The following is a 71,767-nucleotide window of genomic DNA, read 5'->3' as shown; positions in this document are numbered from 1 at the left end:
AGCAGGGCTGAGCAAGGGGAGAACAGAACAGGGGAGAACAGAACAGGGGTTCTGTTCTGTGAACAGGGGTTCACACTGTGCCCAAGAGTGGAACAACACTGGTCCTTCGAGGGCAGAAAAAGCATCAACTCAACAGATGAGAAATTGCATTATTTTGTCAATCTGTCTGCAGTTTTGATAGCTTTATGGCCTCATATCTGGGTACAGAATCAAATTGCAGTATTGTTTTGTAAAAATAGACCAAAACATGAAAGCCTTCCCAGGCAAGTACTCCAAAAATGAACCAAACAAGTGTTTTGGAGTCTGCCTATAGCCTGTACCATCAACTTAAAAAAAGCAGAACCAGAAAAAATTAATTTTATAAGAATATCAAATAATTTGAAGCCTCACAGTGAGAGTTTATGTCAAAGTAACCACTGAACAGTCAAAACACCCACTTGTATTTTATGAATCAAGAATGAAGTGAGGCATGAGTTACAAACTGGTGCCTGAAGCTTCCAGGACCTGATGGGATTTTAAGATGAACTGAACCTAGAGTAGCTTCAGTGGGGTTTTCTAAACACAGACTAAGAAACTAGTTCTGGGCACTAATTCCTGAAAATTATGACTTGGTGTGGTTACCTCCTGCCACCAGGGAGCCACAATCCCCACCTTTCCACCTTTGTGACACTTAAAGTTTGATAGTTTTACTGAAACTACAGTACATAATGCTAAGAAGGAATGTCAAAACCACAGCATCAATTTAGATGTATTTTGAAATGAACTTGAAGCTAATAAAGGAACTTGGGTGCATCCCAAAATTCAGACTGGCAATTTAGTTAACAGAGGGGAAAGGGAGGAAATCAGAGCAGACACTTTACAGTTTAGTACCGCCTTGCCTCTAGCTCTCTGCTTTGACCAAAATTTTGGTCAAAGTTCTAAGTGGTAAAGTCAGCTCTGGGAAGAGAACAAAGATTCCCAGAAAATCTAAGAGTAACCATTAGAAGTAATTTCCAGTAATTATTTCCTTTAACATCCTGCTGGATGCTCATTTGAATTCTCCTGGTGATTATGGCAGTTGCAAGAGAAAAGAACAGCCCAAATACCTAGTTTAGAGGTTAATTCAAGTTTCAAAGAAACCCCTGTGTGGCCACATGATCAGAGAATTCTCTCAGCAAGCTGCAAAAAACTAAGAAAAGTATGTGGATCTCAGTAAAAGAAGTTACAAGAAGTCTTCTCTTGATATTCCCTTATTGCCAAGTGAACCCAGACTCTCTTAATAAAAAGATATTACCCAATACAGAAGGACTACCAAAATCTTTCAGTTAACTTGATATTCTTTAACTGGAAGAATTTTTTTTCCCATGATTAAAATGACAGAGCAGCTTCCTGCCTTTTTAATATTCCTTTGAGAGAAGAACTATCACCTGTCAGTCAAATAAAGTAATGAATTTTAAAGACAGCCATGATCATCTGGCCAGACCCAGATGAACACTTGTCCAGACAGGTGCCTTTTTGTTTAAGGGACAGCACTTATACACATTATACACATACACAAGAAAAATGCTATTTTTCTTCTTGCCAGCCAAAAAATACACATAAACTATTTCTGACAGTCAGTTGCTATTACAAAATATCTTATAATTATGAGCCCACTATAATTCAAGCAAATAAATACTAAGTTTAGGACACAGAAGCTGGGAAAACTATTTTCTTTGGTCCTAAGGCAAAAAGTGCATGACTGCCAATACTCCCAAGTATTAATAAACAGCAGCAGGCCTGGGCTGAAGTGAGGGGGCAGACAGAAAGATTATGATAGAGACTGCAGGAAAAGACTTGTGTGTCAATAATCCAATTAGCAAGTGTAAAAGATCCAGGAAGGGATATGAAGACAGAATTTATTCAATTTGCTCTGTGCATTTTGCAATGCCACCAAGGCTGAGCAGAGTGGGAAGCAGCAGGTGCACTGAAATAAACTGCTGGCAGAAAGCAGAGCACTGGTTACAAAGCACTGCCCTTCCTGAGCAGACAGAATTCTCATCTCAAGCAGAGAGGGCTAATTTCTAAGCAACAGAAATACAAAAGGGCTGAAAAATTACAGGGACAGAAACCCACCCAATGAACAGAGTACCATGAACTGAAACAGAAAAAAAATCTGGCATGTAATTATCATATATAATATCACACTACTACATAGGCATGTTTAATTTAGCTGTGATTTGGGGCTAATGAGAAAAAACACAGCAAAATTTAAAAAAATAATCTCAGTGAAAAAGTGTAATTGAAATGCAGGAGACAAACAATGATCTGAATAATGTTGCAGACACCTAAGACAGAGAAACCCTTCATTTGAAATTTTAAGCAGCAGAGATGAGGTCAGGCAAGAGACAGAAACAAGGAATGTTTTCTGTCTTACTTTAAATTTCTGCACCATCTGTGACCTCATTTCCTCTTATTTTCCTGACTTTCCTGTATCACCACTACCCTCCCAATCCTCTCCTTCTTGCCATCTAATAATTCTGAAATTTAAGGAAATCCTTTCCTCTTTTAGATTAAAAAATAACACTGCAGCTCCTAAGTAAGTAGAGAAATACAATTTTTAATTCTAAAAAGAGATCCCTTATTAAACAACTGTTTTGCAGTGTGACTGTACAAGTATTTATGAAGCTGTCTAAAATTCTGTGCATGCCTATTTTAAATTCTACAAGCACATGAATGGATCTAAAACAAAGCTCTTCACATGTGGCTGAACAGAAAGACAGGGAAAAATATGATGTTCAAAACTTACCAGGGATTTTGTGCAATAAAACCTAACAAAGAAAGGGAGACATGTCAACAGGAAGAAATGGGATAAAACAACCAAATAATACTTAAGTAACTCAGATATATCAAAACCAGAGAGGAAAGATATGGAGAACATGTAAAGATAACATATATGGGCATGAGAAGAAAGGCAAAGGGGCTATCACCAGTTTAAGTGGGTTTTCAAGCAGAAGTACTGGCAATAATTTGTGGAAAATCCTGTCCTCAGATTCCTTTAGTAACATCACACAGAGATGTGAACAAAAGAAGAGAGATGCAATTTTTAAAGTGCAGAGAAAAAAATTTCTGCTATACTACTTCTTAGTGTAAAAACAAATAAATAGGTGTGACACAGGAGTCCTATGATAACATATTAGAGAATGTTCTTTCAAGACCAGAACAGAGGAGACAGGAATCCAACACATCCCACCACATCAGGCTATGGAGAGACCAAACACTTCTTCCAACCCTCCTGTGCTTCTGGAAGTCACTGGCAGTTAGATTTTCTCACTGCTGGCCTCAAAGGATTAAAAACATCAGCCAAGACATGAATATTGTTCCCCTCTGTGATGCAGGTTATAACTGAATTTGTATTTGAGTCTACAGGGACATGGACCCAGCAGCATGGTACAAATTCCCAGAATAAGAAAAAGAAATGATGCAGAATTTGGAAGGAAAGAATCCTAAAAGCCTACTGCAACCCTTAACTGCAGTGTTATGTTCCCATGAAGTAATCAGAGCTTGAACAGGAAAAAATGTTGATTAGAACAGGAAAATTATTCCTCAGAAGCAGAAAAATCTTCATCACCCCTCCATGCTAGCACCAGATATATTGCCTAATATTTCAAAATGAAAATTTTCCAAATACTTTAACAGAAACTTGGTTAGTCAAAAATCTTACACTCAGAGGAAAAATAAGTTAGCTTGAAGTACTTTATGAACTAAAACTATTTTAGAGCTTTAAAAAAACTTTAAAAAATTTATAAAAAATTCTAGATAATATATAGAGCCAAAATTCCAGAGAATACATAAAAAATCAAATGACATGGACAAAATAATTGCCTAGACAGAGAATGTCCATCTATTTGCAAGTGCACACAGAACAAAAAAAGAAGTTTGACCATCTCTTCAGCAACACTGAGAAAAAGAAACTTTTCAGCTTTTCTGAAACAATGATCTTGCCTGCAGAATTTTAACTCAGTCTTCTTTGATATGGGATGAGCACCACAGGAGGAATATTAATACCACAGATTTTAATTATCACTATTCTGGAAATACAATTTAAAATATTAACAAGTTATCTATGGGGCTTTTTCTGCCTGAATTTTGGAGCATTTATTATATAAAACCAGCACCACAAAAAATACCTGCTAAACTTCAAATCATCTTCATGTAAAAAATGTGGCTCGAACCACCAAAAGAAAACATCAACTATATGACAAATTTAAAATTAAAGGCAAAAAAGGAAAAATTGTTTACTGGGATGATGTGGTTCAGAAAGAAGCTTTTTCCTAAGGAATCTTTAGATTTCTCTCAGTGCTTTCTGTAGCAGCTTTTAAAAATTTTCATCTTACACACACTGAAAGGAAGAAAATACAAAATATCTTTCCAGTCTCAGAAATGTACAAACCAGTTCCCATAACTACAATGAACTGGGGCCATATATGAAGCTCCAGAGACAGCTAAAAAGCAGGTGCTCTTGGGAAGATGGGAAATTTGGAGAAGGAAGGAAGGAAGGAAGGAAGGAAGGAAGGAAGGAAGGAAGGAAGGAAGGAAGGAAGGAAGGAAGGAAGGAAGGAAGGAAGGAAGGAAGGAAGGAAGGAAGGAAGGAAGGAAGGAAGGAAGGAAGGAAGGAAGGAAGGAAGGAAGGAAGGAAGGAAGGAAGGAAGGAAGGAAGGAAGGCAGGAAGGAAGGCAGGAAGGCACAAAAATAATGAGGGGGAGATCATGGAGGCTGCTCTCCTGGCCTGGCATGGAACTGATCTGTGCTCCTCAAATAAAATACCTTTTACAGTGCTGTGCGTCAGGTCTGCAGCTAAGCTGAGGAATGTGAAAATGCAGGATTTATCTTCTAGGAAGCTGGACTTTAAAAATCTTCTGTAAAATAAAATTACTGATTAAGTGAATCAGTGCTGTGGGGGAGGCAGGGAAAAAAGTCACCTCTTCACTTGCACAGATAAATTTCCATACATAGTCTCATAAGCACAGACCAAAGAAAGATGACTGTCATGAGAGAAGATGGTCTAATTTCTGTTTAAGAAAGACTAGGTAAGAGCAGGGCATTGCTACTGAAGTAATCCACTGAGGAAACTGAAAAAACCAAATATATTTGTTGGCCAAATGATGAGAGTTCTGTCAAATTTACATTTGATTTTTTAATGTTTCTGTTAACACAGCAACTCTGTATTGGGGAGTAAAGTGTATTTTCAACCTTAAAAAGTCAACCCAAAAAAAAAAAAGAAGCTTTAACAGGTATAATCCCATGTCAACAGTTTATTTTCAGTGCAAATAAAATACAGTTATTGTTGTAGTACACAGAATACACCTCCATTAGGCTGGTCTGGTTTTGGAATACACACTCCCATGTGAATTATCTGGTGAGCAGCTACAAGAAGCACTGCAGGGAGAGGGCAGCAGGCTGGGAACACCTGACCCTACAAACAGGAGCTTCCTGTGCTGAGCCTGGGCCCTGATCCCCTGAGACAGCACTGCCTGTGCCCCTGGACCCCTGCACTCACCCAGAAAGCCCTGGGGACTGAGCTCTGCAGCCTGCATGACACATCCATGGCAAAGCAGCAGGAAATATTCCTGCATCATGTACAAAGGAGTAAACCTCCCCAGAAGGTTTTGTTATTTAAAAGTTATAGAGCCTGATCATCTACCAAGTGGTTTTAGGAAGGCTTTTCTGCTCCTCTGTGAATTAAACTCTTCCTTTTCAAGGGGGATAGATTTTCAGAATTATTAGTGCAATTTATCATTTTTCACTAGCAGGTAGTTTGTTCAGGCTGACTGGAAGTAGAATTAGGACAAAACATCTGGAGAGCAGATCACATCACCTGAAGCAGCTGGGTGGCCATTCCCAGCCCTGCAGATGTCCAGCCCACAGTAACTGCAATCCAAGAGTCATGGACAGCAACAAACTGAAAAATTAATTATCTCCTCACCCCTAAGCTCGAGTTCCTCCTGTGCAAGGACTGCAAGGAGTGGAAACATCAGGGAAAACATTCTGATATTCTTCATGTCCAACAAATGCAACATTAATTTCTTTTTAATATGGCCCTTTATGTCCAATTAAATTCTAATTTAAATTCCCCATACTGTTCCCTTTCATATACCAATAATGAACTATGTTTGCTAGTTATTTGTGATAATTGCTGCTGCCAAGTATTTCTCAGAAAAATTGCCTCATGCCTACTCCTTACTTGCAGAATAAGTTGAAGTAAGTAAACTTACTTACCAAGTAAATTATTCCATCTTATAAAAAAGTTTAAAAATAACTTCTTCAAATACCAACATTCTGTTGGACCAAGTCATCATTCTGGTAAATAATTATTGTGCAATGGGTTAAAAACAACTTGTGGAATACCCAGTAAGTCACTTCTGTGGAATAAACCCCCATGACTCAGAACCTCCTCTGAATTTCAGTGAATTACTGTGATTTGCTACACCTGTGGAAGGGATGATAGCTGAGATGACAGAGTTGTGCAGGAAATAATGCAGCTTCAACCACTGCAGATTAACTGCCAGTATTTCCAGCCAAGCTGACTGGGAACAGACATCCTTGTGGTGAAACTACAGACTGAAACACCCACACTGAGCTCTTGGGGACACAGACTGGATAATCCTTGAAGAATCCTGCGATGCAGGGAACAGCAAATGGCAGGGGAGAGCATCAGGCAGTGTGTGCAAAGGCTGTGAGCGAGCAGCACGTGTGTTCCAGCCAGGAAGGGGTGGCTGCATCCCTCCAAACATGGCTGGCAGCACTGCACCTGCTATTTAAAGCTCCAGTTTGATGTGACCACAGGAATTCTAAATCAATACAAGCACAAAAATTCCCGATTGCAATTTTAGGAAAGCTCTGTTTAAAACTGCTGGCAAATGCAATATGTACTACAGAAATGACACCTCAACATGCTTGTGTAGGTGACTGGAATGAGCTTTTGTTCCTCCACTCCTTTAGGAGCAGGGGATATTCCTGACAAACTAGGAGTAGTGTGAAACAAAGAACCTACCTTTGCTCAAAGAATAATTGCAGAGTAATTAAATGCAATAAAAAATCCTGTCTAGTTGAATTTAGCTTTTCACATTTCTAATTCTAATACCACATGCTCACTTGTAACTCTGTGGAGAACAGGGACTTCCAAAAGGAGAATGGCAATTAAGAGTAATCCATATTCATCAATATTATCAATATTCCTAAGGGCTAAATTTAGCAAAGCAGCCAAGGGAAGGAATAATGCTTTTACAGAAAAAACCCTTTACAGTCATTTTAAGTAGGTGAGTCCCTGCTAGGGAAGCAACAAAGAGTTGTTGCTTGAAGATTTAAGGGCATAAAGCAACATCTGCAGGGAAAATGCATCTTATTATCCAACTACATCAGCTGACCTAAAATAAGCAAGTTTCTGTATCCTTAAGAAGGGCTGGTCTAACCTTTAAAAAAACAAAAACAAAACGCTACTCTTTTCTCTCACTGTATCAGCTGGTCCAATTAAAACCACTATTTCTGCCTATGAATTATGTATGGGGTAAGAAGAACAGAAGACAGACAAAGAAAAGGCAGATTCTTCTGGACCAGGCACAAACAGCAAGCAGCAACACCCAGCACTCTATCAAGCCACAGACTCGGTAATCCTTAGAAAACAGAGATATCTTGTCAACAATTGGAAGTACCTAAGGATACAGAAATAGGTTTTATAGCTGTCCAGATTGTATTTCCCATGTGCAACTGTACCTTGTTCTCTATTAATTACAATTCAAATGGGAGAATTTTGTCTACAAGTTTTTTTTAAAATGTGTAGTTACTCCTTTCTAAACTCGGTTGTAGTAAAAACACCAGGAAAAATCTGGCCTGCAGTTTTCATGTTTTAAGACAAAACAACTTCTAAAACTAATTTTTTTTTAATTTTAAGGTAACTGTTTATCCTAAAGATAAACACAAATTTAGTAATGTGCAGTCTTCTGTTAAAATGCCTAAACTCAGAAATTAAATAATTTTGGTTTAGACATTACAGTCAAGACCTGGAAGAGGTATAGGAATGAACATGGAAATATATACTCTGTAAACCAGTTCTTACTTGAAAGAAAAAGAAGAAAAAAGATAGGTAACACCCATTTCACCTGGATGTAAAGACGAATTTTTGTAAACACAGCAGGTCAACTTAGGAAATCCCTGGAGAAGCTGGGAATGTGATCCAGAGAAATGCAGCTTCAGGAACACTAATGCACACAGACAAATCTAGGCTGCCCTAGTCAATGGAGTAAAGCATCTACCTAAATCACTTTTTTCTTATTTTTTCTTTTAAAGCAAACGATTTCAATTTAATTGCGCATGGATTTTACAGCTTTACAACACAACCTGCAAAGTCTTTTTCAAGACTGCATAACTTTGACACATAAAAGAAAGCAGCAAATGAGTATTAAGGTGATAAAATGTGCCACTGGGACCATTATAGATGTTTATATAAAAATTATATATGCAAATGTAACAATTACATATATTTAGTGCATATATATATAAAAATAGGTATTGGTTTACCTCACTTACTACATCAGCAGAAGCTTTAAAGATGCTGACAGCACACAATCACACCTTCCATCTTATTTACAACAAGGTTTTAATGCTTGCAGGACACAGGAAGTTCTGATACTCCAGTGATGATTACTAACATACTGTTAGTTCCTAGGGAATGATGAAACATTTAGCATCTCTAAAGAAAACACCCACTAAACATGAATCCTTTTCAATCCACATAATGTGCATTTCCTCATGGATGTTAAAAGCTGCCAGAAAAAATTTTTGATTATTTTCAAGATCAGTTCCTTATGTCACATATGGACAGCTGAATCCTGCATCAGTAGGATTTTTGCTGGCTTTGGCAAAACAGGGGAATTCAGTATAACTCAGTACCCCAGGAGCTCTGGGTAAGTCAGGCTGGAAGAAATCTCCAAAGTCTCTTGGTCAATCAGCTGCTCAAAGCTAAAAAGTCAGAGCAGGTTACTCAGGGATTTATCCAGGTTCAGCCTGAAAACCTCAAGGACAGAGACAGCACAAGCCATAGAATTTAGCAAAGCTCTCACACTCTTCTACTGCCCTAGTGAGAGAACAGGTGAAAAAAAAAGACCCTGAACATGAGATCATCTCTGCAGTGAAAATGGCCTTTAAAATGTGTTTTCCACTGGATAAGAAAAGGAGACAAACTATTTTCTTTTTTAGAACTTTTAACTTTACTATAATATTTATTTTTATAATAACATATCTGGGACATCAATGAGTTTGAACTCATTTGAACTTCTGGGGATTCCCATTAAACTTGTACTTAAGTGGGAAATTACATATGAATACCATCTCTAAATTCAATTTGTGCTACATATTTCCAAATATTAAAAAATGGTGAAAATTTCCTTTTCAAAGGAGAATGTTTTACTCTATCAAACAGCTTGGGACAAGTGCCTCCCACAGAAGGTTGGAGGGAGGGGTGGAATATCAGCTCTTCACTGAATCCCAAGATGACACTGAGACTTTTTTTAGTCTTTGAGGGTAGTGATTATTTATAAAGCCAGTAGGAATCTCAACCTCTGATGAAAAATAGATCTCAAGGAGCACTAGGCTTTATGTTAAGGTCTTTCTATCCAAATTCTGAGGGTTGTAAATGTGAATCAGAGCTACTTCTTCCTTAAATCTTCACACAGAGAAAAAAATAAAGCTGAATAAGACTATCCTGGAGAGGAGAGAAGTCAGCTATAAAGAGAAGTTCAATTGTAAAAGCATTGTATAATTATTTAACCTTGATTTCCCCACCATATAACAATATGCTGCTAATAATAGGATTCTGAGCTCCATTTTTTTCATCTATTCATTTTACCCTTTGAGAACTAAAATAGTTACAGTAATTACATCAGTATTACAGCTACTAATTTATAAGGTTATTATGACTCTAGAGGTTTTTTTTTAAAGTGATGAAGTTCAAAATACAAGATTTTAATACAATAGCTACAGTATTTTCATGATCTCCATCATTCTAAATAAACAGGCAGAGAAAAAGACCTATTGTACATGTAGAAAATACACATCTGCCAGCACACACAGAAAGCTGGGTTTGTTTTTTACTAAAAAGTATTTTTCTTCCCAATATTAAGCAGCTAAGGTAACTCATTCCTCAGCTTTTTGAAATGAAAATTTGAAGTTTACCCTCCAAGATCTTGGTGACTTGGAAGAAGCACCTGTTCTACTCCTGTTATAGTTAATGTTCAGCTTTTCAGGTTCATATTTATATATGGTGAGCTCCTTTTAAAAACTAAGTTAGGTGAGCAAAATTTCTACAAATGGTCAAAATTCAGACAAAACTTCTACAAATGGTCAGAACCAGATGAAGATCACCTTTTGTCTTCAACGACAATGTAAGTAAAATACTTGCAGTTCTTGTCTACACCAGCAAATTAAACTACAATGATACAGCTATTTCTCTAAGTGGCTTTAGTTAAATCTGGAACAGCTCTCACTACATAAATCCAGTGGGGCATACACAATATGAAAAATATTAAGAAAATACTGTACATATTAAAAGTATATAATTATATTAATAATATAATAAAAATAAAATTAATAACTAGCTGATGCATTGAACTGGATGGCTTATGTAATGTATCAAAACAATGTTTGGCAGAACTAGAAGTATTAGGTGCTTCCACTGAGTTAATAATTACAAGTAGTAATCTAAACTGTCTGAGATAGAAGAATTGTCAAACCTTGCCTGTGAAACTTTTTATAAGACAAATAAATTTTGAGTAGTTTTAGATTTCCCCTTTATAGCTAAACTTGTCATACTTACAGGTGTGCTTCTTTGAAGCTAAGAACTTAACAGCCCTAATACTTTTGAATTATTAAAAAAAACTCTCCCAAACACCTCCCTTTATAAATGAATAAAAATTTCATGACAACTACTTTATCTGCAAGACACATTTATACTTTCAACAGCAAAAATCAAAATGTCTTCCCCAAGAAGTGCTTTGTTTTCCACAAAAATCTTATCTGTGAGTAGCAAAATTAAATGACAATTTTTATTTTTACTGTGAGATAAGGATCAGTCCTTGGAAAGTTCTGGCACTGAAGTTTGTAAATAAGTCTTGAGTACATGCTTGCATGCTTTACCTACTCAGCTACTTTCTGCAGAAGTACCTTGGTCATACTCCCAGCTGAAGTGAACCAGAGCTAACCTTAGAGCTGATGAGCCACTTCAGATATTTCAGTTTTAGAGCTGTAAAACGACAGAACTTAAAAAGAAGAAAAAGCCCACATAGCTTCACAAGGACTACTAAAGAAGATAATGAATTTTAATCGGCTTTTCCTAGGTGCAGTGAGATTGATGGCATCCCTCCCTCATCAAACTGTAACAAGCTGGGCAATCACCAACCACATGAACTTCACCAAGGGCAACTGCTGGGTTCTGCACTGGGAATGGGCCACCCTGGCTGAGTGTGTGACTGGAGAGCAGCTGTGGGAAGTGCTGATGGATGGAAAGCTGAATGTGAGTCAGAGGTGTCCTGGCAGCCATGGCCCAGCCGTGCCCTGGGGAGCCAGGCAAGGGGGGATTGGATTGTCCTGCTCTGCTCTGACCTGGGGTGGCCCCACCTCGAGTGCTGGGACACCACAAGATAAGACATGAAGTTTCAGACAGAGTCCAGAGGAGGCCATGAGGATTGTGAAAGGTCTGGAGGGGAAGCACCGCCCATGAGGGGAACAGATGAGGTAATTTCATTTGTTCAGCCTGAAGAGACCTCACTGCAGTCTGCAACCTCTTGTGAGGGGAAGGGGAGGAGCAGACACTGATCTCCTCACTCTCATGACCTGTGACAGCACCCAGGGGAACAGCTAGAGCTGAGTCAGGACAGGTTTGTGTTGGACACCAGGAAAGTTTCACCCAGAGGATGGTTGAGCCCTGGAACAGAGTCCCCAGGAAGTGGTCACAGCACCAAGCCTGACAGAGTTCAACAAGGGTTTGGACAATACTCCTGGGCTGTGAATCTTGGAGATGACCAGGACTAAAGAGTTGGACTCCATGATTCTTGGGGGTCTCTTCCAACTCAGCACATTCTCTGATTCACTCCATGTTGATCTTCAGAACAAACACAGAGCATGTTCCTAACTCTGTTCAATCAGTTGGAGTCTCTACAAGCCCTGACAGAACACAAATGTAAGAGCTATCAGGGGTACTGTTCCCACACAGATCAGCACAGGTACACTCTTGGCACATTCTGCACTGCCCACTGGTGTCCACGTGTGTCACTCAGACAGGAAACCCCTGCCTCTCCAGTGGCTGACCCAGTGACTCAGGTTGCCCAAAATTATTCACAAAATGCCCAGTGTGACTTGCCAAGTTCCACCACGCCCCATTCTCATCCCCACACTCACACTGTCACCAGCTTTTCTCAACCCTTACACAAGCTGTTGTTGTTTTTTCATATTGACACAGCCTCCACACTTGCCTCACATTTCCTATTGCTTCTTATTTCCAGCCACCTTTCACACAGATTTATTCAGGATTCTTGTTTATCCCTTTTCTCCTGGTCTGTTATACAATCCCATTTCAGCAAATTCCCAGTTTAAATTTTGACTGTGTCTTCCTAAAAATACAATGTATCACAAGCAGGATCAGCTTTCTCATGACGAAGTTAATGCCAGGCAGTTATGAAAGGCATGGGAATAAAAGTCACTGAATTTTATGGAAAACAGCAAGCTGTCTCCCCATGTCCCAGGGTCTGGCTGTCCCTAGCAACATGTAATCTCAAATATGAGATTATGGTACCATTCACATGATAAAACTTGATGCCAAGTATCTCACTACTAAATCTAGAATAGCCCTCAGAGCTAAATGTAAAAATAACAGGAAATAATTTAGGGATGTAGAATAGAAATGATAGAAAGAAAATATCAAATGCATTACAAGGTTTATGCTTACCTAAATGCACAAAAGCTTTTAGTACAGTAACTGGAGGATATAATAAGACAAAAGTTAAATAAAGAGTTTTGTTTAACTCATGGAAGTGGCATGACAAAGCCTGCAAGGTGAAGTTTCTAAGGATTGACAGGGATTATTTTCAGCAAGTAACTGTGTTTTCCTATTTTCTTAAGGCTTCCACCACTTATTCTAAAAGAGCTTCATTTTGTCTGTGCTCTCTGAGGAAACAGTATGTCAGAAAAAGAGAGTCCAGTAAAAATCTAATTAATGAAGAGCCCAATTCTGAATATTCATCCATGTAAGACTTTATCAGAGATGAGTTACTAATATAACTGGCTTAAGGCTAATTGCACAGAATTTTTTTTGCTGAGAACTTTTGCTATGACAGATACTGGTGAGTAGATACCCCAGAGGCCTCCATCGTCAATGGCACCCAGCCTGCCTCCTTTTCAACAACCACACTTGTACTGAGAAAGGAAGACTGATAACACCTTAACATCAAGAAACAGCATTCAAATGTCTCTGTAATTTATGATTTTATCATTACTATCAATGTTATCTGCTTAGATGGTGTTTTTCCTCCTTCACAATCATGAGTAGGGCTGAATGACAAAGCTCTCACTGCAGGTGGGTCCTGTGCCCTACATAGATTATTGGGCACAATTATTTTTAATTCCATGTGAAGTCACAACCAATGGAAATTTAGTTCTAATCTCTCAAGTATTTATAACTAACAATCTGTAAAAAATAGTTTTACCTAATTCAGTATTTATTTGCCCCTTGCAATCAGCAGACACACAAAAGGAACCAGAGGCAAGAAATCCTAGCAATGCAGAGAAGTTCTTATGGAACTATCCTGTATTTCAGCAGCACTGAGAGCTGGCTGTCCTGGTTTCTCTGAGGTTTCTCATTATTTCTCCAAGCTTAACAGAATAGAAGGGTTACAAATATTAGTGTAAAATTTGCCCTTGGGCTCAATATAAGTGAGTATAAAATTTTCAGCTTCAGGACAATTTTAAGGGATGAAAATATTTCAAAGTTGCATCTGAAATAATCTCTTTCTTGCACAGTGTCTCTTCATTCTTGTCTCATGAAATGCCTTCACAGAAATGTGCAGTGCAACTTTTTTATAGCACAATGCTGTGATTCATGTCTTGTGATCTCCTTTACCTGTTCCTAGAGAATTCTATGTATTTCCTATTAATTTTTCAGGATTTTCAAAACACTGGTTCTAGGTAAGAATCAGAACTCTAAGACAAAGTATGCTGTACACTACTCACAAAATAATGAACTGCAGTTTTTAGGCATATCAGGTGCAACCAGCTCCAAGATCAGTCTTCAACATCCTCTAATTCTCCTGGAATTGTTTTAGGAAGCAGAGTAAAAGCCTGAAGCTATCACTTTATCACTCTTTTAATGGTAGTTTCTGTAAACCACCTCAAACTAGTGGTTCAGCCCCAAATTTTTGTTCAGTCCAGAATACTTCAGAAATACAAAGCCAATACAGCAGAGATAGTAAGTCAATATAGCAGGGTAGTTTCTTACATCTCAGAAGGATTTTTACTTCTAACACATAGAGAAGTGGATATTTCAATGAAGCCTACCTATAATAAAGTATTCTATGCAGAGAAAACCAATGCACTTTAATCCTGTAAGTCATTGTCAGGAAGAACACTGAGTTACCAGGTGAAACCTGAACACTTTTTAGTAGCCTCAAGCAAGAAATGGGATTCTTCCCATCTAATATAGGTGATATCCACCATCCTACCAAGCAGCAGCAACTGAGATTAGCTACAAGCTCAGGAAAGGGTATGAGTATTCCCACTCCAAGTCCCTGGTGCTGCTTAACTCTGAACAAAGTGCAGAGAAAGATGCTAGGGAAATGTTTGTTGTGCAATACCTTCCTGCTATGAAGCAAGAAATTGTGTACAATATTTGTAACATTTAATCTCACAAAGGTAAAGACATTTCCCAATGAGAGGAGGAAAGTGCATGAGACTGTAAGGAGCCCACCATGCACAAAGAACCAAAGGAGCAGCAGCAGGATTACTGGCACAACACGAGCAGCAGAACAGCAGGGCTCTAAATCACAGATTGTGCAAGTGATGCTGTCTGTGTAGAGAAAATCTCCCACAGATCCACTATTAACACAAATTCCTTAACATTTCTTGTGCCCAATGCACATGGAAAGCACAGCTATTTGCTGTTCCTCAACTGATTCAGCTGCAACACCTCTCTTCCCCAGCTCAGCTTTGGCAACAGACTGATGAAGATCAGAGACCTGCAACATCAGCTGGCAAACAAAAATACCTACCAACAAAGAGGTGAGCTGGTCCAATACCAGCATTCCAAAACAGATAATCTTTTTAAGTCCAAAAATTCAAGGACTTGCCTTCTCTAGATTAATATGGTTGGTGCCACTATCAGCCAGATCTCATTTCATCCTGAGCTTCTGTTCTGAGTAAAAACCTTGCAATGCAAACTTTCATGCACGGATGCACCTAGGCTAGAAGATGTTTCAAATATACCTGAAATCCCAACAGCCTAAAGAAGCAATCCCCACAAAAAACTCCAGAAGGTTTAAAAAACAGGTCTCCTTACAAGAAACATGGCATTGACATACATGCACTTCTGGAATTTACTGAGTTTTCTCTCTTTTTTGAGACAAGGGGGAAAAAAGGAAAAACCTCATGTAAGGGTAATAAAGTTGGAAACAGAAGTGTTGGGGTTTTTTTCTTTAAAATTACCCAATGTACAATTATACTCCAAGAAAAGGAAACAGTTTCAGAAATTACTTGCTTCAAGGCTAAGAGATGGATAATAATACATGTTCAAAAGTGAGGGACCAAGCTGAAGATGTAGCTCTGCTCCTCAAGTTCCTTTTACCCATGGAACTCATGTCTAAATTAAGTTCAGGATTTGCTATTTGAGAAAAAAAACTCTGAAGAGATCCTTCACTTTCAGGCAGGAAGTGCAGAGAACACAACCATACAATAGATTCAAACAGCTTAAAGGGATTCATGGTACATTATTTGTTAATAAAGACTAAGAAATGGAAAAGAAGAAAGGAATAAATCCCTCAGTTATTTCAGTATGAATAGAGGTGGAAACACTTTTTCAGAACCTGTGAGCAGACAGAAAGTCTATTCACAATTGCTGTGATTTCTGCAGGCACAAACACATGGGTTATTTTGTAGTGTTAAAAATTCAATGTTGTTAGAAATGGTGCATTTCAAATCCAGGCAGAATGCAATAAAATCCTAATTACCTGCAATTGTTTGAATAAGCTAAGAAAAATCTTTTGCCAAGTCTACCATACTGGCTGAAAGATTGTTTAATGCATCACCCTATTTTAGAGACAGAAAATAGAAGAACATAACTATAAAGTATTTTAAAAAGCATGGGTTACACCATCGTTCAGAGAGCTGGGTGGAGTCATCCTCCCCAAAAGAACTATTTAAGGCAGGTAACTCTGAAACCCTGGGAATACAGAGCTCATCTACACCTCAGAATGAAAACATTACAGTCTTCCCAAGAACTCATTTCTACTGGATTCTGTGAGAGGAAGGAGAAGGAAGGAGAAGGGAACTGAGAAATCCAAAATCTATTTGTAGCCTCCTAACCCATGATGTTATGCTGGGAATAATTAAGGAATCATGTGTTTATTAATGACCTACCCAAAAATATTCCCAGGGATACATCAGCACAGACACATTACCCAGAATGTCACTGCTACCAGTAAAATCAGCAATAGCATTAATTTCTCATATAAATAAAGGGACATGAATGTTGTACTGTTTTTAGTTATTCACTAGATACTTTTAGCATTACTAAAAGCCATTCACGTGTATATTCTTACAGAAATACTCCCAGCATTAACTTCATTGCAACAGTTTAGACAAAAGATCTGAGATCATTTTATTGGAAATGTTTTTCAGAGGAACAGATTATTGTCATGAAAATAAAACGTTGCTACACTATAGCCTGTTTTCCATGGCTTATTTTTAAAAGAACATTTTTTTAACATCACTAAAGCTCCTACCTAAGTATTTTATTAACTGCACTCACTACCATCATCAAGATGCTGAAATGACAGAAATTCACAGAAGTAAAAGCAAGTGGTGCAAAATCAGGACCACAGCAGCTCTACCTCAAGAGAAAAGGGAGTGCCTGTGCTGTGGGGAAGCAATGACACTCAAAGCTATTTCCTCCACCTACAAGTTCTTCCAAGATAATTGGAATTATTTAAAGATGGTTCTCCAAGAAAACAAGAATTTAATCCTATTTATTTCTTTAGGGTATTAAAAATGAGCCTGATAAATCTGCATGTTCTGCTAACAAAATGCCCAAACTCCCCGTGCTGTGCCCTGGAAAGCTGTGGTAGTACAAACAACAGCCAAAGCAACATTGAGCAGTGAAAAACTGGCCAGCAAAAAGGGACTTGGAGATTGAAGAAATGAGACTCAGAACCTCTGGCACAACCCATCAAGAACCCTGGAGGGTGTCCTGTTCACCTTCACTTTGAGGAATTCAAGGGAAGTGGACACAGTTAATAAGTATCTCATGCAGCCCATGAATTCACAGGGTAAACTAGAGGGAAAATGCAGAGCCCATTCCAGACAGCTGAAAGAACTGCAGGGAAACCTCAAGAATCCATCCTATGTCATTTACCACTTCCATTGTTTCTCCAGTACTCTTCAGAAGGGAAGTCTAGAATTGTTGCTTCAGGCCACTTTTAAGGAAACCATTTCAATAAACAACAGGAATAAATATTCATTTGCTCTAGTGCAAGCAAAAGCACCTGCAGTAAGTCTGTGGAATTCTGTTGTTTTTATAGCAGCAAAGCTTATCCCAATAACTTTAATGCACTCTACAGAATTGCTTTAAAAGCATTCCTTACCATTAGAATCTTCAAATCTGTTTTTTAAAAAATGTTCCTTGTTGTTGAAAGATCATTCTGAGCAACAACATATTGACATATTATTCCTGTGAGTCCTGATCTTTTTAATTAATACATCTGACTGTTAATTGATAGTTACATTTGACTTATAATTCTGTGTGACAACTTGAAAAACACCTTAACATGTGAAGTGAAACTCTGGACCTAAAGGACACTGTAGAACTCCTTCAACTGCACAGCACCAATATTATCCAGAATAGCTAGCTGTATGATGTGTGAAAGTAGGAAATAAAAATAATTTCCCAGCATTGTATTTGATCTAAACAATGTACAAAAAATCCCTTTGACATGGTGGCACCAAAAATTTAATGTACAGATCTCTGACTGCATGGCAATGGCATGAGCAGTTGCACAACTGGAAGGCTGCACTCAGCAAAGTATTACAGGTCACACTTGTAACCATGTAAAAGCAGAAAGCTGAAGATCAATACCCTAAATCCATAAGCACTGATCTCCAAATAAAAGAGTAAAAGCTCGTATTTTCTACCAAGAAAATGATGTTACCCATCAGCTCTTCCAAATAACTCTTCTGAGCATATTTAAAACCAGTCCTAGAGACTAAAGCCCAATCAAACCTGTATACCTGCAGAGACATCCTCCCAACAATCAGGGGTTTGGGTATTATTTTGCTGTGGTGTGGGGGATGTTTTTGCTGTTGTTCTTTGAGTTAGGTTGGAGTTTGGTGATTTTTTTTTCCTTATCTAACAGTAGAAACAAGGAATAATCTCCCCTACTGAATTTTATCCAAAGATGGTAAAGTTTTCAAACCACTTCCAACTTATATGAGTAGTGAAGTGTATTGTGGCTAGATGATATAAGCAGAAGCAAATGTATTCTTTATAGAATTATGTGCAAACTAAAAATTGGATATTGAGATGTATAAACTAAGAAACTATAGGATAATTCTATCTGAGGTCTACTCACAATCAAATGTTAACATACACAAGGTAACAGAAGAAAAGGTAGTGCAAGCTCTGCTCTCTATAGCCTAAATTAAATTCTTTTCTCCTTCTACTTTACACAGAACACTGAAAGAAAACAGAAGTGGAGGGATTTTTATAACCTTGACAATTCTGCATGGAGGCAATCCCTATTTCCTCCACATGGTTAGTACATACCTGGAGGAGGGCACAGGATATGTTTAGGGCAGAAAGATTTCTTTGTAAAGCATCAAGCAAAACAGTCCCCATCTGTTTGAGGCCTTCCAGAGTAACAGATGTAAAGTATAGAAACTAGAAATTTGTTTGCCAGGTCCTGCAAAGAACACACCTACCATAATGTCTATGGACACATGCTGTTAAAATATCACCACTGAAATAATGCTGAAGCTCAATGTCTTTGCAAAGTAGTGGTGTTTAAAACTAACATGCTTGTAAATCAAGAGACCTTAAGTCATATGAAACATGGAGAGCTCTACTTCATAAAATATGGAATGCAGGTCCAAGTTGGAGGCATGATTTAAGAAAAAAATTCCTTCATTTAGGAAAGCACTGAACAAGCTCACACACCTGGAACTGAAAGCCCATGTTTTTATTCCCTACCTTCTTTGCAGTTTTATCTGCAAATCTACAGTCCTCAGTCTCATAACAGCCTTTTAATATATTCTTATTAAATTATGTACCTTGGACATCTCTGCAAAAAAGGAACAGCTGTCAGAAGCTACTATTACTGCTCATTAGGATTGCAGAAAGAGAAGGAGAAAGGCTCAAGAAGGTCAGTGGAAAGGCACCAGAATTTAGTGTACATAGATGTTGGGCAGAAACTTTAACCATACCTAGGATTATCTGCCTATGCTATAAATGATGTGATTAAAATGTACCTGTTTTCTCTACTTAAATACTCTCTTCCTCTTAAGGAATGAGAAATAACCACCTTGCCTCTGAAGAAATCAGAATGAAAGGTATGCCCCTGAGAAGAATGGAATCCTGTGCATGAAGATGCATGTTCTGAAATAAGAGCAGCCACAAAGATTAAGCCTTGGAGAAAGATAAATGTATTCCTGATCCAGAAACAGCTGCTTTTACCTAATTAGGAGCAGTAAAAATGTCCTTCTATCCACCTCCATTGTTTAGAGCTCAAGTGGAGAGTAAACAGTGTAATGCCCTTGTGAACTGCAGCCTCTCTGAATAGAAGGTACCTATAGCAGCAGCCAAACAAAAACTTGTTTGGAGCATTAAGAAAAAAATGGTAGACAAGCTGATACTTCTGTATTGTGAACATCTAGTTTAAAAAAAAAGTTTTCCCCCTCTTGAAATACCCCAATCAGTACTTTTGGTACACATACCTCGAAGAATTCTCTCCTCATGGCAACGTAGAAAGTCCCAGATTCTAACAGTGCCGTCGTCAGAGCATGTAGCAAATTTATTATCCGTGGGTGAGAAACTGTTACATGAAGACACACAGCAGGGGAAAGAAGTCAGCATTTAACAGATTATCTATGCTTCTCAGACAGGGCAAAATTATACTGTAATGTGTTATACACTGAAGGAGGCATTTGAACAAAGGCACTTCTAAGTGAATACAGTGCCTGCCAAAGGGCACTTCACCACAAGATATGAATTCAGCACAGGATTATTATTGCATTGCAGTCCCCTGTCAAATGAGGAAAAAATCTGTCATTTATTCTTAGCACCCTCCTATCTGTGACTGCACACAGTAGTGCCTTCTCTGCAGGATGAGAAGCAACATCAATATGGTTTGGTAACTGTCAGCCTAGATTTTCATGTTTGGTAATACCACAAGAAAGTGACACTGCATAGAAGCTCAGGAGAACAGTTCTTAGGAAAAAACTCCTCTTCAGCCACAGGTGCTTTGCAGCAGAGAAGCAAAACATAAGGGAAAGCTGGTTACAGGAAAATGCTACTCGGTTTAACTGTTGGGGGGAAAAAAACCTATACAAAATAAACACTTATAAGAGCAATTTGGAAACATTCCCTCTTATTACACCCCACCAACAACATGAAAAGAATCCTACAGACATGTAAGCAACTCCCAGGTTCAGCAGTTAACACTGATTGATGAAAGTCACTGGAAAAGCAAGGAGTTATTTAACCATGTGAATAGGGCCAGAATACCTCCAACAACTGACAGGCACTCAAGTTTCTTTCTGGTGCAGTGAAAGACCACAAGGAGCCCTTGTGAAATCCTAGATCTTTATGATCAAGAAAGGGCCTAAAGCAGTAGAGAAATTCAGTGCATGGCCATGATAGTCAGACAGTAACTGAATACAAAGTAAGCACTTCTCATAAACAAACTCCGGCAGAAAATGCTGCACCCTACCAAGAAAAATGGTGACTTTAGTGGAAAGTGAGTTTGTGGCAGTGAACCCTTACCACCATGGGCCAGCACCTCAACCCAAAGAAACACTGTTTTAGCACCATTTGGGATCTGCAGCTTCTCTTCAGGCTTACTTTAAAAACATTTACTAAAAATTATATGCAGGTTCGCTCTAGAAACACCCTTCATTTACATCTTACTGATAAGTATCACTTTGGATTTGATTTTTATATAGACATTTGCACAACTGAGGCATCAACACTGAACCAAGAGAATATCCTACAATCTTCTTTTCAATGGCTTTCTTACAGTTTCAAGCTTGAAGAACCCATTCAGTATTAACATTAGACTTCTGTATGTGGCAGTCTGCGTGGGTATTTAGTATTACTGGAAGTCTTGGCTTCACCAAGCCAAGCAGTTCTTCACTTTATTTAGTGTTTTATTATTTTGTGAGAACTATGCAGGTGTTTTATTTCTGAAGGCTTTATATTTTATTCAGTTAAGATTATTAAAGACTGAATTCTTTATTTGGAATGAAATTGTTGTCTTACACAGTGCGTATAAAAAGGAATAACTGATACACATCGTCACCATATAAAAATGAAAAGAATACCAGTGCAAAATGCGGCAGACAAATACATCTCTAACATATTGCAGAGGCGGATACTGGGACAATACTAATTCAGAAAGGTGCCAGCAAAACGGTGAGAATGTGGAAACAAAAGGAAATACTGTGTTTATGTGGTGCAGGAAGTCTCCCAGAATCTGACAGAACCCATGCATTTCTGCACCCAGAATACACTTAGAGAACAGTCTAATCATGGCAATAGGTACTACAGAAAATGGTATATTGTGTATAAACCTGGCCTCTCTAATCGCCTCCTTATGTGCCTGGAACATCTTGACGTTGTTCATGTTGGACTGCCAGTATTTCACATATCCCCCGTGGTCTGCTGTCAGCATCCACATATCATTGTGTGACCAAGTCATAGCCCTTACAGGGCTGTCGTGAGCCTGCAAATTCAGAAACAGAACTTCTAGCAAACACATTCCAAACTCTCTGATCCACACAAACACTGAAGTTACTACAGTTCCAACTAACAGCTGCAATGAGGAAACGAGAACGATGATCTAATTACATTCAAAATGTTGGGGGGAAAATCCCTTACTCTGTACACAATGGCCTTCTAAATAATAAGAGTATTTGCACTTTGTTTCCAAAGTGTTTATTATTACAAATACTCATAGTACATTCTTGAGAACGGTTAATACAGAAGATGGAGGTGGAATGAGAAGCATTAAGTGAATTGCCTGTAGCCATGGCCTGACATGGGATCACAACAGGACAGAAGACCTCTAAGGCTCCCATCAGCACTCAGACCACAGACCCATGATGAACAGGGTGAAGATGTGTTCCTAAAACATGCTCCAAGACCTCAAGGAAATACAAAGAAATCTTGACAGATTACTTTACCTGCAAAATTGTTTCAAAATTGAAAGTCAGTCCATTCCATAAAGTGAACTCCCCACTAGATGCACCAGTGACCAAGCGTCTCCCCTCAGGAGTCCACTGCAAAAGAAACATTTAACTAAACTGTGCAATATAACATTCAAATATTTCTTTACAATTCTCCAAATAAATCATGAGCTTCTTCAGGTACTCTGTGGAAATGGAAAGTACTTAATGACTTTCTAGAGGATGTGAGAAGGCAAAAATGCAGAACTGTGCCAGAAGAATTTTGACTTTTGTAACAACAGGACAAAGCCCACTGTGAAAACAATGAAAAACTCTAGTTGTAAAGATGAAACAGCTTATTGGCACCAATGCATTTCTAGCACATAATATCCATATTAAACAATACTTGTGACATCATGGAAAAGTTGTTAAAAGCTGCTATGAGACTCCAACAGCACAGAGACCAAATTTCCTTTCTTTTGAGACATGTCAGGTCACTGAAATGTCACAATGAAGGAAGGAATTGCACCCCAAACTCAGTAAGAACTCTTGTGTACTCAGACTTTACCATTTATTTTCCTAAAGGTCTCCACAGAAAGACTGGACACAGAAGTAGTCCATACACTGCACATGCTATTTTTATTTAAAGATGCTTTAACTGCCATCTTGTTAAGAATCAGTCTAATTTAAATTAAGACAACACAACAAAGTAATTCCAACACTGTACTCACCCTGACAACAAACACTGGGCATTTTACTTTATTAGTAGATGTCCGAACAAATTTTGTTGTCACAGCATTCATAGGGTTGTTCAGCATTCCTATAGGAGGGACCAGCTGGAAGAGAAGAAACAAAAGATTTCCTGATGACATTTAAATCACAACCTTCAAGAAAAGAACACAGTCTAAACAGCCATTTTTGGAAAAGCAAGGTTGTAATTCACAGAGATATTAGCAGAAGTAAGTTGATAGAAGGGTTTCAAAGTCTGCATGATTTAAAAACGCAAACATCCAGAAACAGCATCTTCAAGATCAGCTTTGTAACCTCAGTGCATGATGAAAGTTCTTATGCACAGAAATTAAAAGCTTATCCAACCTTAAGATCCCTTCATGGACATGGATTCCAACAGAACAAAATGCAGAGTGAAGATACCCTTCACAGCTTTAAGGCTTTCTGCAGATACAAAAATAACCTCAGGTGACAGGCAGAATCTTTCCTATCTTCTGGACAAATTTTATTTGCACATTATCAGTGAACAGGAAAATTTCACTTACATCATTGTAATATCCTGCATCGGGCTGGATCGCTCGCATATCTCGCTGGTCTCTCTGCCACACTCTATTCTGGAAAGAAGAAAACGACTCCTAGTTCATAACAGAGCATTTCCTTGTTAAATAACAGAAAATAAACACATGGAGATCCTGATTGGGAAATTCTGAAGTGCTCCAAGGATTTTAGAACGAGCTGTGTTAAGATTTTGGACTCAGGAAAAGGAACATAAAGGAGTTTATATTCTGTAAGAAAAGGAGTCAGAAATGTTTAAAGTGTTAATTTCATCAGGTTGAAGCAACTCCAGGAAAGCAGCAGTCCTATGTAACAAGGAACATTATTGTGGTACTCTGCTGCCCAGTGTCAAAGCTTTATATTTACACCATTAGCAGCTGTGCTGATGAGCTCCCCATGAAATCCACAAAAGGAACTTCTGCAAAGCCAGCATAATGATAACACCTTCAAAATGCCAAAACTTGGAAGACCAAGGGATAACAACACCTTCAACCACTTAAATTTTGTGAGTTGCCAAACCAAACCTTTTCAAAAACACTTCTCATGAATTTAGAATTACTTATTTTGGCTTTGTGCCACAGACCCTACTGAAGAGCTATTTAGCAAAATGATGAGCAAACATTTCTAGAGGCCCGATTTCAGAGGGGAAGGGGCAATGGTTCATCTTCCATTTTGGGAAATTTCTATTACAAAACAAAAACAAGAACGTCTACATTATTTATAAAATATAAATACATATAAAAGTTCTTTATGAAAAGCTAAAGGAGTGTGGCCCTTGTTGATGGAGTGACAAAACTATCCTTTGTCCCCTCAAAAAGGAAAGAAGCCCAGAAGTTTCTCTCCTTGATTAGGTAAAAACAGGACAATACAAACATAGGCCTAGGGGACTTCACCTCAAACTTAAAGATAGCTAATTGGACAGAAGCCAAAAAGTCCTGCCTAGGCAATCTACTAGAAAAAGAAGTTTTCTTATAATATTTACTAGAAAAAGAAGTTTTCTTATAACTCTATAAAGGGTTTTACCAAGAGCAAGAACCTCTGGCACATAGCTTGGTTTTTCTCTGTTTGTTATTTTGCCTTTTATTAAACCGTTTTTTTTTTTTTACACTGCAACAGAAGCCACCCTGCTAATTTTTATGCTTCCAAGCATAGCTGAGCTATCTTGAGTGTTTTATAGACCTCCAAGAGCTTATTAGTCCCAGCTCAAGAAAGCTGCTATAACAAAAAGCCAGAACATTACACAAGATATTCAACTGTGCACCGACTTAGAATTTCAAGACAAAATACACAACACATGTAGTTTTATTGCCAATGCTCAACCTTCCCTTTTTATTCACAGTATATCAAATTTACAAGCATTTGGAATTTTGGTTAAAAACGCAGCAGTAGCTCTGCCAGTATTCCACATTCCTCGGTGGAAACCGGAAAGCATCATCTCAAACATCAGGAAAAGATTTCTAACCAAAACACAAAAATGCCTTTACTGACCTCCAAATATTTGATGACAGAAGGGTTGTAGTCGATGGTCTTTCTGTTGACAGCTTTCCTCATGCGTTTCCCGTCGAAGGTGAGCTGCTGCATGGCCTGCTGCTGCGCGAAGTCGGGCCGCTTGTAGAAGAGCTGCCGCGGCGCCTGGTGCTGGAAGCGCGGCATGTGGAAGAAGCGCGGCGGGGAGCCGATCTCCGTGGCCATGGCTGCGTCCTGCTGCAAGGCTGCACAGGGACACGTGGGAGATATGTTAGCAAATCATTTGTGCTTAAGGGGACAATGTGTTGTTATGAGTAGAAAAGCTGCCCCTTTTCTAAAAAAAGTTGCGGAGTGCACAGGTTGGGCTGGTTGCTGCCAGGGTGGAGTTCTGTTTGTTGTTGTCATCACCTGTTGTTTTCATTAACTACTGTCACAGACATCTTTTCATGTAAAATCCTTTCCTTAGGATTTTTTCTCCTGAGAAGCTGAAAGGCCTCAGGAACAAAATGTAAACAATGATTATCTGCTGCTGTGGAATGCAACAGGCCAATTGTGGTGGCGTTCGCAGGGCTCCCACGATGAGGGAAGAAACAAGAATGTTGACTCCATGTTTCAGAAGGCTGATTTATTATTTTATGATACATATTACATTAAAACTATACTAAATGAATACAAGAAAGGATTTCATCAGAAGGCTAGCTAAGAATAGAAAAAGAATGATAACAAAGGCTTGTGACTGACCAAGACAGCCCAGACAGCTGACTGTGACAGGCCATTAATTAGAAACAACCACAGATGCACCTGTTGCATTCCACAGCAGCAGATAACCATTGTTTACATTTTGTTCCTGAGGCCTCCCAGCTTCTCAGGAGGAAAAATCCTAAGGAAAGGATTTTTCATAAAACATGTCTGTGACAGAAACTATGCTATGTAGGAGACTTTTTTAAAGAAGGGACATGCAGCGAAATAGCAGCCACAGGACACCTGAATCTTTCCGAGAAAAAGAATTTATTGCCCTTATCAGAAGAAACAAACTTCTTCCTGTGCTGTTAGGATTCAGAAGAAGCAGCTGACAATGACCACACAGAATTCTGTATCTGAATGGAATTTATGCATCATGGATGAGGTGTATGAATATGCAACAGGTTATTGTTTTTAAGGGTTAATCCTTTGTTAATGTGGGTTTATCTTTCAGGCTTGTGCTGCCCAGAAAAAGGTACCCGGACTGTCTGTAACTCTTTGTTTCTATTGTCTCATATTGTCCTAATTCAAATGGTCCAAATTATTATTACTGTAATTGTATTACTATTTTTATAACAATTTTATTACTATTAATTTTTTTAAATTAAAAAATAAACAAGTGATTGGCATTTTTCACACTATAAAAATTATAAAATCCAGCAAGCCCCTGAGCACAAGCAGCCGGGAGACAACAACTGTAGAATTACAAAACTCCTGAAGGCAGCAGGAGAACAAGGCTTCGTTTACAAATGAAAGAACATGGCCAGAGTGGGGATGGGGTTCCTCCAGAGTCATAAGGGAACACCCAAGGGTGAACATCCTTGACAGATACCATCAATCCAGATAAACGAAGTGCCAAGAAAGATACATTTGACTTTGGGGACTTCCCCTGACATGATCAGTGCCTGCCACTACCCAGGAAGCAGCGATTGTCCAGCCCTGCACAGTGAAAGAAACCTTCATACACATGTGGGGTTACAGAAGAAAGTGGGGCAGCTCTGCCTCAGGCATAAACACCCGTATCAAACAGCCCTGCTGGAAACGGCATTGGTGAACAGGGATCCGATGTGACAGAGCTCAGACCCAGGTTCACCCTGTGCTCATCTCAACGCTCTCTCTTTGGCTCAGGGTTTTGGGGACTGTATTTTGGTCATGGAAATAAAACCTTTTGCAGTTATTAGTTTGGATTTCTGGCTGATCATTTATAACACAGGCATTGCTGGAAGCAAGACTTCTCTACAAATTCATTTCCCACAGAGCATGATAAAAATCCCACTGCAGCATCTCCCCTAACTTTAGAAATTACCATTAAATGTTCATTACTGCATGTAATAGAAAAAAGGAAATAGCAGATTTCTTTAAAAAAGACTACATAATCTGCTTGTAAATTCATGGATGTACTTTCTTACATACTCAAAATACTTGTGTCCTCAATTCGAAAGAGCTGAAAAGTTGTTTCACTGCCAATTTAAAAATTTTATCTAGCTTTTTTTGATCTCAGTAGTTTAAAACATTTCCCTTTTTAAGTAGCAAAATAAAGCTAAGACAGAAATGCTGGATATAAGAGACTGTTTAAAGCAGCACAGAGTTTGATTTTGTTTGTTAAGAGGTTCTTTCTAACCACTAGGAGCAGGCTGCCCTGTAAGTCTCAGGCAGTTTGGTGGCACAGAGCAGCGAGCAGCTCTGCAAACTCAGGCCTTACACTCTCCTTCCCATGTAACAAAGTGTGACAGCCAGCTCTGAAACCTGCAGCAGCCAGCTCCTCACTGCACAACTCCCACACCAAACAATCACAGCTGCTCTCGATTCAAGAGAATAAACCAGCTCATTTCCAGGAGTGAGGTAAGGAAATGTAACACCTTGGGCAGGTGTAGCATCTTATTAGACCAACCTGGTAACTGGAATGAAGGGGGGGACACAAAACAGCTTTCAAAAAACAAACCTTCATCTGAAGGCTCATTTGCCTGGAAGTTGCCCCATTCCAGGCATCCAGGTGGTCTAAAACCAGACCCCAGGTGAGTCTGATTGTCCCTAGACCCCCACTGGAACACAGCCAGGACAACATTCAGGATGCCTGAAACAAGGTACCCAAACTTCCCACCACAGGAATCACTTCGGGACCCCCAAAACCCATCTCAAATTGTCTTACTTGGCAGGAGACATCAAACTGTTGTAAAGAAGGTTTCAAGTGTTAAATATCAAAGGTACAGTTTTATTGCTGGGGGTTTATATTGAAAAAGAGAAAGTGACTTCTCCAACAAGCTGACATTAAACTTACAAATCCATTAACTCTCCTAAATGTAGTTATTTAATAGTCAGAGAAAATAAACCAACAAAAACAAATAATCAAAAAACCCCACAAAAAGCCTCAGGAACCCAGATGAAATTTCTAGTACTACTCTTTCTCAAGTCTGAAGTTTGATACTCCCTTATACCAATGAGTGCTCTAAACCAGAGAGAAAAAGATATTTTTTCAAAACCTCATCTATACTCTCTCTAATGGGCAATGCAAAAATAAATGGCAAGAACTGAGACCAAGAATGTGGACAAGGATCTACACTGGGGGGCTTCCAAAAACAAAAAACCAAAAAGATCAGCTATCATTTGCAAGAAAACATCACATCCCTTTTTAGGGAAACACTGCAAAGCAGTGAGTAAATACTTGATTTTCATGTTCCAGGGAATAAAAATCTGCTGAAGAAATCTAATTTTCTGCATTACTGTCATTGGTAAATACAGCATTAGGTGTGAGATGGGTCAATTTAGACTGCAATCGTTTCAGGTGAGTGCAACCAGTGTCTAGCTTAAATCAGCACAAACAACCTTCACTTAAGGTGTAATTCATAGCAGCAAAAAGTAGGACCAAGGGCATAAAAAAGTTAATTACATCTCTTGATGCCTACAGATCCTTGCACACATGATTCTGACAAGACAACAAGTGACACAACTATAACATGATAAGGGACATGACACAGGATCACAAAAATGAAGCATTTATATTCTGTTTCCTCAACTTTATCCAGCTGCTTAGGACCACTTTCTTCTAATAATTGCTTCAAATATTATGTTTTCTCCATATAATACCCTCATCCCATCGTGTGTGCATGTGGCCACTATATAATCTATGAACAGATATATAAAAAATGTGCACACACACACATTAGGGCATACACACACCAAGTGAAGCTTCCAAACAAAGCAGCTTTGGAAAGAAATGGTTTTGGCTCACAATTCTCACATGAAATCAGAGCATTTTTTTTTTTTCCAAAGTCTCCCATTTGAGTCAGAAAAATACACCCATTTAATGGTTATCAGTATCCTGCTTGGTTTGTTGGGACAAACCAAAGCCTCAGCAGGCTCTCTTTAAGATCTTTTTATCAACTACAAAGTCAGAATTCAGCATGTCTGTCAGCTAAAGCTCCTTTTGTACTGGCAGTGTGAGCAGGAACATGCAAACAAATACTAGAGGACACGGCACAATCCAGTGTAGTAATATCTTATTTCCTATTTTCAGCAAAGGACCAAAATTTTCTTTATTTTAGAGTCCATCAACAGGAGTTTAAATGGAAGAAATCACATTTTCCTTAATTCACACAATTAGAAGCAACAACAAGATGTGTTTCCAACATCTGGCATAAGTCACTTCTCATTTTATTGTTTCTGGACAGTAATGTCACCAACCAATTGCTTTGTCTTCTAATTCATTATACCCTTATCAATGTGAACTAGGTTTATTTCTGTATTCCATTTTTCCATGCATCCTTATCAGCTTTCCTCTTCTTGTCCCCATGAACAGCCCTTTCAAAGCCTCACACATTTAGAGATATAAATTAATTTGAGGATACAGAGCCTACAGAGCAAACCCCTTGTTCCTCCCTAGTGGTGCCATAAGGATGCCAGGCCTATTAATGCCATCAAGCAATCAGAGAGATATTACTGGAGAACACAATTAAAAATGAAAACACTCACAAAAACCTCACAGATAAACTCCAGAGCAGCATGGAGTAAAGGCAGATGGATTTGGGCAGTTTTTGTTTCTTAAAATGAGCAAAAAGTCACATATGGTATTAGTCAATGCTAGAAAATGGCAATCACTGAATTTATATTTTAATAAATTAACCCAAATAAGACTACAAAGGTAATACTGGCATTTAACACAGTAGTATTATTACTTTATCATCTTATTTGGATATGATTGTTCCTTTTATATAAAAATGAACCTTCCATTAAGTTTTGACAATTCACAGACTGCAACTTCAATCATGGACCAAAGCATTTCACACATAACTTCAATAAATCAAAATAAACCCACCAAACTAGTAAAGCTTGGAGAAAAAGAGCCATGGCTTATATTAAATACAGCACTACTTAGAGGTAGCTCAATACAAGAAAAAAATCCCACCTGATTTATGTATAATCTTGATATATTTCATATGGTTTATGCAAAAAATAAAGCTCATCATTAATAAAATGCAGTTAATTGGTAAATAAAACATCCTTGCCTATTTAATAGGTATTTTTAACTGAAGGTAAAGACACTTGGGTGGAATACAGTGAGTTATAAACTGAATATGCCAAAACAAAGGTGTGTTTCCAAATGGGAGCAAAGAAGGCTATGGGGCAGAGTGCAAGCAGCAATCACTGCAAACCCAGAACTGAAGCTTAAAAGGCACTGCCTGAAATGGCCACAGCAGCAAAGGAAAAGGAGTGCTCACATTTCCTGGGTGTATCTATAAAATACTTCTTTAAAAGTGTATTAGTTCTATTTGAGGCTACACACAGACTCTAAAAAAGCAATTTTGAAAAGGAGTGCTCACATACCCTGGGTGTATTTATAGAATACCTCTAAAAATGTGTATTAGTTCTGCTATAAAGTACACACAGACTCTAAAAAAGCATTTTTCCAGTGTAACAAACAGTGAGAACTGACAGGAGTCACTTTGGGAAAATGTGAATTTTTGCTCTGGACACCAGCAATGGATCCTCCCATGGCTTCCCCTTCCTAAGGAAAGCTCTTTCTTGGCCTCTTCATCCAGTCTCTTTCCTTTCTTGAATCCTGCCTCTTCCCAGTGCAAAAGAATTACATGAAAAGATATACTCCAGACATAAATGTCCAGATTTTGAAATCTTCAGCAACCATGTTTTAGAAAACAAAAATTTTAAAAAAGAAATTGTAATAAAAAAAAAAAAAAGAAATAAACATGCATGTATACACACATCATTTCTCTATTACACAGAAACAGAGCCAGCCATCCTGGTTAAAGACTGAGAAAAGTGGCAGACAAGTTCTTGAAATAATAAAATTTCCAGGAAGGGGGTTACACAGGAAAAAGCCCCCAAACATTTGAATGTTTTTTCTCCAAACCATTTAAATAAACTGTCTTCCAATTATTTTAAACGAAATGAAATAGAACAAAAATTATTTCTCTTTTAAACAGAAAATGAACCTGAGCAAAGGTTTGTTTTCAGTCATGGTTTCTACATCTCCCTTGCTTTCCTCACTGATAGGAATGCAGCAAGAGAGCTGCAGGTATGCTGAAAATCTGCAAAATATCAGAAAATCCCATTTCCAAAGCCACTGTAAAACCAGCACCAGCAGCAGCAAACTTCTATCACATTTTCATGAACATACACTTGAAATCTGCCAAAACTAATCTGCATGTCTGTCAATGTCTGTCTCACAGCAGATGAGATTTGGTTTCTGCTCCATTCAGACACCATCAATTTCTAAAGAAAAGATTAATCTCACATTTCCTTCACTGCACATAAGGTAAATCCACTCAGAAAACACTGACAAAAACATGAAAAAACCTCACTATGCCAAAGTGCAGATGCAGTGAAAACAGACTTATCTGACCAATTCCCCAAATTGCTCTGTGTTTCAATTTCCTACTGCATGGGAAAAACACTTAATCAGATTCACAAAACCAGATTACCCAATGTCTGAGAATTCTACATCTTTCTGAGACAAAATAACAAAAAAATCTCAAGTAATTCTGAGTACTTTTCTTATTATATGTAGGTTGTATTATTTTTATTTCAGAACAGATGTGAGACAGATTAAGCTGTTTCATTAGGATATTATGGTATCTTTCCCACTGATTATGAGAGAGAATTGGTGGATTAAGCAGGATTATAAAATTAGTTAAAAAACTAGATTCAATAATGGAAGTACAAAGTTGCCCAATCTTTTAGTCAAAGGCAGACCTGTAACAGTAAAAAAAAAAAACTGTGCAAGGTTCTTGACCTCTGAATATTTCAAATATTATTCCTGTTTTGGATTATGTAAAGGCAGTGCAGCATGCATTTTTGTGCATTTTTATATGCATATCTCAAAAGATTTTCTACAAGGCATGCAGATGTGAGCACAGGAAGTTTAAACTTAAAACCAAAATAAATTTTAAAGTTTGAGAGATTCCTTAATTATCTCCAGGTGCTGGAGGTTCCTAATACAGCAAATCAACAAAGTGAAGGCAGAAACACTGCCCTGTGTTATACAACACTGCTATTATGCAACATCCCTGTTCTCTGCAGCAAATACTTTTTCCCTGGCCTCTACAGCTCTGCTCCCAACACACATCTGCAACCACTCTCTATTGTGTTCTATTTGTGAACCCAACTTTCCTAGAAATGGGCTTTAAATTCTGACCATGCAAATCAAGGGAAAGAATTAAGCAGCTTTCTCCATTCCAGTCATTGTGTTCCAACAGAAAATGTAAAAAATAAAAATCTCATTTTTCATTAAAATTGTAGAAATATACTTCAATTAATAATTGTTTAAGTCATAATAAACTACTCTGCCTAAAAGGTGCACAGATCTGTTTTTATTTGGAGATACTCCAAAGCTTTTTGTTTTATGCACAGTCCAAAATCTCCAAAACCCTAAAATGCAGCATTTTTTTTTTTCCCTTTAAATTCAGTTCTGTATCTTCACCACCAAGTTCAAACCTTTGGATTTTCAACAGAACCTGGATATATCCACACACTGTACAGAGTGTAAAAGGTCAGAACATGCAACATGGCAAAATGGGATGATGTTGATGCAGGTTTGGATTTAAAGGGTTTATTCCCTGCAGGAAAAGGTGCTGATATTTAATTGACAAAAAGGGCCTACAGCTTTAAGTTTCACATAGAAACACACAATGCTCAAGAATTTCTGAAACAGGAAAGCAAACTTACATCAAATGGAGGTGCCTCAAATCCCAAAGGAGAGCACCTTCACACAGCCAGTCTGGAGCTCTGTCACAGCTAAGCCTGCTTAGCTGCATGGAACTTACACACTTTAATACCTTCTTTAAACACTTCCTTCAAATTTTGGATTTCTACTACTCAACAAATACCTCTTAATCAAATCACAAATGTTCCTTATTTTATGCTCAAGCTGAACCCTTGACTCATTCCAGAGCAGACATATTTACAGGAGATCATGTGCTTACATACATTATGAAAAACCCTCAAATACTTCATTTCACAGGACTCCAACAGCTCCTGCTTTACCTCTCTGGCTACAGCACAGAAAACTCCTTTCATGAGTGCAGCAGCCTGGAATCTTTGCCTTTCTGCACCTCCCAGAAGCAACTTCTGTGAGCTAAAGTTTCTTGAGCTGTACTTCAAAACATGGAAGCAAGCACAGATTGCATCTCAGCTAGAAAATAGGATTTGGTTTGCTGCCATTTTACTGTTACCAACTGGATACCTTGGTAATGGTAAACCCACAATATTTTTTTTTAATAGAGCATTTTTCCTCCCCCAAAACTTCCCAAATACCCCTTTATTTCAAGTGCTGCTTAGTATTTATCAAGAGGTGTATTATAACCTAAACTTGTCTAAACCTATAACCTAAACTTGTCTAAACCATTATAACCTAAACTTGTCTAAACCATTATAACCTAAAATTGTCTAAACCATTATAACCTAAACTTGTCTAAACCTATAACCTAAACTTGTCCAAACCATTGTAACCCAAACTTGTCCAAACCATTGTAACCCAAACTTGTCCAAACCATTGTAACCCAAACTTGTCCAAACCCTGTCTTTTATTGGGAGTCCCTATGATAAAAGCAGTTCATCTTACCTAGCTGAAGACTCCCAGCCTGGTTTTCATGCTGAAGTGATTACTGATGCTGCCTTACCTTGGAGCTGCTGCTTTGCCAGGAAACAAAACTTTAGGACTGACGTTTAAAACATATAAAAAACATATAAATATGCCATGACAGATAGTAAAAACCTGACTTAGGGAAAGTAGTTTAAAAGAAAAAAAAAGCCTGTCATCCTTGCCAATCCTAAATATCAAAACTTAGTGAATAAAAAAGCCACAGCAGGATCTGTGTGGATGCCCCCCAGTTTCATTCAATGAGCAGCTGCCCTTCCTTGAGAGGAGAATGTTCTGTTTGCTGCTCTCGGGTTGTTCTGAGAGCAGCCAGGAATTCTGCAGCTCCTGCACACCCAGAGGCTCTGCAGCTCTCCCTGCTCATTTCCAGGTGCTCCTGGTGAGCCATTCCTCAAGTCCCTCTTGACTCAAGTACTACTGTTAGGTACACAAGGGATGGACAGGGACAGACAAGAGAGAAGGAAGAGTGATAAGAAATTCTCCAAAAAATTCTTCAGAGGAATTTATTATCAATGGAAGGGAAAAGGACTAGAAGGACTGTGGGAATTTGTAGGGCAAAACTGAAATAGGGAACACAGCAAATTGTCTTTGCTTCAGGCACAACCTCCTGAAATCCTGACTACTAAGAAAACAAAGTTCATATAATCTAGCAACAGTTTCCTTCTGCTCATTCACACTATGGAGCAGAAACACACATTTTAATATACTAAACACAGCTGAGTATCTGAGACACAAAGAGTTGCAAATTCAATGCTGACAAGACAGCTAAACCTTTTTAGTAAAACTTGGCAATTATATAGAGTAGTAACATGTTACAAAGATTTATTTTTCACAACCTTCATCTGATAAATGATTACCAAAAATACCCAGAACTCTTGCAACATTTGCAGGGAAGCTGCAAATACCAACAGAATTTAGGGCATCTTTACTTCACGACCCCAGAAATTATCACTCCCTACCCCTCTCTGCCCCCTTTAATGTTACTCAGGCCCATCTTCTGACAAAACAATGCTGCCTCACATTCCAGTTTCTGGGCCAAATATAGGCAAAACTGTCTCAATTTTCTATAATAACACAACTGAAGGCTGGAAGGGGTAGCAGGGGGCAGGATGACAGTGCTATCATGTGTGATCATGTGAAAAAGTGTGCCTTTATATGGTGAGAAGTGTAAGAAGGTTAAAAATAAAAAAACAAAAAACCAACTAAAAGCAATATTTTCCTACAGTTAACAACTGTATTCAAAGATCATTTTTCCATTTCTCTTAGCAAAAGGAGATTTTATACCTCAGTAGAAACTCCAGGATGAAAGAACTCTTTATTTTGCTGCATATTTTAACATTAAAATCCATTAATCACCAGTGGCCATACCCTAACCTGCATCCAGAGGTGGAGGCTGTGCAGAGCTCTCATCTTCTGGGCACCTCAAGGTTATTTACACACCTCATGTATTCAGTGTAAGAAAAGAAGAAACTAAACAATTGTACATCCACACTGCAGAATAAATGGCCTAGAACATACTACCCTACAATGCTTTCTTCACAATATCCAAGATTTTAAAAGGGCTTTTTAATCTTCTTTTCATAAAAAGATGTAGCAGAAGCACACATACTCATCCAAGACAGAAATCTGTTATCTGCCCCAACAGCAGAGTAGCTAAATTAGCAACTATTTTTATAGCAAAATATTCAAATTAATACCTGCAGTTGTTATGTCTAGACTTAGCTGATGAAGAGAATTAAGGAAAAGCAGTGGAATTGCAGCAAACAATTCAAACATTATTGAATCACACAATGCTCCTAAACAAGGCTGATGAACCCTGCTAAATATCAATGCTTCCCATTTTTATCTTACTGCTGAAGCCAAGGAGTTAAAAAAAACCAAAAACCCCAACAAATCTGATCAAACACCTGCTAAATTAAGGGAACAGTCAAAGAAAATAGCACTTATAAAACTATTTTGATCAAATAAAGTTCTGAGTGCAGATTACTCATGTGAAGATCTCCAGAACAGTGAGTCTGCTTCAGTTAAGATATGGAAGTCTAGCATATATGCAAACTTTTTTTTTTTTTTTGCCACTGTATGGTGTGAAAAATTAATGCATAACCCATTTGCTGGTGGTCAGGCTGAAACTGTTCAATCCCATGAGAAACAAACTTACAATAGCAAAAAAAAAACCCAAAACCCAGTGCTGTTTATTGTAGTTTCAAGCTCCCAGTGTATAAAATTATAGGTATCACTTGAGCAGTCCTAAGCTTTGTCAGAAATTTTCACCTATTTTCAAACATAACCAACCTATACATTTCTCCTATAACAAGAAACCTTCAATACTAGAACACTTTCTGAACTGATGGGTGATGTACACACATCTCATCCAACAGGAAATGAATTAGAAATGCATTTTCTTTTAACTGGAATGACAGACCCAGTTTGTTCCAGGAATGTTTTCTGATCTTTGCTTGTGGATTATGAGCCATGCAAATGCCTATATATGGTTATGTGTGTATATGTATAAAAACTGCTAAAAAAACACTTCAAAATTCTTTAGTAAACAGCCTTTGCTTTTACCATTTAGTAGAGTTCAATAAAACTTTCTGTATCAATACATTTCTCAGCAAAGTCAAGCTCACACAAAGCATTTCAAGGAGAAAGAGTTCAGTGTCAGATTCTCCCTAAAGACAAAAGTCATCCATCTCCCCATGAGAACAACCATTCAGTAGAACAGCACATCACCAGAGAGATTCAGTTTTGAAAGCTGGAGTTCACCAAAAGTCCAAAATCCCTCAGATTTTCTCTCCTACTTCATATCTCCTGCCTTGAGAATATCAGCAAGTTTTCCTGTCAAAAGCAGCATTTTCATCTCCAGTTTCAGGTCAGTATTTTCATCTTACTACACAGAAATTTTGGCAGCTGTGGCTTCTATCAGTCAGGAATCTACAAGGGTATTACTAGAAATAGCTACTTCATTTATTAGGCTTAGATTTGCTGAGGAGACCAAAATATTGGCATCCAGCCATAGAAAAAGATGGTAAAATATGGTTTGATGCCTGATTCTAGCATGACTTTAGCTCCAAACTCTGTAATTGAGGAACAGCGCAAACATTGCAGAATAAACATCCTCATTGAGGCTGCACTCCTCTCCCTGCAGTTCTGCACAATCCCCAACTTTTCTTCTGGTGCAACCATAACATTTCACCAGTCTCTGTAAAGAAGTTGCTTACAAACATGGCCCAAAGGAAGAACTTTTCAAAGGTAAGTGCTGATTTTTACCAGGATGGGGGAAGGAGGACAAGGGCAGAGTGGTTGCTGTTTTTGTGACCACACAACCTGAGTGCAGCCACAGCTGCTGAGGGAACCTCAGCGCTGAATTGCTGAGCTGACCCAAATCCAGACTAAAAGTGCTGAGACCAAAACCAGAGCAGCCTGGCTCGAGCCCAGCTGTGTGCTCCCCCCCATGACCCCTCCTTGAAGCCAACACAAACATCTGATCACCACAGTGGCCATGCACCCAAAGAACTGCTCAGTGTTGTGAGACCATTTTAGCTCACGTTGGTCAACACTCAGAGCAGCCTGGCAGGCACTGGCTACTGAGATTCCAGGGAATGGCTCCACTGACCAGGAGGAAAACCAAAGGATCAGAAACAGGGGAAACAGGCATTTCCACTGGGCAATGCCATGGCAGATTACTGCACAGATCCACAGCCCTCAGGCTGTAACTCCAGCACTCCCATTAGCTGGGGCTGTGCTGCTGCTTGGGCAGCTCCTGTCAAACCCCAACTGCAGCTGAACACTCCTGTACCCACAGTAAAGGAAACACAGCTCACTGTGCTGCCAAAACTGCACATGGACACAAAACTATCCCAAACACCAACTGCTAAAGACTCCTTGTTAGCCAGTCTCTGGCCTCTTGCAAAAAAAGAACACATGAACATATTCTTTTGTATAATGTTTCTTTTGGATTTGGGATAATGATTTAAAGGAATCCTCAAATGCTTAAACTGCACAAACATGGGTTAATTCATGTACCCCTGTGCTCATACTGAATTATATAAAACATTATTATGAAGAATTGATCAGTACCAACAAATCCATAGTTCTGCTTTTGGCCCATCCTGGCAGACCATCCTGCTGAATTTGATGGCACTCACTTTTGGGTAAAGTCCCAGGTGAGTGACCAAGAGCCACTGAAATTCCAGGTTTGGATTACACCTTGGTACTGCACACAGGACCATAATTCAGGGATGGATTTCAGAAGAGCTGATCTGTCAGCCTCTCCTCAGGCTCACCAGCACCCAGGGCAGCCCAGGCCAGAGCCAGGGATTTCCCATCTCCTCTCTCCCACCTCACTGGTTCCAGAATCTGTGTTTAACATCCAGCCCAAAACAGAAAAGTGACCCAGATAAACACAAACACCCTATTTCTGCTCATAGAAAGGGTAACCCTCTACAGCCATCTCCACCACTGCACCAACTTCTGGATAGGCAGAAGAATATTATAATTTTAATGATTTAAAATGACCTAAAATTATAGGTTAAATAAATTTACAACTATACTGATAATATTTGCAAAGCTCCAGAAGTTAATAAAATTTTTGAACCAATATACTTCATTATACTGAAGACTAATTAAATAGCACCATTGACATTGCTTTTGACATTAAAATCAACTAACAAAGTGAACAGAAAATTGAAAGTCTTCAGATTTAACAACAGGGTATGGAAAAAAATCCTATTTAAAGGAAAAATGAAGTTAAAGTTCTAAAACTCTTTTACTGATAGAAAAAATGTACAGGGTTACTTGATGCAATATATAAGAGAGGAAGAAATGTTTTCATTTGTGTCTAAAGAACATGAAAAATTGCTCATACTTTTTAAAACAGTCCATCTATATGTGTAAGAACACTTTGTATGTAATTGTTGGAATAACACAAGCTTTCTCAGGGTTAGACAACAGTGATGTTCAATATTGTAGGATCTTTCCTTCTACTGGTGAGAGAAAATGTGATAAAGCCCCAGTGAGTGGAAGTGCTCAGAACAAAGCCCAGAGGTGGAACAGCAGCAGGATGAGTTAACTGAGGCTCACAGCACTGAGGATCCCCAGGATCCCTCCACACTCAGACTGAGCTCCTGCTCACTGGCAGGACTGGAATCACTGCAAACTCACTGCCTGCACAGCAAACTGCCAGCACAAGTGCTGTCAGCACAGCAGAGGAACCATCACTGCTCTGCTGTAAATCCACACTTCAGCCCCACTCCAGGTTTCACAACAGCAGGACTGGGACACCCAGCCCCGTGTGCAGAGCAGGCTGAACCAGAAGTGACATTATGAAATGCTGAGTAGCTTTTTTAAATATTAGTGAGCAAGAACAGACTGCTGGGAAGTTCAGCACCACTTGGGACTGTGGATGCTCCAAACTGAAGTGAAATTACCAGCAAAACACAAATCAAAACCAGTCAGTACTTCTCTGCTCTTGCCTTCAGATATTTTCTATGAGAAGAAGCAAAACCCAAGGTTATCTTAATGTTTTAATCTTTTGAAGGACCCTTGGCACATCTCCTCCCCCCACCACGCTCAGTGTCTGTATTAACCACACCAACCAGGCCTGCAGATCTGTGTTTTTATTTCTGTTAACATAACAATCCAGTGTCAGGAATGCAAACATGGCAAATAAAGAACAAATTCTGTAAAATTCACAAACACACTGCAGATAGCTTCCAGCTTGTTTTCACAAGTAGTTCTCTAAATGATAACCTCTATCTGAGCAAGGCCAAAACAATTCTCATTTCCACTGTTCTCTTGATATTCCCTACATACCTGGCTAGCAGATGCACAAAATGAAATATTTTGCATGGAATCATCCCAGTACAGATTTAAATTTTATTCCTTCCATTTGGCTACTCAGCCTAATGTCTTCTGCATGAGAGAAGACTCCTCTGCTGGGATGGGAACAAAACAGGAGAATTCTCATCCCCTGCTCAGCCCAAGGTCTCCCTGCTGCATTCCTGGTACCTCTACCTCAAGCACAGTTCAGGATTATTGGGCTTTTACTTCCTGTGCTGATAGCACAAAGACAAAGCTGATGAGAAATTTTCAATCCCAAGAGTCCAATATTGACTGCTCCAAGGGACCAACACTTCAGACAGCAGGGAATGGCTGATATTTGAGCAAAAGCTTTCAGCAGCTCTATGAGGAGTTACTCACACCTAACATTCTCTGCACCTCTAAGGTTTTTTCTTCTCCTCCCTATCTTTCAATACTTTATTTTTAGTATCTATATTTTCAGATCTTCTCATTAGAACTGTTACAACACAACTGAACAAGATGTTAAGAACCAGATTTAATAATTATATATTCTCAGAGTAAGATGATGACAGAATATTGCAGCAGACCACCAAGAAGTAAAAACCAGTTTACTTGAAAAAGAACTGAGGAGCAGGGAGCCCTGGAGTATTTTGGCACAGCACTTGTTGCACACTATAAACTCCCTGACAATATTGCCTCTCTCAAAGGAAGGATAGAGCATAAGTTAAACATAAAAGTTAGAGCATTGAGTTAAGCATAAAGGAATACAAATATGCTGCAAGAAGGATGAGGAATTACTGCCTACACAAAAAAAACAGATTCCCAAACAGTACCCACAACTGCAAGCAAGGATACAACGAGGTACAAGACTTGCAGAGCACAGAACTACTTACCTATGACAACTCTGTCAGACAGATGTGTTCAAGCAACTGCTAATATTAAAAAATACTGTGTTTGAGACTATACAACTATTTATTGATATCAATCAGCACGAGAGAAATAACATACACCTCTAAGGAGGCAGGAAGTTTAATGAGCTCTCTCCAAGGGAAAAACGCTGAGCTATTTTTTTCAAGCTGAACACGTCCCTTAGGTTTGCTCCCCACGCACAGGCTGGTGAGTCTCGGCCAGGGAATGTGACACCACGATCACCAGCCCCTCCACCATGCCAGCAAAGCGTCTGCTGCACACGGCTGTGTTATTACACCGCGGGGAACACACTCCAACCACAGGGAGGTTATACAGTACAGAACGTGAGTAACAGACCTCTCGGGATCCATAAGAAAACCGAAAATAATACTTTCCCATTCTTTTACCAGAGTCGGTTAGTCCTACATAACTAAAACCGTTCTTTACTGGCAAATGCAGTTATGTCACTTGGTATCTGCGAAGCTTAAATGCTAACCTAGGTAGCATTATACGTCTGTGGCCATTTCTTCTCTCTCCTTAAAACATAAAGGATTATCCTTGTAAAGAACCACATAAATAAAAAACTCGAGGTATCTAACACGGCTCGTAATGGCCAGAACTTCCCAGCCCTATGTTCAAAGCAGCCACAACCCGATCTCCAGTCGGACTCAAGGCGGGGAGAGCAACAATCTTAAGAACCAGTAACATTAAAAGAAGTAGAAAAAGCCGGGATCGAGAGCCTGGGGCGCAGCCACCGACAGACACCTGTGCAGGGAAGAGCACAGGGGCCCTGCTGCCGCTCCCAGGCCCGGCCCTCGAGCACAGCCCACCACGGGGCCCGGCCGCAGCACCGGGCCCTAGTTCGGCTCTCGCCGCTGTCCCGGGCGCCCCGGCCCGGGGACCCCCCGTTCCCGCCGGCGGCCCCCGCCCTACCCCGGCCGCGCCGCTCCAGGGCCGCGGCCTAAAGATGGCGGAGGCGGCCGCGCTTCCCCGGCTGCTCCCCCGCCCCGCCCGACACTGAGCCGCACTCACCGCCCAGCCAGCCTCTCGTACCGGGACTCCGCGCCCCACCAAAGCCTCGCCGCCCGCCTCGTCCTCCTGGCTCCGGCAAACTCCGCCGCCGCCGCCTCACGACCCGCGGCCGCCCGCCATCTTCCCTCCGCCTCCCCCGCCAGCAGCGCACGCGCCCCACGCCAGCGCGCACGCGCACTAGGCCAGGGCGCGCGGGCGGGGGCGCCGCTCCTAAAGGGCCCAGGGCGGCAACGCGCGTGCGCACCGGGGGTGGGGCGTGGCGCGCGCCCCTTCCGCGATCAGACCCGGCAGGCGCACCAATCACAGGGCGAGGGCGCACAGAGCGGCGCGCAGGCGCAGAGTGCCCGGCGGGGCTGGACCGCGTGTGGCGGGGGCAGAGGGGGCGCCGAGGGTCCGTCAGAGCCGCCGGGCCGGGACCCGCCCGCGGACACTCCCGGGCCCCGCCGGGCCGGGATCTGTCCCCGGACACTGCCCGGACCCGCCGGGCCGGGATCTGTCCCCGGACACTGCCCGGACCCGCCGGGCCGGGATCTGTCCCCGGACACTGCCCGGACCCCCGGGCCGGGATCTGTCCCCGGACACTGCCGGGACCCGCCGGGCCGGGATCTGTCCCCGGACACTGCCGGGACCCGCCGGGCCGGGATCTGTCCCCGGACACTGCCCGGACCCGCCGGGCCGGGATCTGTCCCCGGACACTCCCGGGCCCCGCCGGGCCAGCCGGCTCCAGCTTGCCAAAAGAGGCACTACCGGCGGCCAGAGCGATCATTGCTCCCGGGCACGGCCGTGTTGTGCGCTGCTCCGTGACAGTTCTGTCACGCTCACCAAACGCCCAGGCGCTACCGGACACTCCGCCTGCTGGGGCTCCCACAAATACCTTTGGAGTTGCTGCCCAGGGAGGCGGTGGAGCTGCCCTCTCTGGAGGTGTTTAAGGGAAGACTGGAGGTGGCACTCAGTGCCATGGTCTAGTTGGCAGGGTGGTGTTCGCTCAGAGGTTGGACTCGATCTCAGAGGTCTTTCAAACCTGGTTGATTCCGTGATTCCTTTCTTTGTCCCTGTTCCCGGGCTTCAAAACACAAGCAAAACCTACTAATCTCAAAGTTTGTAATAATCTATTTGTGTTGGATAGTGCAAACTCCTGAGATCATTTACAGGTCAGTAGGTCTGTTACACTCCTCCTAAGGGTTCTTACAAAGGTGTCATCAAGTAGTAACACGAGTGTAGACAGAGAGGTGCAGAATGGCTTTTTCCCCTGAATTAGTTTTGATTAAGACCTAAGAGTCTGTGTGTTTAGATGAAAATGTCAAAGCTGCTTGAACAGAAACATTTTACAGAGCAAACCTGGTTCAGCAGGGGCAGCTACTGGGAAGCATATGCTGTACCCAAAGGGGGCACTAAGCTTTCTAAAAATAAAGATTTGTCACCTTGGTTTTTCTTCCTCAGTTATAATTACTCTGACCATGTTAAAGTTGCATGTGTGGTTTGTAGGCTTGGAGGAGCCACTGCCACCCCAGTTCCTACACAAATCTCTTTGAAGTACTGTGCTCCAGGTGAGGTGAGCCCAAACCAGAACAGCATCTCAGCACAGCAGCAACATTACATTTCTAGTAAGACACAAAAGAATATTTTATTTGTCTCCCTTTTGCAAGATCAGTGAGACTATAGCTTATTATCACACATACACAAGTAACCTTAACACCTGTCTGTCTTTTTCTCCCAACATTCCTTGTGCAAAATTTTCCTTCTTTCAGGTGTGGTGGTAAAATTACAAGACTTTTGAAAGGGCTTGTTTAAGAAGTTTATCCTACACTAAAATCTCTGAATGTCCCAGCAGCTGAGCTCTGGTAGCACTGGGTGTGTGATCCCCACAGGCAGCACCAGGAGCCAGCCCTCCACTGTCCCATTATTTATAGTTTGGCTTCGTCTCAGTTTTAGGGCAGTTATAAAGAGTCCATCCCTCTGAGGGTGGATACTTGGCTGTGCCAATGCCAACATCAAAATTATTTGGTTTCTTCACCTTTTTCTTTCTGTAGTAGGATACAGATTGGATGTCTGCAAGGGCACAGAACAGGGGAGCAGAGAGGGAGATGCTTTCTCACTGTGATTGTAGTCACACCTCTGCTCTGTCCTAAACTGCACTGGGGTTATTACACTCTTGGAATCCCCAGATCTCCAGGATCTATTCATTAAAAAGCTCCTCATTAACAAAATTATAATATGTAAACTAATGTTTATAAAACACACAACTTTAATTAAAAATATCTTTTAATTTGCACTGAACAATAATAGAAAAATATTGAAGCTGTAAAAATTCACTGTCCAGATCAAACAATAAAACAAACAAAAAACCACCACAGATACTGATGCTGCTCATCACTGAACCTTCTGAGAACCAAGAACAAGTTTCTGCATCCTTTAGAAGTTCCTAAAAAACACAAAATCACATCCACATTTCTGCTAAAAACCAAAAACATTGAAAATGTACAGCATGGGGAGAGGGATTAGGGAAGAAACAGATACTTGAGCCACTGGGAAAAGTTCTTTCAGGTTCTTTGCTCTCTCAATTTAGGGGGTCCTTGCCAACATACACATGGAACAAACCTAAAGGACAATGGTGATCTCCAGTCTGAATGCACCTGTGGCAACACAGCACTGGAGCACCCTGCACCCACAAGTAGCCTGGCTCAGCTGGGAGCTGGACTGATCCAGAGGGCTGAGAAACAGCCCAGGTCCTGAGGATTCTGTGCTCACATGAAGGGGCTGAGGGTTACCCTTAATACTGGAAGCTGCGTTTAGTCTGGATGTCATCGAGAATCTGTTGTAACTCTTCATCCTCAAACCGGCCCTCCAGGCTGCAAGGGAACAGCAGTGAGGAGCCATTAAAGGGTTCAGAAATCATCTACTAAACGTTTCAGAAATTATCTCTCCCCCTTGATTCATTTCAGTCATAACTCTCTCCTGTCTGTCTCAACACACCATCACCCACCTGTGTGACCACCTGTAACATCCCTGTAAGAAGAGTGCTCTAATCCCTATGCACTGCTTCTTCTTTACATGACAAAACTCCATTCTTCCCAGAAATTTCAAAATGTGTTTTCAAAAAAGCAAGGCAAGGGTAAGCAGACCTCTAAATGAAGTCCATGTAGCTGCATGCTCATAAGCCAGCCCATTCTTGCTATGAAATCTTAACAGAAAATCATGGAATGGTTTGGGTTGGAAGGGACCTTGAAGATCATCTCATTCCAACCCCCTGCCATGGACAGGGACACACTGCACTATCCCAGGTTGTCCAGAGCTCCACCCAGCCTGGTCTTGGACACTTCCAGGGATCCAGGGGCAGCCACAGCTTCTCTGGGCACCCTGTGCCAGGGCCTCATCTCCCTCACAGGGATGAATTTCTCCCCAGTATTTAATTTAAATCTACTCTCTGTTGAAGTCATTCCCTCGTTCTGTCACTACTCCTGTAAAAAGTCTCTTTCCATCTTTCTTGTTGGCTCTTTCCAGGCACTGGGAGCCCACATTTAGGTCATCCCAAAGCCTTCCCATTTATATAATGACAAATAAGGAAAAAACTGTAATTCAGATGAATGTTTCATTCCCTCCTCTATCTCAGGCCATGGGGTAACCAACCAAGACACGCAGAAGCTACTGCTCTCCCCTACATTATCCACAGAACAGTTCATTTGCTCCAATGGAAAAAACTCCAAGGAACACAAACACAGCCAGCAAGAACCCAAATTTAAGAGGTTTACACTTGAAGAGAGGGTACCAGGGCATGGCTGGCTATAGGTAGCAGGGAGGTGACAGCAGCCTTTGTACAATGTGGAAGTGCTTACCTGGGAATCAGAGCTTTTGCTTCCTCAGCTGTCTCAGGACACAAGTTAGCCAAACATGCCAGTTCAAACTTATGGAGCTTCTTCTGCAGCAGTAAGCTGTAAGGGAACACAATTTGATGGGATTACAAGACAGAAATATAAAGGGGCTTAAACTGAAGCAAATGCTTCTCTTTTTGCACACTGCTTCTGGCACTGAAGTAATTTTTTTCAGCAGAAAAGACTCATTATGTAAATGCATAGAGGAAAAAATAAAGTCCTATCTGCTAACTCAATTTCCCCTGAATAATTCTGCGAAGTCTAGAAAATCCTCCCATTTAATGCAATCAGCTGTCAGTGAAATACTGAAAACAAAGCACTTCAGAAGGCTTGACCTGGACAAAGCATAACCCTCCATCAAGAACTTCTTGCCCCAAAGACTCAATTAAAGAAGAAATCACTCAACACCACTAAGATGTACTTCTGCTAAAAAATGCTGGTGTTAGAATGGTAGGTGCTGCTGCCTGTTTCTTGTCCCCAACAAACCTCTCCTGTCGAAAAGCAAGTTGAGTTAACATTCAGGCAATGCAGTCAAACCTCCACTCAACACTCACTGCAACTGGTTCAGCAAGAGAAGCAAGAAAAGCTCTTTTGCAAGGTTTTATTCCAGCAGGGTAACACAGCAGCTGAAGGGAAACCTGGCTAGAAGGAGAGTGAACCAGGTAGAGCAGGCAGCTTAAAAAAGGGAAGGGGCAGGAGGCAGAGCTAAAGGCTCCAGGGAAAGAGGGGTGGCCACCAGGAATGCCAAGCCAGTGAGGAGACAGGGGAAGGAGAAACCAGAGGAAGCTGCAACACCCAGGTCCATTTGGGAGTCTGCTTTTTCCTCCAGGAGGGCTGACTCTATGCTAAGTAGTTACTGGTGTTTCCAGGGCTGGGGACTTAGGATTGACCAAGGGAGAGAGTTCAGGGGATACTACATGTGAAAAATGCCAATCACTTGGTTTTAAAATTTTAAAAGTGTAATAGTAATAAAATGGTTATAAAAATAGTAATATAATTAGAGTAATAAGAATTTGGACAACTTGGATTAGGACAATATGAGACAATAGAAACAAAGAGTTACAGACAGTCCAGGTACCTTCTTCTGGGCAGCACAAGCCTGAAAAAGGACCCACGTTAACACAGGATTAACCCTTAAAAACAATAACCTGTTGCATATTTCTACACCTCATACATGATGCATAAATTCCATTCAAACACAGGATTCTGTCTGGTCAGCATCAGCTTCTTCCTCTGAATCCAAACGTGCTTTCGAGGCAGGGGGGGAGAAGTTCTTTTTTTTCTGATAGGAGGGCAATAAATTCTATTTCTCTGAAAGATTCAGGTGTCCTGTGGCTGCTATCTTGCTGCCAGTCCCTTCTTTAAAAAAGCATCCTACATATCATAGTTTCTATTTTAACATTTTTTATAACCCAAAACTATATTTAACACACTACTTATGAAAATTAACACAGCATTACTTTCTGACACAACACATATAATATTCATTTTAATCTTTGCGAAAAGCCAATCATAAAATATGCATTTTTCACACCACAATTTTGTAAAGCCAGACCAATGTGAGGGATCCAATTCTGTAACACAGTGTTTGTTACACCCTGACCTCAGTTGAAGATTGCAATGCAAGATGTTTTCCATTGCCACTGCATGGCAGATTACCTTTGTCAAGTGGGCAGTTTGCCTTATCTCTCTCTTTGAGTGACCACAATCACACCTCCCTGGGGAGGGGACATTGCTGATAACAGCTATTGAATGTCACTGCATGGCTGATAAGAACTACAGCATCCCATTGGGAGATGTGAGCCCAGAGGGAGGAGCCAAGCATTCCTACCCAGATATAATCCAGAGGTTTTGAGACACCAGCATGGCTTCTGCACTGGATTCCCAGAGGAACAGCAGCTGCCTCTCCTTCCACGGGATCTTCAGAGGAAGAATCCATCCTTCTCTACAGGATCCCTGCTCCAGCAGAACCACCCCTGACACTGCAGGAGGGCTGAGCCACAATTCCAATGGGACTGCCACCAACACCCTGACCCACAGGGTGTCAGGTTGGGTTCTGACTCTGTCAGTGTTGCTCTAGTGTACTGCATTGTTTATTTCATCCTTTAATTTATTTTTCTCTTTTCCCTATTAAAGAGCTGTTATTTCCTACTCCCATATTTTTGCTTGAGAGCCCCTTAATTTAAAATTTACAGCAATTCAGAGGGGTGGGGAGGGTTCACATTCTCCATTTCAGGGGAGGCTCCTGCCTTCCTTAGCAGAGTTCTGTCTTTCCAAACCACGACAGCCTCTGGGCTCACCTGCGCACGCTGGCGATGGTCTCGCGGTTTTTGAAGCGGCTGAAGCGCGCTGTGTAGTTCAGCGTTTTCATGAACACCTCCGACAGCTCCTGCTCGTCCTCCGCGCTCTCGTTCTGCTGCTTGCGGTGCTCCAGCAGCATGTGCACCTCAGAATTCAGCAGCGTTTCCGCGGTTTCAAATTCTGCAGGGCGAATGAGGGAAAGCCAGCATGGAAAAAGGTGCTTGAAAAGCGGAATTGCATAAGTTTTGTGTGTAATTTAGATCTGGGTAATACAGAAGTGAAAATGTCTCTCATGGCAGTTGTGTGACTGTGGCAGCCCCAGTGACTGGGTGGCATTTCATATTGAAAATGCTGATAAAAATTACACTTTGAGTGACAGCGTCTTTTTGACCATATATTTTACACTTGCAGCCCTTACATTCAGATTTTTTCATATTTGTGCAGTATGTTTTCTTCACCCAATTTTGGCAGAAGTAATGCATGACTTGCTACAGAAAAAAATATCTAGAACTCTAAAACTCCACCAAATTCAGAAGTGATGCCACACTCTTTACTTCAAGAGTTTGAAGTAAATATGAATGCTGTTGAATGTCTTTAAAAAGGCTTAATTTACCTGAAAAGTTAATTAACCTACTGAAATTTTATAACCAGAAAAAAAAAAATTTAATCAATCTTAAAAATTCTCCCCCTCCTTCAGCCAACTTTGAATTCATCCATCATCACCATAATCACTGTATGCATTCCAATTACAAGAACATCTTTCAACATCACAGTATGAGCTGTCCAAAGCAACAGGGTCAGAAGCTGCATCCCAGAGTGCCTGACATCACTGTTTTATACAAGCATATACAAGGACTGTTAGAAAGGGGCTGCCAACTCTTATTTGGCATTGAACAGTAAATCAGCTTGGGCTAAACATGAGATTTTAGCATTAAAATAACCTGAAAAAAATAGACTTTCAGAACTTCCCTATTGTTCATAACTCAACATTGCAGTAATGCACCATGGTGTCCATTTCCCCACCCCCTTTTTTTTTCAGGGTGGCTATGAGGGATAAATACATTTCTAGAATTTATACTGAATTAATTGTCTGAAAAAAGAAATATACAGACAATAAGTGTCCATAGTTACCAATTCTGGATCTGGACAGCTGATTTCCTAACTGCAGCAGTATTCACAGATTTCCAGAACCGCTTAGGTTGGAAGGGACCTTAAAGCCCATCCAGTGCCACCCCTGCCATGGGCAGGGACACTTTCCACTGTCCCAGGTTGCTCCAAGCCCTGTCCAGCCTGGCCGTGGGCACTGCCAGGGATCCAGGGGCAGCCACAGCTTCTCTGGGCACCTGTGCCAGGGCTCACCACCCTCACAGGAAAGAACTGCGTCAACAAACATCACTGAAAAAGCTTATATAAAAAACCAATAACCTTTTCACTATAACCTGACAGGGCTTTTTTTTTTTTTTTTTTTTAATACCCGACACACACGTAGCGGCCCACCTAAGAACCACCACATTCTAAAAATCATGAGATCCTTAAATATACACAAATCATTTACTATGCTGATTTTTAACACTCGGGGCTTAGTAGCTGCTGGAGGGACGTTGAGCAGCGCTCCGGTGCAAGAAGCCGCTCGGCAAGGCTCGCACCCTCACAGGCAGCCGCTGCCAGCCTCCAACCACCACCCGACCCCCGAGCCCGGGCTCCTCGCCACCCCCGCTCGCACCTTTGGGGAAGACGAGCTGCGAGGCGTCCTCCTCCACATCCGCCGTCCGCGGGTCGCTGCCGCCCGCCGCCATCACCGGAAAGCCACGGCGGAAAGGGCGGCCCCGCCTCACGGGAGGGCCGGCGGCTCTCGGGGCGGGGCAGGGAACGGCTCTGCCCGGGTGAGGGCTGAGGGCAGTGCCTGGATGAGGGGCAGGAACGGCTCTGCCCGGGTGAGGGCTGAGGGCCGTGCCTGGATGAGGGGCAGGAACGGCTCTGCCCGGGTGAGGGCTGAGGGCCGTGCCTGGATGAGGGGCAGGAACGGCTCTGCCCGGGTGAGGGCTGAGGGCCGTGCCTGGATGAGGGGCGGGAACGGCTCTGCCCGGGTGAGGGCTGAGGGCCGTGCCTGGATGAGGGGCAGGAACGGCTCTGCCCGGGTGAGGGCTGAGGGCAGTGCCTGGATGAGGGGCAGGAACGGCTCTGCCCGGGTGAGGGCTGAGGGCCGTGCCTGGATGAGGGGCAGGAACGGCTCTGCCCGGGTGAGGGCTGAGGGCAGTGCCTGGATGAGGGGCAGGAACGGCTCGGCCCGGGTGAGGGCTGAGGGCACTGCCCTGGTGAGGGGCGGGAATGTCTCTGCCCGAGTGAGGGCTGAGGGCTCTGCCCCGAGGGAGAGGCGGGAACGGCGCTGTCCGGGTGAGGGCTGAGGGCACTGCCCTGGTGAGGGGCGGGAATGGCTCTGCCCGGGTGAGGGCTGAGGGCTCTGCCCCGGGTGAGGGCACTGCTCCGGTGAGGGGCACGAACGGCTCTGCCCTGGTGAGGGGCGGGAATGTCTGTGCCCGGGTGCGGACTGAGGGCTCTGCCCCGAGTGAGGGGCAGAAACGGCTCTGCCCGGCTCAGGGCTTTGCCCCGGGTGAGGCGCTGAGAGCTCTGCCCGCGTAAGGGCTCTGCCCCGGTGAGGGCTCAGGGCTCTGCCCCGGGTGAGGCGCTGAGGGCTCTGCCCATCATGAGGGCTGAGGGCGCGGCTCCTTCTCCCTCTCTCTGAAGGGCAAGGGGCCCGTTCTACCCTGGGCGCTGCTGAGGATAAAAGAGCTCGGTTGCCGCTGTGGGGCACTGAGGGGAAGCAGCGGGAGCAGAAAGGCTGAGTGCTCTCCCAACAGAACAGCTCAGAAGTGTGTTTGAGCTCGCTTAATAATTAGGTGCTTTTAGAGAGGGAAAGCAGCGGGATGCTGAACGTGTTATGTATGAACAGAGAGCAAATAGCTGTGACAGACCAAGACTCAGCAAGTCCATAACAGGAGGGTGTAGCAGGTGGGGGTCGGCCTCTTCTCACAAGCGACAGGACGAGAGGACATGGCATTAAGATGGCCATGGGGAGGCTTAGGCTGAATATCAGGAAAAATTTCTTCACTGAAAGGGTGATTGGACATTGGAGTGGGCTGCCCAAGGAGGTGCTGGGGTCACCGTCCCTGCAGGTGTTTAAGGAAAGATTGGAGGTGGCTCTTGGTGCCATGGTCTGGTTGACACGGTGGTGTTCGCTCAGAGGTTGGACTCGATGGTCTCAGAGGTCTTTTCCAAAAGAATCAATTCTGTGATCATGACCCACAGTCTTAAAAGGCACGAACCAGGGCCCAAGAGCAGGAGTCTGGGGACACTGAGGGGAAACAGCACTCGTCCTTTACATGAGCAAACTCTTCTTCTGCTCTCTCCTTAGGAAATTATCAAAGAGCTCAAAGCTGCACTGGTGCCCTTCACCAGACTGCACAGCAGCATCCATCTGCCCAGGAGCACCTGAGGACGCCGAGGCACCAGAAGCATCTTCATTCACAGCAGTGGATCAGGCAGCTCCATTTCACTACCAGAACATCCACCAGCTGGACAACAAACCCCTAACCTTAGGAAAACCTTGACTGTGCCAGAATTTCTGTCTAGCTCACTGTGATTAATAGACCTTGGACTGTAAGGAGGGAGTATGGATATCATAAATAACACACTTCATAAGGAAGGTTAATTTTCAGACTATCCAGAAGCAATCTACAGGCCCCTAGAAGTTGTAGGCAGGCTGAAAATTAAGATAATTCTCCCAACAGTGCCAGCAAAATAACTTATGGAGCAGTGTTTTCCCTAGGGAGCTCACATGTAAATGCCTAACCTAAGACTCTTAAAGTAATCATCTTATCAGCCCTTACTATGTCATCCTGTGCCCTAAAGAAAGACAAAAATAGACTGTTGAAGGATTTATGATGAAAACACTCCTGTTCTCATAAACTTGTATCTGAGCCTAGGTGAATGGTTTCCTGCATGCTGGGAAAAGGAATGAATTAAAAATAAATTAGAAGAATATGAAGAGATCAAATAATAGATTTTTTAATATTTGTTATCTGGATAATGAGCATGGCAGAGAAACTGACTGGAAAGTAATTTGCTAAGTGATACAAGCAGAAAGACATTGAGGAAGATGGAATGGAAATATTTTGGGGAACATCTGGCAAATTAAACTATTTCAATTAGGCTTATGAGAAAAGAAGGAAATCCATGCCAGATTGAGGAGAGAAGCATTTAAAATCAGTTGGAATCCTGATGGCTTCTCAAATAACCTGTCAACTCAGAGCATTGTGATTCTCAGAGCAGTAGGTAGCTTACAGAAGTTTAGGTTGCTAATTTCCCTTTTTGTTTTTCCCCAAGGATCCATTCTACTTAAGTATACAAACCCAAGATTTTACAGGTACAGTTAAAGAGGCTATCATGAAAGATTAAGTTTATTATCATTGATGTGTTTGGTTAAGGTCTCAAGAACAAAATAAAAATGTTCCTGAATGGAAGCTGCTTCCCCCCAATTTTTTTTCTTTGTAAAAGAATTTTAAAAATAAACTTATAAACCCCATAGTAAATATTGCTCAGCTGCTGCAACAAACCAAACATAGCACAATACCTGGCCTTTTGTTATTTTTAAAATGCACTGGCTTCTTCATCACTAATAATGACTATTTTGGCATTTATCAACAAAATATGCATAGAAAAGTGAGGTGAGCTTGATTGAAATAGTCACTGAGTAAAGAAACTTTCAGGCAGCTTTACTGGTGACATCCTAAAATAAACCTATTGAAAACAAGAATACTTGGCTGAACATAATTAATCACGAACAAAGTCTCTAATATTCCACGTTCCAGGGCAAAAAGCTTTGATCCTTGCTGGAGACAGGGCATTGAGGAGCAGATTGTTGGACAGACCTCTCATGGTAATTCCTGTGTAGCCACAGTCTAAACACAGACCCTGGAACAACTCATTGCACCTACACAGACCTCACAAAATGCTCAGCTAAATATCTCCCTGTAAGCAAATAGGGGAATAACTAACAACAAGGATATCCTGTGACCAGCATAAACCTATTTTGTAATGTGCTTTCCTCCTAGTTCATCAGCAGAAGCAATGTGATTTTTCTAGGAGTTTTTTAAACTTTCCAGCAGTAATGCTGTATTTTCTGTGGAGTGCCAGGGTGATAGGAGAAGATCCTTGTGGAGATAACCACCCCTGAGAGCACCATGTGCACAGTAGCCAGCATTGCACAGCCAGGTGTGATTTTCACCTTTGCACCTAAAGTACAACTCTTCAGGTTGAGGCCTTCACACCATTTTATCTTTGTTTTTATTCCATTTAAAATTATATATCCAAAACCATAATGAATGAACATCTATGAGCAAAGTTAGATTAATATCCAGTAATAAAGTCATAGTAAGACTCTGAATGCAGAACTACATGATCTGTTAAGTTTTTGAATACATATATGACATTATCAACTGGTTGTATAATCCATAATTTATGCCAGAATTAATCTGACTCTAAGAGCAGTCTAGCTGACCATAGAAAAAATATGGCTCAATAATCTGGATAGTGATTGTACAATTATATACTTTAAAGAACATGGTAAGAATACTCTTCTGGGCTTGCTGTGTTTTGAGAGTGATCATCAAACATATTCACAGACTGTGGCAAAACCATCTCAGGACCTTTCCTATCCTATAGCTCCACATGCTACCAGTGTATGTTAATTTATTGAGTTGTATAGGTAAGTGTTCTGATTTTCATTTTTATCTTCAAGATAAAAATTGCATTTCTCCATCACAGAGAAATTTCTTTTTCGTGTTTAAAATAAATTCTAGTATTCTTCCTTTGAAGTATCCTCTAGAAGTTTCTGCTAATCTTTCTGTAATTTTTTTTTGGTGCTAAATCATTTTGTTTCTTATTCCAAACAGAAGTAACACCAGAAGAAACTGTTTCTCCAGGAGAATTATCCTGGTTTATATTTAGCCTGGATTGACCTATTTCACTGTGCAGTCACATGCACACCCTTCTACCTGGCCTCATCCTCCCTGTGAGCTGCTCAGTGTTCCTGTGGTCACAGAATGCAATTTGCGTGCAAGAACCTCTGATGAAAGACAGCAGGCAGAGATTTTATGTCTGATTCAATAGGAAACAAACAAAAAAAATCAAGTAGGAAAAGCACATGACACTAAAATACACAAATTAAGTCGCTGTATTCCTGCCAACCAAGCTGAGAGAACACACTTTGTAATTCCCAGGGATAGTAGGGATATGGGTAACTCAGAATTCACAAAGAAATGCAGCTGGAATTCACCTGGAAATCACACCAGTCACAGCCCCCAGCTCACACTGCCTAAGGGATTGGCTTTCTAGCCTTCCTAGTACCAGCACCTGAAAACAGGTTTTGCTTTGTAGCTGTTCTGTCATATCTGGGCTTCTCAGGCATATTTAAATCAAAACTACCCTTCCCCTTGGTTTGGTTGGTGCTTTTTTAGGGTTTTATGACTGTTCATTGACATCCAGGACTGCCTTTCCCAAGAGCAGAAAATGTAGCATCTCTAACTATACAGCTCCCATAGATACAAAGTTAACAATTATCTGAAAATGTATGGAAAAAAAACATGTAAGAGATCCAATTCAAATTGTAGAATTGTAGAATTAAAATTCTACAATTCAGTTAATTCTGTCTCAAAGCAAACATTAAAATAGTAAGAATCTAGAAAGATGGGTGTTTCATTCCTCTGAAACAAGGTTTTTGTATCACCTGAAGACTATAGCCCTCAAGCGTAGACAATCTGTTCTCAGTTCATTTTAGAAGACAAAACCTCAAAAGAACAATTTTGAGTTTCAGAAAGATTTACAGTACTCTGTAAATATGTACTTCATACATTTCATCATCATGACAACTGATAGAAAGTTATTGTCAAGCAAACATTATTTCAGGATACAAAGACACTGCTATACCATTATGTACAAAATATATTTAATATTTGTTTTCAAATTTCCTACTATTTTTCCTTGCTTTCTTCTGGTGAGCCTGTTTGATCATTGGTGTGTTTCCAGACAGCTGTCACCCCACTCTGGCAACCTCCCTGGTTTTGAATCTGTGGTGCAATTTACAGGTTTGCTATTCATGCCTGTAATATATTACCTGTCTCTGTAGATGAGAACGATTTCATCTTACCCCCCATAAAGGCTGTGGGAACTCATATAAAGAGGACAGTACAAATAATCTTTATCCATTATTATTTATTCTCTACAATACTTCATTAGAGGATAGAGTTCAATTATTTACACTCAGAAATTATTATATAGGTAGGAGGCAACCAAGTGTAATATAAAGAATTGGTCTGACGTCTCTGCACTGTAGGTCAAAAGAGGTCTCCTGCTTTAAGGAAATAAATTAACCAAAAAAAACCCCAACAAAACAACATGTAGTTTCTGAATACAAACAGAAAACAGCACTAATAGTCAGTGAAGACTGCAGAGGTTTGTTAATGTACTATGAAAACAAATTATTCTGTGCAAAGGTTAAAATGAACTCTTAGATTTCCTTACAGATTTTTTTTTTTGTTCTGATAAATTGTAGATATGTGATATTTTGACATAACATTCCCAAACCGAAATGGCTTCAGTTGAGATTGACTGTTGAACAACATGAAAAAAAAATTAAGAACCTCACAGTGGAAACATTTCAACACTGACAGACTCCAGTGATCAAAGACATTCTCCTGTAGTTACCATAAAACAAAGACATTTCATCATTGCAGTGAGATTATTCATCAGTTGTGGTTATCATGAGAATAAGCCCTTCTAGACCAAAAGGCACTTGCTTCTAAGGATGAGTTAATCCAGATCAAACCTCGTAACAGTTGCTTTGAGGAGTGGTTCTAACCAGCTGACCCAGCCAAGCAAACACAGAGAAAATTTCACATCAATTGGCCACTGATTTTGGTTGTCTCCATCCTGAGGCAATTCCAACTGCAGTTTGTGCCCACTTCACCTCTTTCATCCTTATGCATAGCTGCCACGTAATGATCTAGAAACGGGATTATTTCCTGAGACCACCTGTCCTTCTCATACATTTCTCTGAGCTGACTTAGCTATTGACACAGTTTTCAACTGATTTTATAGCTGGACCCTTATGGGACTAAAGCTGAGAGGGTCTGTTCCTTAGGCAGCAGACCAGTGTTTCTGATCTGCCAGCTTCTCTTCTCACTGCAACAAGACAAGAACACAGTACATATTTAGAGGCATTTATGTTTTGTTTGTGTTTTTTTAAACAGACTGAGTGGGGAAATAGAAGTGGGAGAGGACAAGACTTCCCCAGTCCCAAACCACCTGTCCCACTTCAGGCTTAAACCAACCAAGTTACTCAATCCTAAAATTCTGTTCTTTAAAAAAATGACAACTAACCCTCCCCACCCCACCCTTTAGTCATCCCCTAGTCAAAGAAACTGAAATCAGGAAAACACTATACACTGTTGAAGACACAGAACAGGGCAAACACCTGAAAAAGAAACAGTATAGTTGAAAAGCCTGGCACTGTATGCCTGCATGACCAGTCTCACCGAGCGTGCTCAGGGGTGAAGTTTTAGCACCATTTTTTTGCCTTTTTTTTAAACCTTTTAGAAATTAAATTCTAACATAGAACACTTGAACAGTAATGAGTGTAGCCCTATGTATCATACTGTTTGACAGCTGAAAGGTGAGTGGTATGCCTGGAGCTGACCCCACCCTCCCCCATCACTACACGGCACCTGGGGGAGCAACTACAAACTGGAGTGGTTTGGAATGAGACTCATTTATTCTCAGCAGCAGGAAGTCACAAAACAATCCTTTCATCTTCAATTCTTTCCAACAACATCACAAGGGAAAAGTGGCAATTTGTAGGCATGACCCCAATACAGAAGGAAAGCTGGGTCAATATTGCACCATTATCCAGAGGCATTCCCCTCACATCTCTCTCCTCCATACACCAACATGAAGCAAAATGGCACAAGCTGTGCCTTGCTTCCTTAGGACCAGGAGCAGCACCCTGCAGTTCTCAGTTCCTACCAGCCCTATTCCCTGCCTCACCACAGCATAATTTCAGGCTTCAAACACCAGCCAATTACAACACATGAGCAGGCTCAGAAGATGTGTGCAACCAAACAGCCATGACTCTGCTATGCACTTGTGTTCTCCTCCCCAATCATTAGTGACCCTCCAGAAGCTTGGAAAACCAACCAACCAACCCTACCCCAAATTGTATTCTGAAGTCCAGTTATCTCATTGAAAGAGTGCCATAATTTAGAGTTTATGACATCCCTCAATGATGCTGCAGAATACAACTGATAACTTTCTTTCAGAAAAGATGATTCCTTGTGATCATCAACCACCATGGGAGAAGAAATACAGAATGCACATGAGTTTCATGCCATTTGGGTAATACAGATTTCCCCACTCACTGCCTGCATGTGGCAATGACTAAGCTGAGTAAGATAAATCTTACCAGCAAAACTGAGCAGCACCATTCCATAGGCCTGGAATGAACTGGAACAACCACAGCCCCAAAGACCAGCAGTCATACCGGCCAAAGTGGCTGTTCTATCAAAAGGAAGGTCCCCAAGACTGTTAGCTTAAATTAAAACAAATTTCAATCACTGGTCTCACTTGTACAACTACAGCCAATGCTCTGCCAACCCCTCCCCAGCCCTAATCCTATCTCTTACAAATATTTGGAAACAAAATTTGGTCAAAACAAAGACTGTCCAGGGACACTCGAGGATCCTTTCCTCTGCGTACACAGCACGTGTCATGTCACTCTTACAGGCAAAACACCATTGTATTTCACAGCAGGCTTCATCACCAAGAATCCGACCTCCCAAGGATCTGAGCCTTAAAGCCTTCAAGGGTTTATTTAAATAATGGATTAATTTTTGACATATTTTCTGTCCATGAGGATGGGGTGCTATCCAGGTGTTCAACCCTCCCCAATATCATGATGTCCGCCTGTGATGCGTGGGGACTGCAATCAGCTCTCAGTACACAACAGATACCAGAGGTTAAAAAAAAATTAAAAAGAACCTAAAAAATGTTTTGTTGGACTCCGTTGCCCAGGCTGCCAGGGGAATGCTCCTACTTGATCTGGGGGGCTTCCATAACAAACAGCTCCAGTTTCCAGAGCGTCAGTAACACCCAGGAACAGATCGGTCCGAAGCAGCACTTTCACTCCTAAAGGTCTTCTGCACCTGACGACAGTTCGTAGGCATGGAGCCCCAATCCAACTGAACCCCCGCTGGGAGGGAAGGCTGAGATAAGGCTTGGGCCCCTGAAGTCCTGTCACGCTCTCACCCTCCCCCCAGGTCAGTGGGAAGGCAGACTTGGCAACGGAAGCTAGCATCATAAAATGGTGCAGTAATAGAAGTAACTGGACCAGGAAGAGGAGGCGTCTGCCCCGATGATGTCATAGCCATTGGCAGCAACTGGGGAGTGGGACTGGTCATGCAGCCGTGTGTCAGGAGTAATGATTGTAGAGGGGGGGGGCATGAAGGGTGCCATTCTGGAAACAATGCTGGCGGGAGGCCATGTACTCTGCATAACTGATTGTCACCTTCTCACTGCGGTACCTGCGGGAACAGGCAGAGACACAACGTCAGGCTGCGCAACGCGGAGCATCGCATCTGCGTTCCCCCCGACGAAGGCAGCAATGATGAGTCTCACTCCATGTTCTCAGAAGGCTCATTTATTACTTTATCATACTATCTTACATTAAAGAATACTATACTAAACTATACTAAAGAATACAGAAAGGATACTTACAGAATGCTAAAAAGATAATAATGAAAACTCGTGACTCTTTCCAGAGTCTTGACACAGATACTAAACTGTGGCTCATCTGTCTTCAGAAGGTTTGTATTGAAATCATATTCCCACTGCTGGATATCAATCCCACTACAGGTTAGTTTGTTAAGTCAAATAATTAGGCAGGCAACATAAAAGACAGATGTTATTGTCAGCCTGCAAATACACAAAACTGGTTAAAATGCCTAAAAGCTTGGCACTGATTGGCCAAAGAGTGAAAACAACTCACAGCAGAATCCAATGAAACAATCACCTGTGGGTAAACAATCTCCAAATACATTCCACATGAGCAAAACACAGGAGAATCAAATGAGATAATAATTGTTTTCATTTTCCTCTGAGGCTTCTCAGCATCCCAGGAGAAAAATCCTGGGTGAAGGGATTTTTCAGAAAATGTGAAAATGCAGGGACTCGTCATAAAACATTCACCCAGCTCACAGCCAGTGATGGCCAAGAGGAACCCACTGGTATGAATAACCCATGTGAGCTTGAATTAGCTCCAGGGTCCTGAAAGATGAGTCCTACTCAAGGTGATGATAATTAAAGGGATGCCTGAAGCAGCACACAGGAAATAAATGATTGGTTTGTATTCTTTTTTATCCACAAACTGCATGAAAATTTTGCTGGAAGAAGATTCAACTACAGTGATTAAATAATCAGTATTTCACTATTACTTACTTTTGTGGTTATTTCCACAATTGAAAATGTAGTGAAAGAAATGGAGAGGTGGGTAAAGAGAGGTTTATTACAGCACATACATGACTTGGTCCATATTGTACAATAAGAATTCACAAAACGTGAAGTTTCTTTGGAGAGACTGGTGTCCTCCAAGTTCTTCTAAAGCATGCTAAACAACAGCCAGCTACAAAGTGGTTGAGTTGCACTAAGACCACATTATGTGAGATTTTAATGCAAACCCTCATCCTGACATCTCCTGTTAAAGAAAACTCTGCACACTCACCTCATTTCTCTAGAGGTAAAGAATGACCTGATAATTTAGTGTTTCTATAGAAAACCACAAAGTCCCAATTTTTACTACCATAAAGGGGGCAGAAACCAATAGGACAGCTGGGGATATAGAAAAGCAAGCAAATTCTGAAAACCAGCCAAATTTGAGTGCGGTTTGGTTTTAAGACAGGTGCCACCTACTAATAGCTACAGCATTCACAGATGAGCACACTGAGAAAAGGAAGTTGATTGAAAAGATGCAAAAAACAAATCAACCTTTTTAACTCTCAAAGGCTCTGCTCCTGGTCTTTCACATATATAGTAAAATTAAAAGCAGTGGCACTTAGAAAAATGCCAACTTTGATCCTGTATGGACCAAGCACTCCATGTACACCACATGCCCAACACATGACATTTGTGATTTGCTCTTTCACACTACATCTCCTCTGGAAGAGGCATAAAGACTTACATCAAGCACAAATATTTAAATCACCCAGAATACACTATAAAGTAAAATTAAAAGACAATAAATATATCTGCTTACCTGGTAAGTTTAATTGTTTTCCTAAAATCATTGGTAATGGGAGCCTTAAAGCCACCTTTCCTGAGTAAGGAGTCTATGGTCTGGATCTGATCCCAGTCTATTGAAAAATAGAAGCAAGGCAAATTTTTCAATATAAAAAATATTTCAAAACTACAAGAGATGCATTAAAAGGACTCTAGAAAAACAAACAACTAAACAAACTCTGAGCTTTAGAAATCCTAGTGTTGAGCTGGACATACATGGCCTGATGCATGCACACTATCTGCACATGCCTACCCCTTAAAATTCATACTGGAGCTGATCTATGAAAGAGCAATTCCATTTTCCATTCCATGTCTTCTTATAAAGGTCTGTGCCTTGCTACTGTTGCAGGGACCCCAAATTTTTTCATCATGTGCCACTTAGCTCCCTTGAAAAGAAGATAACACTAATTTCTTTACACAGACAAATTGGGATTGGTGCTCTAGTGATGGCACAGTGCACTGCCATGTGAGAGATCAGAGTTAAAATTCCTACCTTAGTCTTTTGCCCCAGAGCCAGGAGGATGCGACCACTCCACTCTGCTAGGTGGAGGAAAGGAGGAGGCAATATTTTGAGCAGTTACCATGGTGAGCACTACTCTATTTGAGTGGGAAGTGTGCTCCAGAGGGGCTGTGTTTCTAGCCCTCCTCTGGAGGATGCTACTTTAGCAAGAATGAGGAGGAAAGTGACTCTCCTGTTGGTGCTGTGCAGCGTGCAGTTATCCTAGTTGGTGGGAGAAACATAGAAGAGGAAAGATGCAATGCTGAATGCAGCTGGAAGATCCATAACTTTGAGATCCTCTATTTCTTCAGCCCTAAAACATTCTGGCACTAAAATACAGCTGTGCAAAGATATGGGATGAGAGACAGGCCAGATGAAAACCCAGCAGCAACTGTACCAGGTGTCAATTGTCCGGATTAAGCCTGGTGGTTCCATGGCACCACTGTGAGGACAGCATTGTATTCCAAGCCCCAAATTGATAGATTGTTACCCAATTCTGTGACACAAAGCGCTGACATGTTTGGCTGCCATCTCAAACCCACCTTGTTCCTTAGCAACCTCAGGTAAATACGTGGCTGTGCGTTTGACACCTTTCTCGTTGATGAACTCTATTCTGATCCCATGGATTCCAACCTAGAGATGGAAATGAACAGCCAGATAAGAGGTGTTTGCTAGCACTGAGCCCATGACTGAGTTGTCATTCCCACAACTCTGTGCATCTCTCTCTGCACAGTTGGCTTTTGCCTGGGTAAGGTCATTCTCTCCCCACTCTCTGCTCTTGCCTGGCAGGTCTCACGAGGAGCTCTCAGCTACCCTTCCCAGACAAGCCTCACCAGTGGCCCTGCCACTTCTCCTGAGCTAAGTCTTGTCAGTTTTCCACCTCTTGTGTCAGGCAAGAGAGATAAAATCTCTGCATGCAAGAATGATGCCTAAAATTACCTGACTATGAAGTCCATATATATATATTCTTCTTGAATGAAATACACTTCAATGTACAAGGTCCTAAAAACCATTCATACCTTTGGTCTTAACTACTTTTTATTTCCAGTTCCTATCCACACCATCAAAATACTTCCCAGGTTTTTATACAGGTATTTACACCCATTTTCTACTGGGCCAAGTCCATGAACGACCTTCATGTTTCTCTATTCCCATTCAGATTCCCCCCAGCCAAAAGCAAATATTATTGCTGGGCCATCCTCTTCCTTCCTTCCTTCCTTCTAGTTTTCCAGCCCCATTTCTGCTATTCCCAGACTCTTCTATCCCCATCCACCCCTGTAAGGAAGGAGATACATCACCATGTACTAACCCGAACCCGAATGGAACGAGAGAGTGATGCAGAGTTCCAAATGCACCTGTTCTCACCTCCCAGTCCAGGTAGTCACTGGCATCCTCAAAGTTAGTGAGGAGGGAGACAGAGCAGAAGAGTTTGGGCAGCTCCTCGCGGGTCAGGGGGGGAAATCGGCTGTCCTTAAGTGCACTAAAGGGAACAGAAGATACATCACCCAATACAAGCACCAAAATAAAGTGTCAGATGCTCAGTTATTCCACTTTTGATTATGCCTGCATGAAACATGCTTCTCTGCTACTGCAGAGAAAGTGATTTGCATCTCTCCCTAATCTAATGAACTGTAATACCAGTGGCAAGCCTCCTGATGCTGTCCAATGCCTACTGCAGGCTGAGAGAAATTATGTGCTACAGATGTCAATACTGTAGGCATGCAAGACAGATTTGACAGTAGCCTTAAAATACCAACTGCAACTCACCTTTTACAAAGATGTTCCACTACATCCTGGTACATCACTTCACTGTAACTCTCAGACACTCAGGTATAGTTCATTATGAAGCATATTACATTGAACTACATTGATCCAACATCCTAACCCTGAATCCTTACAGTGAATGAACTAAATTCATATTAATTTCATAATTATTTCACTTTTGACAGTTACCTGGTTAATGTGTATTCCCTGAGTCCTGAGTGAAGATTCATGGCTGAAAAGGTCCCGATGCAGCCACGAAGCCGCTTGTCTCGCCCCGTCTTCCACGTCACAAAGAGTGGACTGAAAAGGCAAAAAAAGAAACAAACCCTCCAGCCTCTACAGGTATTTGGTTGCTAAGGGGAGAAAACAAAGGTATGAAGAGCCCCATGCCTTTGCTTTCTGCCCCTGCAGTAAACCCCAGCAGGCAGGTTTGCTCACCTGCTATCTAGCAAGAACAAAATCATGCCCACACCCCCTACAAGCAAGCCCCAGCACTTCCCTCCACCCTGTCAGCACACTCCATCCTCCCCAGCAGGACTCTGAAATCCTCCATGGACACATTCCTAGCCAGATCTGCTGTCTTCTAATGACTGAAATGGTTATTTGATCCCACTGACTACCTGTCAGTATTGGCCTCACTTTGTAGCCCCACTAGTTTCCAGCATAGGTCATACAGAAATTCATATAGATGATGCACGTTAGTCTTTATACTACCACTTCTATAAATCAGATTTGGAGTAAAACCTTTTCTTTTTTGCTTTTTAAGGAATGAAAAGAAATCCAGATTATCTTTTTCCTCCCTGTTATTTCCATGAGGGTCTGACTTCTGGGTCCATCCCAAAGGCTCAATCAGTTTATTTCCACATCTTTTGCTAACCTTACATTTGATTTGTATTTACACACATTTTTTCCTGTTGAACACATATCTAAATCACTATTGTTCCTACTCAAAATCACCTGGATTTCCACTTTCCTGACTACCATCACAAATTTACAGGCACAACAGTAGATTCTCAAACTCAGCAGGCTCATTTCAAGCTGTTAAACTACACCTCCTGATTTGGCATTAAAGAATAACAACTTCAGAATAACAGAGCTCTACAAAGAGATAAACAGGTAAAGATGACTGTGAACATTAAATACAGATAAATTAACTTCTAGAGGAGTGAGTGAAATTGCAAAGAGCTGTAGAGAGGAGCACTAAAAGACAGTGGTGGTTGCAGCTCTACAAGAATGTCCAAACATCTGCAAAATTCTGTAAGACAACTGATAATGCTGACCTAATTATAAAAACAGGATGAGTGATTCTGTGCCTTGTTCAGAGAACTGAATGCAAGACATCAGTCTCTGGATTTCTACTGAACTTTAAGTAATATGATCTATGATTTTCTGAGATTAAAAAAACATTGATAGGAGATTTAAACCATCAAAACTGTTTTGACAACATAGCTCAGACACTTACTTTCCTCAAACTCTTGAAGCTTTTGTGAGCAATGCACCTCTGCAGCAAACCTTACAAAAATACTAAGATTTCTGTTCAGACAACAAATCCAGCATGGAATGTGGATGATTTCTCAAACACAGCAACAGAACTTCTCAAGTCTACGTGGTGAGAACATAATTTAAACTGCGGTAATAAATCAATGCCCAGTGAGGTTCCTCAGAGCAACAATGGAATTAAATCCATCACAGCATAAATTCATCACTCAGGATTTAAATACCAGCTGTGACCAAAAGCAAAAGCACTGCCCAAAAGAGCAATTAGCCCTTGAGTGATAATTGTGAAGGACTTTGCCCACAGAGGAAGTGGAAACATCCTTCCACACCCAACAACAACCTCCTGGCTGGCTTGACCAAGACAGGGCATTTGTTGTTCTAGTTTTCCAGTAACACTTCAAGACACTTACAGGATATAATTTTTCTGCATTTTCATCTATCTATTATATGTTGAAAGAGCAAACAGAAAAAGAGTGTAAGAAAATACATTAGAAAACAAAAAAAGACACTAAACTTACATAGGAGATCTCTGAGAAATACTACTGTCACAAGTTCAGTGGAAATTTACCCTAATCTAATAAAAATTTTGTCAGTCCACGTTACACTCACCCCAAAGAGAAAAGGCAAGGGAAAACATAAACCAAATCACTCACAGAATACAAATCTAAGTAAATTCCCCTTCAATTCAAATTGCAGGTTCACATTTTCAATTTATCTCTTTTCCCTTCCAAAGGGAAAAAAATCCCAGAACCCATCTTTGCACTGAGCTGCAGCACAGCTTTATGCATCTATAATAGAAGAGATATTATCAGAGGGGAGAGGATAATTGCATTCAGAAGGCTGTATATTTTAAAATACCTTAAAGCACATTTAAAACCATTTTTCATTGTGGTCAGAACAACTGAGGCATAAAAAAAAGATATGGTTCTGTACACATAGATAAAATTTCACTATTTTCACTGCAGAGAAGATGATGTTTCTGTCTCTGAAGAATAAATGCACTCAGCAAATTGCAGGTGCAGCTGACAATAAGGCCATTGTTCCAGAGCCCCTCCTTGAAAAGTGTTATTTCCCAGATGTACTGAGAAAAGTCACAACAATCTTTTGTCCATGTTCACCCAAGAGCATTTACTGGTACTTTGCAGCCATATCCTCAGCAGATTATGTCAACTCTTCCTTCCCCAGCCACAACATCCCACTTTATATATGTTTGATGAGGGTTTTTAGGCTGAGAGGAACTAAAACTAACAGCAACTAAAAATTAGCTTCATCAATTACAACTACAAAGGGAATTTTAAAGTAGCAAAATACAGTTTGTTTGAATCAGGCTTTAGCTTGTGCTAGGGAAAAACCTCTTACAGAACAGATCTTATGATGCAAATCTCCTATTATTTGTCTTGTATGGCAACTAGAAACTTCCATGGTATAGTTCTAGCACCAGTTTGTAATACCTACTATTAAAAAATCAGACTGAAGTACAAAAGTGGAAAAAGTAACCAATCAACTACTTGCATAGGTTCCAAACTGCAACTACTTGCAGTAACCTGAATAATAAAGGGGATATTTCCTTCCTTTGCCAAGTTAATTCAGACATAATTACAGGTCTTGCAATGCCACCATCTCTCCATTGATCTGTGACCCTCACTGCTAACACTGGAATAAGGGAACTTTACTTCAGGTGTCTACCAGCTCCATAATTCCCATCAAGAGAGGTGTCCATGTGCATGTCCCCCCAGGCTGGTGACTGAAATTCATGTGGTTTTCAATCCATAACCCTGGAACTTGCATGTTATTACACTGGTTATGCCAAATCCTGAGCTTCACACCTGCTTTTAGCTTTACTTTAAACTTCAGCAGTTTAAAAACCACTGTGATTTTCTATTCAATCAACAGTCTCTTCTCTGTCTGTGCAGAGAGACTCCTGGTATAAACCTTTGTTTTGTCCAAAGATCTCTTATATTGACATTAATTATGTCGCAAAAGGCTACAATGCAAATTATTTCTGTACTTTCACTTTGCTTGCTCTTGTATTTGATAACATTTGGCTTAAAGTTCGTTACAAGACTATCTCAAGTGGGGCAGTTCCTCCTTGTGTGCTGCTCTCCAAGAGAGCAAACCCTGGGGTACATCCATTTCCTGGGAGCAACAGAATAAATGCTGAAACACCTGAAAATCCAGGTAAGCATTTGCTGACAGAGGAAGAGAAGGGAAGGGCTGGTTATGCTTTGCTGGTGTGCTGATCCAAAAGACTTATAATCATGAGCACTGAAAAAACCAGTGAACAATTTTTAACTTTTCAAATCTGAAAAATTCAACCAGCTGCTATTCCCCAAAGGACATCCTTTTTGATACTAGTCAACAAAAAAAGCAACAAAATCCAGCCAGAAATCTCCTCTGACACCAAAAGAATGCAGCTCTATAAAACCATCTCTCTTACCGGCTTAACAGAGCAACAGCAAATAACCCTTTGCACCCTGAGTGACAAACAGCAGCAGACTGACACCAAATGTGCTAAGGAGACCCCACTCAGTGTAGGTATCAATACCAGAAATTTCAGCCTGGGGAGTCCCTAGAACTGTTTGATATCCAAGTCCAGAGCATTTCTGTGTCCATTTGTATTTACAGTATTAAACAGCTCACTCTGCAGCAGCATTCAGAACATGTATCCATAATCCAGCTGGAATAATAACTGCAAGGAAGCACAACCTACATCCACCCTGACAGCAGAAAGGTGGGCACACACTGACTGCACAGAAAGGAAGTCCTTGACCTGCTTAAGCCATTGTTCTTTACATCAATTTAAAATTCATTAGCTTAAATTAAGGATGTCAGCAACTTTTTATTTTATCTATTGTTCTGGAGGAGGCCCCGGAGGAGTGTCAGAAGGTCCATCTGTCACTGATCTTTCCCCTATAATTCTTTTAACAAACATTTTAACAGCATTAACATTTCTACAGCTACACAGTCAACCTTCAGACAAACATCAATTAAATCTCACCAAAGTGAAACAGCTTCATAAATCCTTCTCCTCACTTCTGCTCACACACATCTCCTTTCCTCCTAACCTTGGGACCGTCCTTGAAAATTAACTCTCTTGACAGTGCTGGCCTCATGGTTGGACTCAAAGGTTTTTCCAACCTAAATGATTCTAGGATTTTTCCCCACATTGCCCAGCTAGTGCTGTCTCCCTAACACATCTTCTATAACTGGTAATTTTTAGATTCCCCTCCCTGCTAAACCCATTCACTTAGACAGCTGAAAACTTCCTTGAGAGTCCTTGTCCAACTCTCACCAGCCCAACATTTGTTTCAGGATGAGCTGGAAACTTGTTCCAACTTCAACTTCCTGATTTATTCCCTTTCTGTTTACTTTGCAGGAGGAAGTCTTTTCCCCTCTCCAAGTCAGTGTCTCACATTAGAAGCTGGAGCTTCTTCAAATTAATGATATTATTTGTTTTTTAGTACAGTTTTGTAGGTGGGACCACTCAGTTAATTTTTACTGAGGAATCTACTGACAAAGAAGGGGGCAAACATTACCAGAACATTTCCATGAAGTGGGTTTGCACTCCTGCACAAAGAACACAGTGCCTCATGGAACTCACCAGCCTGTGAGCTGAAGAAGCACCACACCTCTTCACACTTGGCCTAGCCCTTTCTGTCTCCAAGGACACTCTTTAAAGCTCACTCACCTCCACCAACAAACAGCACTTCAATCTTTTGTACACTTAGAGAGCATCCTTTTGTTCCCAGCAGACAAAGCAAGCAGCAGAATGTTCCCCTTTCACCCTGCACACCCCTCTCCCCACTCCCAGAGGAAACCCTTCATTCACCCTTCCCCAGGCACACCCCAGCTCGGGGAGCTTTGCTGTACTCACTAGGGGTCATTGGTGAATCGAGGAAGCCGTGGCTGAGGGAACCCGTAGAGATGACAGTAGAGCACATCAAAGCAGTAGCAGCACATCTCTGCTGTCACCACCAGGTTCTTGGTGCTGTTGGCAGTTCCATTGGGCCGAGTAAGGGGGCTCAGAGCTCCTGAAGTGGGATTCATTCGAGTAATTGGGGAATTTCCTGGGCCCAAAGTCAAGTCAGATACGTTCTCCCTTCCATTATTCCCATCTGTGTGCTGGTGGTTCTGAAGAGGACCTGAACTGGAGCTTGGTGCAGTTGTGGTCTGATTCCCATGACTGTGCGTTCCACTCCCAGACAATTTGGGCTTCTTCACCCCACAACAGCCAGCTGCCAGCTTGGGCTCAAGTGGAGGAACACAGCGTCTCTTTCCCATCCTGCTTCAAAACTCGCTGCCTGGAGCACTGCAGAACCCTGGCATGGAGGGTGGGGAGGGGGAAAAGCATTACACACAGAGTTACAGGTGGAAAACCAACAGCTGCTTCCTTGCTTCTGCTAAAACACAGGAAGAAAACCCTCCAAAGCACAGCAGTAAAGGCAGCTCAGCAGAATGGGTGTTTCACACATAGATGGGAGAGTATGGACACAACCTGCATGCAATCACACTTTAATAGGTGGCTCATCACAAAAAACTGTCACCAGACTTCCCATAAAAACTGTGGGAAAACTGAAGGAAACAATACTTGGGACTTCAGATACACCCTATCCCCTGCTTTTCCTGCTCACCCATTCCTCCTCAGTCAATGCCTGCACCAGTGGCAAAAAAGTGCATTTCCCTTCCCTGCTCCTTAGAGAGAGTGACAGCAGCCCCAAATGACACCTTTGGGGCTGGACTCCCAGGGGTGCTGCCCTTGATTTAGCACTGGCAACATCAAAGAGGAGCTAAAAGCACTGAAACCACCATTTTCTAAACGACAGACTATTTTCCAGACCACAGACTGGAATGTGTTTACTTTCTGGGTCTGGGTGAATGAATACAGCTCCCAAATAAACATGCAGGGGGGACAGGCAAGATGTGCACCACAGGAAGAGCTGAAGCCAGCACAGAAAGTGATAATAGCAGGAAACAGGCATGGTATAAAAAACCCAAGAACCCAGAGCAGTGTTTTGCCTGCAAAGATGAGAATATTAGCTCATGCAGCACAAGAAGGGGCGGAACAAACACAGGGAGGAAAGGCTGTGCAGGCAGAGATGAACAAACATGATAGGCGAGGATTACAGGTCAGTGGCAGGAGCTTAAACACCAACATCACTGTGAGATCTGAACATACAGGGGAGAGAAAACCAGGCTGTCAAATGGGGCTCAAAGCACGGGCAATGAGACACAGGGACACCACGGGGGGACTGAAGTCACACTCAGCAGCACCAGGGAACTGCTGTGACCACCAGAGCAGCCCTCCAACCCTCCCAAGCTGAGAGCACAAACAGGGCTGGGGGGTGAGGGGTGACACGCACTGAAATTCAGGTTGTGACAACTCCCTCCCTGCTCGGCACGTGCAAAGACAGCAAACTTTGTTCGTGAAGTTCCATCGGTCACAGCAGCAGCCACAGGACTCTGAACTGAACCAGAACTGATGGGAAGGGTGTTGAGGGGTGCACCTCGCATGCTCGCAGTGCTTGCTCTGCTTAGGAATCCTCACCGCAAGGTTTTACAAAGACCATTAGGAACAATTTACATGACCTAAGGAAAATGGTATTTTTTTCTTTGAGCTCTACTTTTGCAATAATAATAAAATAAAAAAAAAAAAAAAAAAAAAAAAACCAAAACCAAAAAGGAAGGAAACCAGGCAGAAGAAAAGCATAACTTTGCCAAAGCGACCGTGTAAATTCTTCACTGCCTATTAAAAGTAACCCGCTCTGGCTCTTTGAGGGTGCTGAGCCTTCCCCAGTTAGCACTGACGGCTCAGCCGCATTGGGGAAGATAAATCATTATTTATTTATCTGGAAGCACAACACTTGATTCAAGATCGGAGACGTGGCAGGGGGAAGCTTCCCTCTCTTCTCCCCCCCTCTGCAGCAGGGGCCTAACAAAGGCGGCCGCTCGGCTCCAGCCCCGCTTCCCGGGAGCGCCCGGCGGGCGGGCCGGGGGCACACGGGGGCACCGCGGCGGCGGGACGAGCCCCGGCTGCCGCACACAAACTTTGCGGGGTGTTCGGGGGATCCCGGGCGCCGCCGGGCCCGGCCCGGGGACACCCCGGGGACCCCCCGTGCCCCGGCCCGACCCTCCCGAGCGGCCCCGGGGCCGCCAGGGGGCGCCGCGGAGCGGGACCCCCCTGCGGCCTCCCCCAGCCCGGGGCGGGCGGGCCGGCGCACGGCGGGGCCCCCTCCACCCGCGCCTCCCTCACGGCCCCGGCGGGGTCACCCACCTCCTGCACCCGTCCCGGCTTCTCCTCCGCCTCAGCCCCGCCGCCGCCGCTGCTGCCCCGCAGCCTTCTGCCGCCTCATGGGGCCATGGGCCTGGGCGAGGCTCCCCGGAGAAGCGGGCCCGGCGGGCGGGGGAGCGGGCAAGGCCCGCCGCGGCCGGGGCTTCCCGGGGCGGCCGGAGGACCGGAGCGAGGCCGCGGGCAGGTCCGCCGCTATCCCGGCAGCCTCCTCCTCCTCCTCCTCCTCCCGGCCGTGAGGTAATGAGGGACGGACACTCATAGTCCGCCAACCTCCCGGCGGCGCCAACACGGCCAAGGCCCCAGGGCGGGCGCTCTGCCCCACGGAGAAACCATAGAGACGCGCGCTTCCGCGCCCTCCCCGTCACGTGAGCAGCTCACGTGCGGCGACAAACAGTTCCGGGGGCGGGGACGTCACTCGGCAGCAGCGCCGCGCTGCCATTGGCCAGCAGGGGCCATGACGACATTAGGGGGAGGGGCGCGAGGTGGGGAGCGTCCATTACGTGTCTGGAAGCGGGGGAGTCTCTGCACCCCTCGGTGCCCGCAGCGTTGGTGGGGCCCGGCGCTGTGAGGGCAGAGCGGGGCGGCGGCCGGGCCGGAGCGCTGAGGGAGCTCCCGGGACGGCTTTAATTATAGCCCCGTGTGTAACGGATTCAATTATAGCCGTGTGTAACGGATTTAGGGCAGGAGCCAAGATAGCACAACGGCACCAACGCAGAAATCAGTCTTTTAGTGTTTCCAACCGCCAACGGGTCACCCAGATCCTTCCGCCTCCGCCCTTCTTCACAGCACCATAAAAACCAAAGTAGAGAATTGGTTACTTCGTCAAGGGTTTAGGGATAGCTTGTAGAAATAGAGGCTTTCCTCTCTCATGCTGAGGGATTCTCTGGCAGTGCACAGTTTGGAGTCACTCGGAGGAGGGGACAAGGGTTGGGTTGTTGTGCCCGTATGAGGTGCATAAGGGATGGGATAGAGAAAAGCACAGCGCCCGTTCCCGATTCCCTTCTGACAACACCGGTGAAACACCTGGGCATGATGACGAGCAAGCTTTGCATAGCCCAGAGTACCCACACTGCACATCCAACCCCAACACACAAACTGGCTGAACCCTTTCAATACTGCAAAATGGAATATATATGCCATTTCTGATCCAAGCTTAAGCAATAAAGAAGAGATAAAAA

General features: G+C 41.8%; 3 protein-coding genes across 6 annotated transcripts in view; all 3 read right to left on the bottom strand.

The window, feature by feature from the left end:
- WDR33 (WD repeat domain 33) overlaps positions 1-42,114 on the bottom strand; it is a 68,598-nt gene extending 26,484 nt beyond the window's left edge. For 2 of the 3 annotated variants that reach the window (XM_058812618.1, XM_058812619.1), the window contains exons 1-7: positions 41,990-42,114; positions 25,420-25,643; positions 23,922-23,990; positions 23,379-23,483; positions 22,666-22,761; positions 22,054-22,205; positions 20,200-20,297 (exon numbers count right to left, since the gene is read on the bottom strand). In XM_058812618.1, coding sequence (XP_058668601.1) covers positions 20,200-20,297; positions 22,054-22,205; positions 22,666-22,761; positions 23,379-23,483; positions 23,922-23,990; positions 25,420-25,623 — 724 coding nt within the window. In that variant the 5' untranslated portion in view covers positions 25,624-25,643; positions 41,990-42,114. Of the gene's footprint in view, positions 1-8,534; positions 8,680-20,199; positions 20,298-22,053; positions 22,206-22,665; positions 22,762-23,378; positions 23,484-23,921; positions 23,991-25,419; positions 25,644-41,989 lie in introns of those variants that run through there. The other variant, XM_058812620.1, reaches the window with a different exon arrangement.
- Positions 42,115-43,881: 1,767 nt separating this feature from the next.
- On the bottom strand, positions 43,882-50,073 carry POLR2D (RNA polymerase II subunit D). Of its 2 annotated transcripts, XM_058812400.1 has the most exons (5): positions 49,883-50,073; positions 48,159-48,339; positions 45,823-45,918; positions 44,758-44,838; positions 43,882-44,411 (listed from the first exon to the last, which is right to left on the bottom strand). In XM_058812400.1, the coding sequence occupies exons 1-4, from the start codon at positions 49,953-49,955 to the stop codon at positions 44,760-44,762; spliced, it is 429 nt and encodes a 142-aa protein (XP_058668383.1). In that variant the 5' UTR covers positions 49,956-50,073; the 3' UTR covers positions 43,882-44,411; positions 44,758-44,759. The 2 variants fall into 2 exon arrangements, with proteins under 2 accessions (XP_058668383.1, XP_058668382.1); XM_058812399.1 differs by having other exon boundaries at positions 43,882-44,838.
- A 5,376-nt stretch (positions 50,074-55,449) lies between these two features.
- AMMECR1L (AMMECR1 like) lies at positions 55,450-70,834 on the bottom strand. Its single transcript, XM_058811975.1, has 7 exons — positions 70,572-70,834; positions 68,175-68,619; positions 62,993-63,103; positions 62,405-62,519; positions 61,582-61,672; positions 60,518-60,614; positions 55,450-58,790 (listed from the first exon to the last, which is right to left on the bottom strand). The coding sequence occupies exons 2-7, from the start codon at positions 68,579-68,581 to the stop codon at positions 58,679-58,681; spliced, it is 933 nt and encodes a 310-aa protein (XP_058667958.1). The 5' UTR covers positions 68,582-68,619; positions 70,572-70,834; the 3' UTR covers positions 55,450-58,678.
- Between the last annotated feature and the right edge of the window lie 933 nt (positions 70,835-71,767).

The sequence above is a fragment of the Ammospiza caudacuta genome, chromosome 11 (assembly GCF_027887145.1).
Source record: "Ammospiza caudacuta isolate bAmmCau1 chromosome 11, bAmmCau1.pri, whole genome shotgun sequence".
Taxonomy (NCBI): domain Eukaryota; kingdom Metazoa; phylum Chordata; class Aves; order Passeriformes; family Passerellidae; genus Ammospiza; species Ammospiza caudacuta.
The sequence above is the reverse complement of the archived record's forward strand: the minus strand, read 5'-3'. Positions and strand labels throughout refer to the sequence as shown.

Excerpts from the sequence above, each read along its gene's own strand:
- POLR2D (XM_058812399.1), bottom strand. The coding sequence starts at position 49,955 with ATGGCGGCGGGCGGCAGCGACCCGCGGACGGCGGATGTGGAGGAGGAC. Across the intron at positions 48,340-49,882 it reads GCAGCTCGTCTTCCCCAAAG|AATTTGAAACCGCGGAAACG; the intron begins GTGCGAGCGGGG and ends TTCGCCCTGCAG. Across the intron at positions 44,839-45,822 it reads GCAAAAGCTCTGATTCCCAG|CCTGGAGGGCCGGTTTGAGG; the intron begins GTAAGCACTTCC and ends GTTCCCTTGCAG.
- AMMECR1L (XM_058811975.1), bottom strand. The coding sequence starts at position 68,581 with ATGGGAAAGAGACGCTGTGTTCCTCCACTTGAGCCCAAGCTGGCAGCT. Across the intron at positions 60,615-61,581 it reads TGAGGTTGCTAAGGAACAAG|ACTGGGATCAGATCCAGACC; the intron begins GTGGGTTTGAGA and ends ATTTTTCAATAG. Across the intron at positions 58,791-60,517 it reads AAAACAATTAAACTTACCAG|GTACCGCAGTGAGAAGGTGA; the intron begins GTAAGCAGATAT and ends CTGTTCCCGCAG.